Genomic DNA, 71,718 nt, shown 5'->3' with positions numbered 1-71,718 from the left:
CCCTTGGTCCTTAGAGCTAGAGTGACTGCTTTCCACACTGTCCCGTTCTCTCGTTCCACCTGGCCGTTACCCCGGGGGTTGTAGCTGGTGGTACGGCTCGTGGCGATCCCCTTGGACAGCATGTACTGGCGTAGCTCTTCACTCATGAAGGACGCCCCCCTATCCGTGTGGATATAGCTCGGCATACCGAACAGGCAGAACAGGCTGTTGAGGCATTTAATGACCGTGGCGCTGGTCATGTCTGGGCAGGGGAAGGCGAATGGGAAACGGGAGTATTCGTCCACAATGTTCAGGAAGTAAACATTGCGGTCGACGGACGGGAGGGGGCCCTTGAAATCTAAGCTGAGCCGCTCGAAGGGCCGTGTAGCTTTGATTAAGTGGGCTCTATCTGGGCGGTAGAACCGAGGCTTGCACTCAGCGCAAGTGCGGCAGTTCCTGGTCAGAGACCGAACTTCCTCAATCGAGTAGGGTAAGTTACGGGACTTTATGAAGTGGAACAGCCGCGTGACCCCTGGGTGGCAGAGGTCGTTGTGGAGGGTCTGTAGCCGATCCTCGGTGGCGCTGGCACACATCCCTCGTGAGAGGGCGTCAGGGGATTCGTTAAGGGCCCCTGGCCGGTAAATGATGTCGTACTCGAAAGTGGAGAGCTCGATCCGCCACCTAAGAATCTTATCATTTTTAATCTTCCCCCTCTGTTTATTGTTGAACATAAACGCTACCGATCGCTGGTCGGTAAGTAGGGTGAAGCGTTTGCCGGCTAGGTAGTGGCGCCAGTGGCGCACTGCCTCCACGATGGCTTGGGCCTCCTTTTCCACGGAGGAGTGTCTGATCTCGGGGCCTTGGAGGGTCCTCGAGAAGAAAGCTACGGGCCGCCCCGCCTGGTTGAGGGTGGCCGCCAAGGCGAAGTCGGACGCATCACTTTCCACTTGAAATGGAGTGTTCTCGTCCACTGCCTGTAGCGTGGCCCGCTCAATATCCTGCTTAATGCTTTTGAAGGCGGCGTGGGCCTCAGCAGAGAGCGGAAAAGAGGATGCTTTCAAGAGGGGGCGGGCTTTGTCGGAGTAGTTGGGGACCCATTGGGAATAGTAAGAAAATAACCCCAGGCACCTTTTCAGGGCTTTGGGAGTGTTGGGCAGGGGCAGCTCCCGTAGGGGGCGCAATCGGTCGGGGTCTGGTCCGATTTCCCCATTCTCCACCACGCTGCCCAGTATGCAGAGGCGCGTGGTGTTGAAAACGCACTTGTCCTCGTTGTAGGTGAGGTTGAGTTTTTGTGCGGTTTTCAGGAACCTCTCGAGGTTCGAGTCGTGATCCTGCTGGTTGTGACCGCAGATGGTGACGTTGTCGAGGTAGGGGAAGGTTGCCTGCAAGTGGTGGTCATCGACCATGCGATCCATCTCCCTCTGAAAGACCGAGACCCCGTTCGTCACCCCAAAGGGGACTCTGAGGAATTGGTAGAGGCGTCCGTTCGCCTCGAAGGCGGTGTACGGGCGGTCCTCTGGTCTGATAGGGAGCTGGTGGTACGCTGACTTGAGGTCGATGGTGGAGAACACCCGGTATTGGGCGATTTGGTTCACCATTTCTGATATGCGGGGTAGCGGGTAAGCGTCTAGTAGGGTGTACCTGTTGATCGTTTGACTATAGTCGATCACCATCCGTTTCTTCTCGCTACCCCTTACCACTACCACTTGGGCGCGCCACGGGCTGTTGCTGTGTTCAATAATGCGCTCTTTCAGGAGCCTGTCTACCTCGGTCGCGATAAACCGCCTGTCCTCCCAGCTGTACCTCCTGCTTTTGGTCGCTATTGGCCGGCAGTTAGGGGTAAGGTTCGCGAATAGCGAAGGCGGCTTTACCTTCAGGGTAGCCAGACCGCACACTGTGAGGGGCGGCTGGGACCCACCGTACTTGAGCGTGATGCTTTGGTGGTTGCACTGGAAATCCACGCACAATTGTACCGTGCAGTAACCCAGAATGGTCGATGTCTGGGTTTTATCGGCCATAGAGATGGTACCCTGAGCAGGGACCACCTTTAGGGAGAGTTGTTGTGCCAGTTCAGGGTGGATAAAACTCTCCGTGCTTCCACTGTCAATTAAGCATTTAACCCGGCACCCGTTTACCTCGATGTCCACCATTGATTTGGATAGCGGATGCGGCCTGGTCTGGTCCACTGTGACCGATGCCACTGTAGGGCCCTGATCGAGACAAGATGGCGTCCACGCTGTCTGCTCATAAGATGGCGGACCCCACGAGGTCGGGCAAGATGGCGTCCAAGATGGCCGCTCCCACGGCGCACACGCGGCGGTGGCGGGTTTTCCGGCGGTTGGTTTTCCGGCGGGGTTCCCTCTGCACACCTTCCCGAAGTGCCCCTTCTTACCGCACTTAAAGCAGGTGGTGCCTTTCGCCGGGCACAGGTTTCTGGTGTGCTTTGGCTGCCCGCAGAAGTAGCAGTTGGGTCCTTGACGCGTCGCGGCTGTCGTAGGGCTTCTGGGGGGAGAGCTGGGCCCCGCCGGTGTCGGGCTGCCGGGCGGGGAAGATGCCTTCCAAGATGGCGGCGCCCTCGGCGCACACGTGGCGGCGTGGGCGGCGCGGGCTGAAGAGTAGGCGTCCGAGTTTCTCTGGGCCATCTCCAGGGACCGCGCGGTGTCCGCAGCCTGTTTCAGGTCCAACCCCGTTTTTTCCAGCAGTCTTTGCCGGATGTGAGTGGAGCTGAGGCCTGTGATAAAGGCATCGCGAACAAGCTCGTCGGTGTACACTGCGGCTTTTACATCTCGGCACTTACAGTCCTTGCCAAGCTTTTTCAGGATGCTTAGGAACTCCTCCACCGATTCCCCAGGTCGCTGTGCGCGAGTAGCGAGTAGATGCCTAGCATACACCTCATTCGTAGGCTGCTGGTAATGCGCCTTTAAGGTGTTGCAGGCGGCCAGGTACGTATCGGCGTCTTGGATGAGGGGGTAAACCCGGTGGCTTACCCAATTCCGTAGCATTCCGAGTCTCATCTTCGCAGTGTCCGTAGCGTCTTTGACGGCTGCAGAATTGTCCAGGAAGAATTCCATACAGTCAAACCAGTGTCCGAAGCGTGCTGATGCGTCCGGAGCATGTTGATCCAAATCCAAACGTTCGGGTTTCAGGAGTTGATCCATAGTGTTGAAAATTGAGTTAATAAAATTGATGTGCCTCAATTATTCCGAGACTCGAAGTTAGCAGAACAAAAGTAAGGCTTTTATTAACTCAGAACATAACACGTAAAATAGAGAGATGTCTACCTTCAGGAGGCTGATGCCGGACTGAAGTTAGATTACAAAGGAGCCAGGTATGGGCGGAGCCCTGCACACAACCAGTTCCAGCACATTCCAATGCATAATACATGAGGACTGGGGGAAGGGAAAAGACACAGAAAGCAGGCAGTTAGAAGACACAGAAAACAGGCAGTGATGAATGGAATATATTTCATCACAAGATTAACCCCTTGAAGTCCATTAATAATTGGGGGGGCAGGTTTACTCTGGTCACTATGTGTTAATAATCTCAAGAAAAACTTCCTATTTTCTTTATTTCTCGAGAATTTGTGTCTAAACGAGCACGGGGAGGGGATTACCTCTGGTCACTGAGTGGGAAATGGGAAACGTAGTCTTTAGAATGGACTCTATCAATGTTTGGTTTTGATACAGCAATGGTAGGAAATCGCCCCCAATGTTTACAAAGTCGCAAACCCATAACCAGAGGAAATATCTTATTAATATTGTTTTCAGACCCTCCTTGTTACCATCAAACAGCGGGATTTCGACTCCAGATGTGAAAGCCTGCTGCTTCTTTCTACAGATGTGGGACTGACCCGTGTTCTGTATGTGAACCTGCCCAGAGCGACAGTCCGTAACACTGAATAAAACAACCAGACCGCACAGATAGGGCCAGGTCACCTGGAGCAACATCTGTGAGACCGGGTCAGGCCAGGCCGGATTAATCCGAGTCGGGGCAACCTCCAACCTTTCCGGCAGCCCCCATCTATTATTCTGTTTCCATTTGGTGGACTCGGGGACTGGGATCTTTCACTCTTTAATGATTTAAATTAAAAACAGACTCCCCGGGACCGTCGCCGCCTCTGTGACACGGAATAGCGCTAACCAGGTCCGCCTGAGCCCAGGGGGGAGAGCCCGGACAAGAGAAATCAACCCAACTGTATAACAGTAATTGTACGGGAGGGGAGAGAGGAGGAGGGGCGGGGGGGGTGCTGGGGAGAAGAAAAAGTCAGGGATAGCAGGGGAGTAAGGATGGATAGCGTGCCCCCCGGATCGGAAAAGGTCAGCATAGTTAATCGTTATTTATTTGTAACAAATGAGTAAACCAGGACTTGTTATTACAGTCGTACTCACAGCAGGAAGCAGCGTGTTGGCAGACACAAGGAACACCGCAAAAATCAGAGGAATCACAGCCATCCCGAGAACGCAACAGCAGCATGCGGGGGGGGGGGGGGGGGGGGATATTTATTTATACAAGAAGGGACAGAGGGGAGGGGAGATAGAGAGGGGAAGGAATTAAGTGGAGAGGGGAAGGAACTAAGTGGAGAGGGTAGGAGAAGAGAGATATAGAGGAGGGGACAGAGGGGACAAAGGAGGAGCATGAGGAAGAAAAATGAGAGGGGGAAGAACGGGGGTGGGGCATTTGAGACGAGGTTGGGGCGAAGGGAGTTGGAGGGGGTACAGAAGGGATATAAGGGAGAAAGGGGGAGGAGAAATAGAGGGAAAGAGATGAGGGCAGAGAGGAGACCGGGAAAACTAAAGATACAGAGAAGGGGATGGTGGTGGGGAGAGAAGGGGAGAAAGGGAAGGAGCGATAGCGGAGTGGAGACAGAGCAGGAGCTGCAGAGCGCAGGGGACCAATAAGGAGGAGAAATAGAGAAGGGGATGGGGAGGAAAGAAAGAATTTAAAATGCCAATGCGAAAAAACCTTTACATCCAGGGGTTTGCTTGAAGTTTCAGTTGTTTTAGTCTGGTTTTATTTTGGTATAATGCTCGTACGGAAATTAGTCCGAATCTAGTCTTTTGTGCCCAAGTTTTACGCATATTCAATCTTGGGAAGTAGATTAGATTTTTGCTTTTCATATTTTTATTCTGGTCCTCTCAGGAATTTTTTTTCCAACATTTGCCGAGTTGTTTCACTTCTCAATGATTAACTGCGGTTTCAATGACAGCAAAGATACTTCTCTCTTTCAAATCCCAGCATCAAAGCTGCGGACCGTCGAATGTTTTAGCCCCAGAGATCATTTTAGTTTGACCTCGTTATCTTGAATTCCCTATTTCATTTGTAATATTCATGCGAAATTTTAGTCCAGATTTGCCTGTTCATTGTCAAATAAAGTTTAGAATTTTTTGTCCTTGCCTATTAATGAGAATAGTGTACATGTAGTGCCTTTTATATAAAAAACAAGCTGCTGCATTCTCTCCCCCCCCCCTTTTTATTGGTTTGCAGAACTGTGTATTTTTTTATGTAGTCAGAACTAAGAATATTCACTAGTCTAGGCAGCTGTTTGTAGCAAAAGTAGGTAAACACATCAGCGTGCAACAAATGGTGCGCTGGGGAGCAGGATGTTTGGGTTTGTGTTGCACGTCTGGTTGTGTCTCATGGACCCACGTGCAACATTGAGTCTGTCGACCAAGCTATGGGGTGAAACACGCATTCTTTGACAAGGCACCCCCCCCCCCCCCCCCCGGCTCTCTCTGCAGAATGGTTCATGGGTTCCAACAGCTGTTGTGTACCTTGTCCAAGCAGCTATTCATAATCCATGAGCTTAAGACACCAAGTATCTGCTGGTGTTTGCGTGTGTGAGTGTATATTTTTTGGCAGGGCTGTATCACGAATCTAATCACAGATGCGCACTTTCCATCGGAGGATCGCGGGTTAGCCGTGGTTGGTTTATTTTAAAAACAAAACTCTCCCTTACCCAAGGATACATTTTGGTAGGAAGAATGAGGAGAGACAATATATGGTAAATGGTACAATTTTAAAGGGGGCGGAAGAAGAGAGAGACCTGGGGGTGCTTGTGCACAAATCTTTGAAGGTGACAGGACAGGTTAACAAGGCAGTTAATAAAGCATATGGGATCCTGGGCTTTATAAATAGAGGCATGGAGTACAAAAGCCAGGAAGTTATGCTGAACCTATATAAAACACTAGTTAGGCCCCAGCTGGAGTATTGTGTCCAATTCTGTGCACCACACTTTAGGAAGGACGTGAAGGCTTTGTAGAGGGTACAGAAGAGATTTACTAGAATGGTTCCAGGGATGAGGGATTACAGTTATGTGGGTGGACTGGAGAAGCTGGGTTGTTCTCTATAGAGCAGAGAAGACTAAGAGAAGATTTGATAGAGGTGTTCAAAATCATTAAGGGTTTGGATAGTGTAAATAAAGAGAAACTGTTTCCAATGGCTGATGGGTCGTAATGAGAGGGCACAGATTTAAAGTGATTGGCAAAAGAACCAGAGGCAACATGAGGAAAAATGTTTTCACGCAATGAGTGGTCAGGATTTGGAATGCTCTGCCTGATAGGGTGGCGGAGGCAGATTCAATAGTAGCCTTCAAAAGGGAATTAGATAAATAGTTGAAGGAGAAAAAATTGCAGGGATATGGGGAAAGAACGGGGGAGTGGGACTAACTAGATTGCTCTTCGAAAGAGCCGGCACAGACTGGATAGGCTGAATGGCCTCCTTATGTGCTGTACTATTCTATGATTCTATGAGCTAGAGTAGTGGAATAGGAAAAATAGAGGGCAGACGAAAGGTAGAAGAGGAAACATCCACTGGACATACAGGAAAGAACCATGAAAATATTGGGGAGAAGGGATATGTAGAGAAGAAGATGAGGAAATAAAGAGAGGAGACACAAAAGAGATATAGAAGAGGAGGAAACATAGAGGGAAAAGGCATAAATCAGGAGATATGTAGGGGATGTAATAAAACTGGCCTCCACAGACTTTGACATAATTGTCCTCTCTGCTTCATTGCCACCTCTATAATTATCTCCGTGGTATGGCACTTTCATGGTTGCACCCCCTTGCAATAGATTCTATATCCTTTTTTTATTCATTCATGGGATGTGGGCGTCGCTGGCAAAGCCAGCATTTAGTGCCCATCCCTAACTGCCCTTGAGAAGGTGGTGGTTAGTTGCCTTCTTGAACCGCTGCAGTCCATGTGGTGAAGGTACTCCCACAGTGCTGTTAGCGAGGGAGTTCCAGGATTTTGACCCAGCGACTATGAAGAAACAGCTATATATTTCCAAGTCAGGATGGTGTGTGACTTGGAGGGGAACTTGGAGGTGATGGTGTTCCCATGTGTCTGTTGCCCTAGGTGGTAGAGGTCATGGGTTTGGGAGGTGCTGTTGAAGAAGCCTTGGTGAGTTACTGCCATGTGTCTTGTAGATGGTACACACTGCAGCCACAGTGCGCCAGTGATGGAGGGAGTGAATGTTTAATGTGATGGATGGGGTGCCAATCAAGCAGGCTGTATTGTCGTGGATGGTGTCGAGCTTCTTGAGTGTTGTTGAAGCTGCACTCATCCAGGCAAGTGGAGAGTATTCCATCACACTCCTGACTTGTCCCTTGTAGATGGTGGAAAGGCTATGGGGAGTCAGGAGGTGAGACATTCACTGCAGAATACCAAGCCTCTGACCTGCTCTTGTAGCCACAGTATTTATGTGGCTGGTCCACTTAAGATTCTGGTCAATGGTATAAGGGTCACAAGGATCCCAAGGACACAGCAGGGTCCCAGAAAGCTGCGGATTGCCCGAGCTAAGAAGGGGGCATTTCCCCAGAAACCTGTTTAAACTGTGTGATTTTGAAATGTGTGTGCGTGGTAATTTCTAGTTTAAGCTGAGGGGAAGGTGGGGGTCTCCCAGTTGGGGAGAGGCCATACGAGAACCTCTACCCAGAGTTGGAAGGGGTCCCCGGACCCCGGAAAGGAGGAATTTTTGGATCCCATGAAAAACATTTTCTTTAAAAAGGCAACACATCATTCTTAACCGTCAGAACATTCCAGAAGGAAGGGTGAACTGGGGGCCATTAGCATCTAAAGGCCCTGGTCACCCCAACCCAAAACACCAGACGCAACACCTCTACAGGGCAAGAGCTCAACCCAAAACAAACCTCACAAAGAGGGAACAGACTGGTCGGAGCCAGGAGCTTCCAAAGCCAAACAAGACAAAGGAAAAGGATTAACGGGCAATCTAGTCTACACTTCGCACCTACTCACACTTTGAGCACTGGACCGGACACAAAGGGACAGCCATCACCGGACCATTATTGGTATCTAAAGACAAAGGACTCTCAAGCCCAGATACAGTATAACTGGGGTGAGAATCTCACAGACAGCGTGTGTGTGGAGGCAGAGTCGGAGGAATGCCTGACGAGAAGGAAGGAAGAAGAAGCCCATGGACCACGGAGGCTTCGGAACCAGAGACCGGAGAGTGAGGGGGAAGAAAAGTTCACCTACCTCGGCTTCCCGGTGCCCAGACGTCTTCCCAAGACCGACCCGAGCTGACCGAGGGGGAAGAAAATCAACCGAGGGGAAGCTAGCCTACCTGAAATGTACGAAACCTAAGGACTTACCCGAGAAAAATCCAACCGCGACTTGCCCGCATCAGCAGGGAACCCAGACTGTGAAGAAACGCTGCAAGCAGGTCTTCCAACAGGTCCGTGGTACAGCGCGCTGTTCCGGACCGAAAGCGTTTTCAAAACCGTACGAAAGGGGACTGTGAGTATGAGCTTTCCTCAATGAGGATCACCCCACTTAGTGATAGGAGGATGGGAGGCTTGTGGTAATAGGAATAGGGTTTAAGGTCATTTTAGTTCGGTTTCACCCTATGTTTTCCCTTCCCAGAACGATTGGTTAAGGTTAAAGTTCTATGTTTAAGGTGCTGTTTTAAGAACTTGTTCAGGTTTAAAGACGTCAAGGAACTTTCAGTGGGAAGTGCTGTGTGGAGTTCGGTACTGAGATTATTGCCTTGTTTGTGTTTTACGTGTCCAAATAAAGTGAGTTGTATCTTTTATCCGGTGTCTGCTTCTGGTTACTGCAATTTGAATCTGTCACAAATGTCCAAGCTGTAATTCGCGTTGTAGAACAGTAGTGGGGGAAGTGGGATTCAAAACCTCACGCCAGTAATTTGGGGGATGAGCTGCAATTGGGAATGAGCAGTTAGATTAAGTGGGACAGGCTGAAACTCTGCCTGGGGTTGTATCTGGTATAAACAACCAAGAAACACTTATTCAGAGAAATTCTCCGAGGACTGTGATTTGCTATAAACAGTCAAAAGCCCAAAACTCCTCAGGGACTGTACATCAGCCTGAGGTACCCAGGACTACCTGGGTGTAAGATAACCCCCCTTACAAAGGTGACCCCCCAGGATGTTGATGTTGGGGGATTCGGCAATGGTAATGCCATTGAATGTCAAGGGGAGGTGGTTAGATGCTCTCTTGTTGAAGATAGTCATTGCTTGGCACTTGTGTGGCGTGAATGTTACTTGCCACTTATCAGCCGAAGCCTGAGTGTTGTCCAGGTCTTGTTGCATGCGGGTGTGGACCGCTTCATTATCTGAAGAGTTGCGAATGGAACTGAACACTGTGCAATTACCAGCAAACAACCCCACTTCTGACCTTATGATGGAGGGAAGGTCATTGATGAAGCAGCTGAAGATGGTTGGGCCTAGCACACTGCCCTGAGGAACTCCTGCAGCGATGTCCTGGGGCTGAGATGATTAGCCTCCAACAACCACAACCATCTTCCTTTGTGCTAGGTATGACTCCAGCCAGTGGAGAGTTTTTCCCCTGATTCCCATTGACTTCAATTTTACTAGGGCTCCTTGATGCCACACTCAGTCAAATGCTGCCTTGGTGTCAATGGCAGTCACTCTCACTTCATCTCTGGAATTCAGCTCTTTTGTCCATTTTTGGACCAAGGCTGTAATGAGGTCTGGAGCCGAGTGGTCTTGACGGAACTTAAACTGAGCATTGGTGAGTAAGTACCGCTTGATAGCACTGTCAACAACACCTTCCATCACTTTACTGATGATTGAGAGTAGACTGATGGTGCGGTAATTGGCCGGATTGGATTCATCCTGCTTTTTGTGGACAGGACATACCTGGGCAGTTTTCCACATTGTCGGGTAGATGCCAGTGTTGTAGCTGTACTGGAACAGCTTGGCTAGAGGCGTGGCTAGTTCTGGAGCACAAGCCTTCAGCACGACAGTTGGGATGTTGTCGGCGCCCATAACCTTTGTGCACTCCAGTGCACTCTGCCATTTCTTGATATCACGTGGAGTGAATCGAATTGGCTGAAGCTGGTTGCAAACGCTTCAGCTTTGTCTTTTGCACTTGTGTGCTGGGCTCCACCATCATTGAGGATGGGGATGTTCATGGAGCCTCCTTCTCCCGTTAGTTGTTTAATGGTCCACCACCATTCATGACTGGATGTGGCAGGACTATTTAATTAACTGAATTTAAATTCCACAGCTGCCATCGTGGGATTTGAACTCACATCTCCGGATTATTAGTCCAGGTTTCTGGATTAATAATCCAGTAACATAACCACTATGCTACCATTTCCGTTTCCACGCCCACATGGTCAGCTCTGGCCTGTCCCAAAGTTTCATCCTTGGCCCTTTCCTGTCTCCCATCTATGTTGTCTTTCAGCAACTTTATCCATAAGAATGAGCTCCACTTCCACATGTATGCCAACACACAGCCTTACTTCTCCACCACCATCCTCAACTACACAACTGTTGCTGTGATTTCCAACAAGCCATGGCTGAGCTAAAAGTTCTTCTAGTTCAACATTAGCAAGAGTGAAGCTTTTGTTGGAAACTTTGCACCCTAGCCATTGATTCCATCCCTTTCCCGACTGTTTGCTCAGGCTGAACCTGGCAGTGTCCAATCTTGGTGTCCTCTTTGATCCTAAGCTTCAAACCTACATCTGGCTCTTCACCAAGCCCACCCATTTCCATCTCCATAATCATCCTCACTGCTGTTGAAACTATCAAATATACCTTCCTCCGCTCCATACTTGACCTCTCCAATGAACTATTCAGCAGCCTCCTGTGCTCCAACCTATACAAATCGTGCATGGATGCAGAATCCATTGCATTAGTCCAGAACCCACCACTTGTGTCCTATTCTGTATAAAGTTTTTTCAACTATCATGCATGTCCTCAGCGATGGTCACCTCAAGCTTGTCCCATGGTTCTACCGCTCATTGCTTTCCGCACTGATTTTAATTTTCATCTTTAATTACAAATTCCTCCACATCCTCATTCCACCCTACCTATGTGATCTCTTCCATCCCTATGCTTACCCTGCATTCTTCTGATTCTGGTCTACTGTGCATTCACCTCCACCACATCATGAGTGGCAGAGCCTACAGTCATTATGCCTCTGCATTCTGAATCTCTTCCTAAATCCTTATATGCTTCATCACCTTCAAGTGCCTTTTCAAAACCTATCTCTTCCACCACACCTTCATTCACCTCCCCTAACTTCGCCCAACTGAGACTGGGGATTCAATCCCCCTGGTGAGCACTTGTGGACATGATGCTCCATAAATGTGGTATGTAAGTATTGTGGCATAAAGAATGAGAGATATCAAGACGATGCAAAGTATGAATAGGTACAGAACATGTTGGTGAGAAATTAATGAAGACAGCTGGAGAAAGGTACTTAAAGAAAAGGAGAGAAGGATTAAGATATTTAGAAGGAGCCATGGACAAATTGAAATAAAGGATGAGAGATGGAGGAAGAGAGATAGAAGAGGGAAGAAATGGAGAAGGAAATATAGAGTAGCAATAGAGCAGGAGCTCCAGAAGAGGAAACATACAAGACAAGTGAAGGAATACAGTGGTCAGAAGAGGACATAAGGACAAGTGTATGGAAAAGGCCGATACATAGAAGGGAGATGAAGGAGAGGAGCTCTTTAATTTTCAGAAAATGCACACATGCACAACAACAACCACTTGCACATGTATAGCCATTAATGTAGCACAACACAATTCACTGGGGATAAGTTACTAAGCAAGAATTGGGAGAGTAGTTCAGGAAATTAACTGGCCTGAGATAGGTTTGGAGGTGGTTATTGATGGTGGAGAGAAAGGAAATAAGACAAGAGAGGTTTGGGAAGAGAATTACAGATGGCAGGTCATGATGGTTGAAGGCTCCACTACTGATGGTGGACTGGAGAGAACCTACAGTAAGCCAGAGTTAGAAGAGCAGCGAGTGTGAGCTGGTACATAGAGCTGAACAAGGTTCCTAAGGTAGGCTGGAGCAAGACTATGGAAGGAATTGTAATCAAGGACAGAGGCAAAGAGCCATTGGAGGTTGGGGAGGATAGCAGTTGTAGGTTGGGGAGGCTAATAGGGAAGTTAGCTGGACCTAGTATGAGATAGGTGGTGGAGTTCCAGCTGAACTGGAGTTTATGTAGGATGAGCTCTTGAAGATGGCAAGGAGAATGTTAAACTCAAGCCACAATGGCTTCTCCTGCTTGGACCACCAGTAAAAATTACAGTCATGGACCCTGATTTGTATATTTAAAGAAGGACCCCGCTGGCTTCAGGTGGGTGTCCTTGTTGCCTGCTTAGAAAAGCAGGTTAAAATAGAAGACAATGGGAATGGCGAGGGACAGCGGCTGATTTTAATTGCATGGTTTCTGTTAGGTGTGTATGGTTAAAATTCTCAGTGAATGATTGCCTCATCAGTCTCCCTGGCACACCCTTGCTTCCTCATTTCTTTCTCCTGTTCGTCATCCTTCTTTATTACTGGGGTTCCTCTTTGTCCTGCTGCTTACTCCTCTTTTTGAAAGCAAAGTTATGCAATATGTGGCAGGCTGTGATTATTTTAGACACTTTTGCTGAAAAATCCTGCCTGAGGAGTCCAGACAATAGGACATTTGATGCGCTACAAAAATTCTAGTTGAGTGCAGGAGTCTCATTGTAGGTGTCCACTTTGGCTCAGTGATAGAACTTTTGCCTTTGAGTCAGAAGGTTGTGGGTTCAAGCCCCATTGCAGAGACTTGAACACCTAATCCTGGTTAGTAGTCCAGCTAATCCAGTACTGAGAGAGCGCTGCAATGCTGTCTTTTGGATGAGATGTTAAACTGAGGCTCCACTTGCCCTCTCAGGTGGACGTAAAAGATCTCATGGCATTTTTTCAAAGAAGAGCAGGGGAGTTCTCCCGGTGTCCTGGCCAACATTTATTCCTCAACCAGCATCACTAAAACAGATTATCTGATCATTTATTTCACTTCTGTTTGTGGGAGCTTGCTGTGTGCAAATTGGCTGCTGTGTTTCCCTCCATTAAAACAGTGACTACACCTCAAAAGTACTTAATTGGCTGTAAAGCACTTTGGGATGTCCAGAGGTCATGAAAAGCGCTATATAAATGCAGGTTCTTTTTTACCTTTTCATCCTATTTACATTCCTCTGCTTTTTCTCAATGGGGTCAGAAGCCATGCCTACAGAGGATATCCCTGGTGTCCCAGCAGGTATCCATTAATTTAGTGTGAGCCTTCAAATAATGAGGGCACTGTGGACTGCCATTTAAAGAAAGCATCATGTTTACTTCCTGGATAATGGCGTTCACTTTATTATGATGTTCCTGTAGTTAGACACTACCTGAACATGAATTGAACAGGGATAGTTTATGTTCATTTGAGCAGCCCAGATACCCACACGGCTGCCATTTACTATACTCTGTACCCTTGTAAGGAAAGGCTTAATCAGATTGACTGGCAATGTACCTCTGGTGTCCCCCAAGGATCTATCCTTGGCCCCCTCCTATTTCTCATCTACATGCTGCCCCTCGGTGACATCATCCAAAAACACAGCGTCAGTTTCCACATGTACGCTGACGATACCTCACCACCACCGATCTCGACCCCTCCACTGTCTCTAAATTGTCCGACATCCAGCTCTGGATGAACAGAAATTTCCTCTAATTAAATATTGGGAAGACCAAAGCCATTGGCCGGGGTGTTACTAACCTCAGCGGGTCCGTGGCGGGCGACGTCGGTGGCGGGTCCCAACTCCGCTGCTGTCTCCATCCCGGCCTCCGAAATGAATTTCCCTTGATGGGGCTTGTTAAGCCCGCCCAGCGCATTTTGCGGCCAATTAGAGGAAGCGGGTCTGGTGATGTCATTTGATGACGCATCATCAGCCGGTTTCCTTAAAGGGACCATGGCCAAATTTATTTTGACATTTGTGCTGTCAGTGTTCTTACAGCATTGAGGTGCTGCAAACACTGCCAAGCACTGCACCGAGTTGCAGGACTGTACCCAGGCTCTCCTATGACTCCCCCCATCTGCTTATAGAGGGAGACACAGCCCGCAGGGAGGTTCTCTTCCCTTCCCATGAGTGGAACACACCTCCCCAAGAGATCAACACAGCCTGGTTGCAGATTGCAGAGGAGGGCACAAGCAGGGATGTAATCAGGAGTACCTGGGTGCAGTGCCGCAAACCTTTCAATGATCTCAGTAGATCATGAAACGTTAGTACAAAGCCACACTCAAGCTCATCCTGCTGTGCCTCTCGTCACATCCCCAATCACTCTACCTTCCCTACCCTACTCCTGCACATCCTTACTCACACCAACTTACCTTGCACCTCCACCCATCCCTCTCTATCAACATTATTACATCCCCATCTCACTAGCCATCCCTCACATTCACCCTCATCCTAATCCAATCATACTAACTAACAACACACAAGGGTAGGCACGTGGGTGTTTCATGCAATGTTCATGTGAAGTTTCTGTTAATATGGTGTCAAACATTGAAACCTTTATTTTCAACATGTTGCATTCTTGGACAGATTTGTGTGCACTTTTGGAAGTGGCTTAGTGAGTTACAGTGAATGGTGAGACATATCAGTACCCACCGCAATGGTGATGAGTGTGAAAGGAATGGCTTGGACACTGTAGGAATGCTTTATGGTGTTGGTGTGGGGTGGTGCCAACCTGGCGCATCATGTGGCAGCCAGGGTGTACAGCATCAAGTGAAGTAAATCTGGCCATGGTAAGGCCATCCCTGACCACCCGGGCAGCAATGTGGTCAGATGCTGATGCCCTCTGTCCTGTGTAGCATCGGTTGATTGTGGAGAAGGTTGGTGTTGTTGTTGGTGCTGCTGGTGTGCCTGGTGATGCTGGTGTTGGGCTGATCATGGTGGGATTCTGAGGACCAAGGTGAGAGAGTTGTAAAGGCACCCATGCTGATGGAATACATGGCAGGTGAAGTAGAGATGAGAGTAATCTGTCAATGGTGGGAGAGGTAATGAGGTCAGACTGGATGGAGACTTGTGTAAAGACTTGCAGCCTTCTGAATCTGTAGTAAAAATGCAGTTTACGGAAGCTAGTGGTTAAGGGAACATTTCTCAATCAGCTGGGAGCTTTGACTTGACATTTGAAGCTGTCAACTCATCAGCTGATTCAATGGCCACTGACCTCCCACCTCAGCTTCACAGACGAGGTCTAGGAAGTGCCGGAAACCAGTAGCCAACCTGTCAAATCCAAAAGGCTGGGAAAAAAACATTGATAAGTGGCTGTAAACAAGCCACTAATGATTTTAATTCCCTCCCCTGCCACGGCGGTTCAGGTCTGCGCAGCGCTGACAATCCAGACATGTGGGTAAGACGCATGGCAGCGGGTTCACAGTGGGGTCCTGAACCGCTAGGGGAAAAAATCACTTTCCCACCCAACCCGCCTTCGATTGCACCCGCTGACCCCCCGCAAAATTCAACCCATTGTCTTTGGTCCTTGCCACAAACTCCATCCCTCTCCCTAGCATCTGTCTGAGGCTGAACCAGACTGTTTGCAATCTTGGTGTTGTATTTGACCCTGACATGAGCTTCCAACCACATATCCACGCCATAAATAAGAGCACCTATTTTCACCTTCCTAACATCGCCCGTCTCTGCCCCTGCCTCAGCTCATCCGCTGCTGAAACCCTCATCCATGCCTTTGTTACCTTTAGACTTGACTATTCCAACGCACTCCTAGCTGGCCTCCCACATTCCACCCTACGTAAACTTGAGGTCATCCAAAACTCGGCTGCCCATGTCCTAACTCGCACCAAGTCCCGTTAACCCATCAACCCTGTGCTCGCTGACCTACATTGGCTCCCAGTTAAGCAACGCCTCGATTTCAAAATTCTCATCCTTGTTTTCAAATCCCTCCATGGCCTCGCCCCTCCCGATCACTTTAATCTCCTCCAGCCCCACAACCCCCCCGAGATATCTGCGCTCTTCTAATTCTGGCCTCTTGAGCATCCCTGATCATAATCGCTCAACCATTGGTGGCCGTGCCTTCTGTTGCCTAGGCCCTAAGCTCTGGAATTCCCTGTCTAAACCTGTCCGCCTCGCTACCTCTCTTTCCTCCTTTAAAACGCTCCTTAAAACCTACCTCTTTGACCAAGCTTTTGGTCACCTGCCCTAATTTCTCCTTCTGTGGCTCGGTGTCAAATTTTGTTTTATAACACTCCTGTGAAGTGCCTTGGGATGATTTACTACGTTAAAGGTGCTATATAAATACAAGGTGCTATATTGCTGTTGTTGTAATACAGCTATTGATTTTTGTTTATATTGTACTAATGCTAGCTTTTAGCCTTTGTTCAGCAAGGAAGTATGATTCAATTTTAAAGTCGTGATCACTGAACTTTTGAACTGAGACTGACCCTACAACATTGGTAGATAGCAACATGAAGTAATCACTTGCTTAACAAGGGAACTTAATTAAAGACATGCCATTGCATACTGGTTCCTAAGTTTCAGGGAGCTGTAATCTCTGATAATGGGCACAAGCCAAATGTTAGTCCTGCATAAGGAAAACACCTGGGTAAATATTATCTTTTTCCATTAAGGTTTCTGTAGAATGGGAAATTAGCTGGTGCTGAATGGTACATAATCAAAGACATACTTATAATTAAAGATTTCACTTGGTGAAATAGCAATTATGTAACAAGAGCAAAATCATTGATAAGATAACAAAGTAATAGAGTTATACCGGTCTCATTAGCCCAACGAAAAAAGAACCCGTTGGTAAAGAAACCAGCTTAAATATTGTAAAAGTATAAGTCCAATTTGATTCTCCTTATCTGGAGTTCTATTTTAACTTTTGGTATAATAATGTAATGCAAAAACGTTCAAATTGTCACATAGTCGAATTAAGAGAAATATATAAAATGTGGCAGACTGCAATAAGTATTTGATCAGCCTAAAATACTGAACTCAGAACAGTAACACATTTGAGTCCCCAACCATCAGTAGTGGCTGTAAGAATGATCTTTTAAGTGTGTGTTTAAGTACTATTGCATGTACTGTATGCTTAATATATCTATGAATGTTTGACCTCAACATTTCAAGAACTTTATGTATTTTGGGGAATGGATAGAACATCTAATCATAAATAAAAACCATCCCCTAACACCCTGAGGAACTCTGCCAGCATGTAAAGGTTCTGTGTCCTCTCCAACTGGTACCTCCCTTCCAAATGGAAAGTGATGAAGGTGTTGCCTCTTGAACACACTGGGTCCATAACTTGCTTGGATCATCTGTGCACTGCAGAGGGGCTGATCTGGCAGGTGTCTACTGCAATGGCTTGGAAGGATCCAGTGTCATAAAAACCTTCACATCTACAAGAAGACCCATTCCTGTTCTAGATGCTGTCTGCTGAGCCCATGATAGGCGGCATAGTTCTCTGACAGCCTGTCTTGGGAAGCAATGGTGGCGAAGACCTGTCTTCTTTGACACACCCAGGTAGGACCTCAAGGAGCATTTAATGTTTCTTCACCAACTGGTTTTCCTCATTAAAATTGTAACCCTTAAAGAACTTCCCGCCCTTGGCTCTTTGTTTGCTGCTCGTGAAGAACAATCTCAACATGCAAACGGAGAGCCCTCCACAACATCCGAAACTGATGCTTGGAGCAAAATCCAACTGAATATCAATGTTTCTTCTTCAAAAAATGCAAGTTAGCAACTTAGCTTTGAGAATCCAACTTCAGCGGGCCAGGACAGTGGATAAGGGTGAGCTGAGTGCCAGTGGGGAGCAGGCAAGTAAAGCATAAACTCTGTCCTGGGACCAATTAACAGGGTTTTTGAAGCTGTCATGAGGAAAGTGTGAAATGGACGATAGCGAATCAGCAGCCCGTTTTATACCATGCCCAAGAAAATAAAATCAGGCGTGGTGTAAAACAAGCTGCCAATTCACTATCACTCGTTTCACACTTTCGCCAAAGACCAATTTCAAAAAAAGAAAAGGAAAGACTTACATTAATATAGTTCCTTTTACAACCTCAGGATGTCACAAAACACTTTACAGCCAATTAAGTACTTTTGAAGTGTAGTCAGTGTTGTAGACCCAAGATGCTTTCAGTCTTACGTGTAAGGTTTTTGCTTTTCTGTCTTATTTTTAATGTAGCCATTTTCTTGTTTGCATTAAATCTGCGCCTTATCAATGCTTCATGCTTTTCTTTAGTGAAAATAGGTCAAATTAGAGCAAACAATATATTTTCTCTGTAGCCTGTCAAACACAGCAGCAATATTGCACCACGGTGTGAACGGCCCATAATTCAGCACTAATTTGGCAATCACGATCAAAGAGGCCACATATACAGTTGGTGGGCGTGGTGGAAATGTTGCTTTCGTGCAGTAAGGGGTACCCTTTTGAGTTTCAAATTAAGGTATGTTGCTGGGACAAAGTATAAACCCTGTTTATAACCTGCGCTGTACCTGACCTACAAGTGCTTGATGGGACAGTGTAGAAGGTACAGTACTTATATCTCGCTCTAACCCATTCTATTCCTGATCTGGTAATGTTCTGGGAAATGGCTTTAGATAACTTGTACCAATCAGTTAGTTGTCAATTACCTCAGTCCATGTCAAATACCACAGAGTTCTAGTAGTTCCTTCCAAAATTCCAAAAATTGCAGCATGAATCACATAACACAGGCCACAGTAAGAGGAAGTGTGGCTAAAATATTTTGCACAGTCTGCATTGAGGTTACCAGCTGTCATTGACAATTGAGCAAATGTTACAAAAACTGCTGACTTTCAAATTTAAATGCTCCAAATTGTTATACTTTTTATAACGTTCTATTTTGCAATAATTTGTTCCTATGTTTTACACACCAGTCAGCTTTAACCCTGGTGTCCTAATACTAGCGTCTTAATCATGGTGTCCTCAATGATATTGTTTGTTAACTGAGCCTAGTCCTGATATGGAAATTCATACTGGATCAAAGTAAAATAACTCTTCCCTAATATTTCAGTAGTAAAGTTTGAGGTCTGTAGGAAGTTTATTTAGGGACATACACTAATGAAAGTGAATTTGTACACATGTGGGGAAAGTGCAAAGTCAAAGCAGCTAACGTTAAAGGAAATATTAACTGCTTATAAAGAATATAGGACTCAGAGATTCACTGTTAATGTTGTGCTATATTTCTCCAGTGAAACTACCCAAGACAACAGGGAAAGCCGAGCTCGCAAGGTGCACAAGTCAGAGATTGGACCACAACGTTGCAATCCCAATTCTCCAACCAACACCCCCTGCAAAGGGATTTCACAAGGAATATGGCTGAGGGTTTAAGGCAAGTAATGGTACATGATGTCATGCGGAGATAGGATAGTGAACAGAGAAGATAAGGCAATCCCATCAATCCTGTATTAACTGATAACTAAGGGAACTAGTGTTAATTGCACATAGACCCTGATGATAGTGGAGATAAGAAGTGTGAAGAACTGAAAAGGAATGATTTTGGGATAGGCACAGCTTTATTCAAGAAAAGAATAGGATGTTGTACTTGAACATTACTTGCATCCTATGTGTTTAGGTGGGGGGGGGGGCATTGTAAAGGATAGGTGGGGCACTTTAGCCTTGGTTTCAGCCCACCTAGGAGAAGGTACTCCGAAGATAAAAAACCATAAGGCTAATGAAACCACCTTAGCTATCCTTCCCTAGTATGAAGAATCTCATGTGTGTGAGACTTGAGTTAGGACCTGCCCAACAGCAGAACACAAAGTACTGATGGATTTGGACATACCAAATATAATCTAAGGGATGTCGACTTGCAGGGACAGAGGAAACAAGAAAATTAATGCAGAGTATAGTGAAACACAGCAAGGGAGGAGAAACAGTGGTGACAAAATGCAGCCCCAGTGCAGAGGCACAGGGAGCACTGCTCCTTAAGCACTGTGTGTGTGTCTGTGTCTGTCTGTGTGTGTCGCTCAGTAAGATAGCCTTGCACCACAGGGTCAGCTTCTTTAAATACATTTGCGGCAATCTCAGCAAAAAACACATTTCGCAGAAGGAGCATCCCATAGTTTAGGGGTGTGTTCTCCAACTCCAATCATTCTTTAAGGCTCTTAGCATAAAAATGGGAGAAAATAATTGGGGGGGAAAATGGAACCTCAAAAAACCCTGGTAAACTCAGAGAAAATCATTTAAAAAAATTATTTTGAGTATGATTAAAATTCAAGAAAACGAGCAACTGACTTTAAGGAAAGATACAGTCAAGCTAAATGATAACTCACAATTTTTTACAAAGTTTATAGACATCATTTTTACAGAGTTCACCATCAGTCTCAGTTAACCGCTAGATAGTTTGTGTTTAAAAAGTAAAATCGTAGAACATATATTTATTGTTGTGGCTCCAGCCACTTACCTGCCACTATGATGGTGGGATAATACAAATTGTTGGAGATTATGAACAGGGAAACAGTTGTGATCTTACTTTTAGTAATGTGTATGACCTGAGCCAGCCTTTGATTGATGACCTAAAATCATCTAACACTCAACTAGTACAAGGAACAGCTAAAGAAAATGGAGGCTGCTATTAGATCAGCTAAAAGGATAATGGAAAAGAGGATTGTAGACAATTGAGGAAGTCATGGAAAAAGCTTTTTCAGTTATGTGAAGAGTCCGAGAACTGTCAGAGGCTGTATTGGGCCATTGAAGGATGCTCAAGGGCAGGTTACAAAGGACTCACGAGATGTGGCGGAAATATTAAATGAGTACTTTGTATCTGTCTTCACTCTTGAAGATGATGCTCGACTGTTAGAATTTAATGATGATGTTAATAATAAAACTAATAATACTAACATAGATGAACATATTGTTTTAGATAGAATTAAGAACCTGAAAATGGATAGGGCAGCTAATCTGGATGATATCCACCCGAGGGTCCTCAGGGAGATGGAACATGTGCTGTGCAAGCCCCTTGCCCATATTTTTAATAGCTCACTGCACTCTGGAACAGTTCCCATAGACTGGAAGAAGGCTATTGTAATCCCCATCTTTAAAAAAGGAGACACGACGGACCCAAGTAACTATAAGCCCATTCGTTTGACATCAGTAATAGGAAAGATGCTTAAGGGAATCATTAGGGATGCAATATATGATTACTTGGATAGAGATATATGATTACTTGGATATTAGGGACACTCAAAATGGCTTCAAAAAAAAGGAGGTAATGTCTTACAAAAGAAAGGACATGCATTTATATAACGCCTTTCATGACCTCAGGGCATCCAAAAGCACTTTACAGCCAAAGAAGTACTTTTGAAGTATGGTCACTGTTGTAATGTAAGAAACGCAGCAGTCAATTTGCGCACAGCAACATTCCACAAACAGCAGTGAGATAATGTTTTCCTGATGTGAATTGGGGGATCAATATTGGTCAGCACACTGGGGAGAACTTCCCTGCTCTTGTTCAAATAGTGCTATGGGAGCTTTTACGTTCACCTGAGAGGGCAGACGGGGTCTTGGTTTAATGTATCATCCCAAGGACACCACCTCTGACAGTGCAGAACCCCCTCAGTGCTACACTGAAGTGTCAGCCTGGATTTTGTACTGAAGTCTCTAGATTCGGGCTTGAACCCACGACCTTCTGACTCAGAGGCAAGAATGCTACTACTGAACCACAGCTAACAAGAAAACAATAGCATATTTTGTGAGGGAAATTGGGGAGGGCATCAGTTTTACTGGTTCACCACACAAAAAAACAGGAATTTATCGATGGAAATCGGTTTAAAAAAACGATTTTCAAAGTCCCTGCTGATCCAACCAGCGTGGCGGGTCATGGTGACAAATCTGCCACAGAAGGATGTGCACAGACTCTAATCAGACTTAGTGTGGATCCCATGAAACAAATCAGGGTTAAATTCACATGGAACGGAATGTAATGGGGTCCAAGTGATGTGAAGTACAGAGGAAGCCTCCAACCCTTTCTGGCCACACTGTCTTGTTATTTTATTCATTCCTGGGATGTGGGCATCGCTGGCAAGGCCAGCATTTATTGCCCATCCCCAATTGCCCTTGAGGGTGTGTGGTCAGAAAGGGTTGGAGGCTTCCTCTGTGCTTCCCATCACTTGGACCCCATGTGTAAGGTTACTGAGCTAACTGAGGTACGGCCCTTCCCTCCCCAGTTGACTGAGGGTTCTTTGCTCACCAACACGCACGGTCTCAGGAAGGAGCGGGCGGTGGGTGCTGCTAAACTTCAGGCCGACCCAATGCTGAATGGGTGATTTTTTCCCCCCGATCTCCATTGAAGAGGAGCTCATCCAGCGACGGGAGGATCCCTGTCATGGGCGATGTCCCGGGCCCATCGCACCTCCCCTGGTCCCCGCCTCCCTCTTTGCATAAATACTGGTGTCTCCAGGATCAGCTGCTCTGGTTCCGCCGCTCCAGCTGGCTAGAAGGTCATGGCTCTGCTCACCCTCACGAGGATATTCGGCTTCTTTATATTCCAGAGCCTTGCTTCTGTAAGTAAAGTGCATCCCATCACACGTTACCAAATCCTTCCAGTAACTGATCATAGCGAACATTACAGGGCAAAGATCTATGAAATGGGGGGCGGGGATGGACTCACTCCCCACCCTAGTTTGATGCTGAGGCTTCTTGAGATTTTATATTGAATTCTCATTCGTGCTCATTCATCAGGCGGACGGTGATGTTCTGGGAGAGGCTCGGGTCGCGAAGAGGTGTTACTGCGATCTTCAGATGTCGGATGCGCCATTCCCCCACCTCCAACTTGAGCAGCTGTATTCGGTCTCTGAGAACTGCAGCCACAGGCTGAACGTCCAACAGGTGAGTGTGAGGCCAAGTCCAACTCCGAGCGTCCGAGAACCGCAGCTACAAGGCTGCCGCGTCCACCTCCACTCCAGCAGAGAGCCTGGACCCAGGACTGTGCCCCAACTCTCCAGTATCTGGAAACTAATTCATTATTGTGCTGAGATAGGAGGACGATTCAAAGCCCGTAGCTCGCCGCAGCTATAGCCAGGTTGTGGGTGCAAATTGGAGATTTAACTGCTCTTCCTACACACGCATGGGCGGAAGGGGATGTCAGAGAGCTTTTTCCTTTAGAAGACTTTCTACAGCGCCTTTCACCCCAGGACGTCCCAAAGTGCTTTGCAGCCATGAAGTACTTTTTGAAGTTTAGTCACTGTTGTCATGTCGGAAATTGCGCACAGCAAGGTCCCACAAACAGCAAAAAATAAATGACCAGATCATCTGTTTTAGGTGTTAGTTGAGGGATAAATGGGGACACTGGGAGAACTCCCTTGCGCTTCTTCCAATAGTAGCATGAGATCTTTGACGTCCACCTGAGGATTGCAGAGGAGCCTCGGTTTAACTTCTCATCTGAAAGACGGCACCTCTGACAATGCAGCGCTCCCTCAGTACTCACTGGAGTGTCAGCCTTGATTATGCTCAAGTATAAGGGTTTGCTGTTGACTTGATGGGTGAACAAACCCTTATGAGATTCCTTTAACCCTATTTTGCACATTGACCAGTTGATACCTTGTCTCAATCTCTAACAGAAAACCATACTTTCTATTCAATTGGCAGTTCAAGGAATCTGCTGTTATTATTGCCCACTTGGAACAGGGACTGAAGAGCCTTGTGCAGCGCATTAATGAATTTGAAGAAGAATATGATGGCGAACTATACAGTATCATTTCATTTCGGATAATAGAGATCGAAATCGCCGAACTGACTGACTTACTTAACCGACTTCAAGAAAAATGCTCCCAGAACCAAGATGAGATAACTGATCTGGCTATGCAGGTAACCGGGATTGGGGGTTGGTTGCGATTGTTGTGTGTGGGGAGGGGATGGGGGTATATGTTGTATTTTGTTTTCACCATCCAATTTACATAATCACTTCGTTGAAAAAAATTGTAGTTTGAGTATATACAGTCCCATTCTTAGCTCACCCATTAGAATGGTATTCTTGTGACCTCCTTACTGAGATTGTCATTAGCATATTTGGAACATACATATTTCAGCATATATGGTCCAGGCACCTCTCTCTTTTGGTTAAGTAAGCATTATACTGATTTAAAATCTTTTGGAAAATCATCCCTATCAATATCTTTATCCCCCCCTTCACCTCCCACTGTAAATATGATTCGGCTACCTTCTGACAACATAACTTCTTTTGTTTTCCACTCTTTGCTGGTGTATGGTTCCATGGGTGCCCTTGACCTCCAGGACATCGGCCATGTGACTTCAGAATGAGTGTTGGAAGATTACTTGACTGCAGGTCAACAAACTGATCTTGCCCTCCTCACCTTACAAGTGCATCGTACTTTCAGCAATGGGTCAGCAATTAGGAGCGGAAACTCATTTTTGCTTCCCTGGTTGGGGTCGCATGATGCCACTTGAAGCTCCCGTGACTGAGAGAATCTAATTTGGCCCAAATTGGGAATCAAACCTGGGATCTTTCTGGTTTGTGTGGGTAAACTGATCACTGGAGAAACTCGACGAGGGACCGGGGGATCTGACCACATCATTTATCCAACCAACTCCACCAAAACAGATTATCTGGTCATTTTCACATTGCTGTTTGTGGGAGCTTGCTGTGTGCAAATTGCTTGCCACATCTCCTACATTACAACAGTAACTACACTTCAAAAGTACTTAATTGGCTGTAAAGCATTTTGGGACATCCTGACTTTGTAAAAGGCGCTATATAATTGCAAGTTCTTTTTTGTATTCTTTCTTTATCCAACAGACGCAAAATATGACCATCAAGGTGGATGAATTAGAGGAACACGACCGACTTAAAGTAGTTCGAGAGCACAGAAGAAATATCATCCTGAAAAGGAGTCTGTCTTCTTGCCAGAATGCACTATTAGTAACACCAACACCATATGTCACTCCACAGTCAGGTGAGTACAACTGGCAAGGCTAACATCAGTTCTAATCACCTATCACCACGCGGACAAGAGGAAGAACCCGTCCTGATGTTTTCTTCCAGGTGATAAGAAATCTTGTTGCTGTGAAATGCCAGCTGCATTAATTCAGTTTTGTCACTTTCATTTTTTGCGCAGAAGAAACTCAGTAAGTTCAAAGGTAAATGGGCTGGAAGAACCCCCCCAAAAAAAGTGGATCAGTTTCAAAACCGACCACGTTTAGCCTTCGTGTAATACTCTGGAATGAGTCACCAGATAGTATGATGCCCAGTGGCGGCCCGAGCCAGTCTCTGTTCTTGAAAATGCTGTCACCAGATGTCACAGCACAGGAGGAGGCCATTCGGACCATCGTGTCTGTGCTGGTTCTTTGAAAGAACTGTCCAATAAGTCCGACTCCCCTGCTCTTTCACAATAGCCCTGCAAATTTTTTCCTGACTTGGCATGTCCAACATCAGTTGTTTCATGACATTGCCATCTGAGCTGATTGCAGATCCAGACCAACTACAAAGAAGACTTCTCCCCAAGTTGCGTAATCACCCCTTTTATTAACTTCACTTTGGTTCCCTTCCTGTTCATAAAATCCTGCATTGAAAATACAGTGAGTACAATTTCAGTCAGTCAACAAGCAAACAGCTGTACTGGCAGATCTTACCAAGCAACGTACCCACAGGTACGGTAGCCTAATAACTTTTTACAGGACTAGCAACCCAAAGGTCATTAGTTCAAATCCCAGCATGGCAAGTTGTGAAATTGAATTCAATAAATTTGTGGGCTGGCACCAGCAAAAAATATTCTTCAGGGAAGGGAACTTGCCACTGTTGCCCAGTTTGACCTACATGTGTCTCCAGTCCCACATTATGTGGTTGAATCTTAATGTACTCAGGTCAACTAGAGTTGGGCTGTTTGCCAGTGTTGCTCAAATCCAAAGAACAAATAAAAACAAAATGTGTAGATCTTCACAGTAAAGAAGTTTCAGTAACTCAGGGTGACCACAGGGCAGGCACTTTAAATAACATGCAGACTCTCAGCACTTAACCACTAAGAAATATAAGCTTTGGCCCTGGATTAGTCCAGTGGACTAGGAATTCCTCCTCTTCCTACTGATCATAAGGGACATGGGTGCTCATTGGCAACTCGTGAGTTATCTTAGGAACCTCTCGTGGAAAGAAATGTAAAAGCTCCCTCGATGGCCTAGCGGGTAAAGGCACATTGTAATGCAGACCAGAAGGTGCTAAACCTCGATCTTTGGTCTGTGTTGAATTAGCTGACCTCAGCCAGGGAGCAACTGGCTTAAGGAGGGGGTAAAATCAGCCACTCAGTTCCTAATTCTATCCAGTGAGTCATTGGAAAGGACCCATGTGTGTGGATGTTGGGTGAGGACAGGATTGGGCTTAGCTGCAACACCTTTAATGGGTGTAGAGCCTGCCCCTTACTGCTTGGGGTTGCACAGCAAGATTCCCCATTTGGGTGAGATACTGTGGAACTATACCCCAGCAACAGCCAGCATCCAGCAAAAAAAAGTAAGGCATTATGGTAGGGTTCCCATGGGGATGGCCTTATGTAATTGCTGTAAGTCATTGACTGGTTTAGTAAGGCTTGTATCTGTTTTAGACCAATGCAAACCATTGGGTTGTACTGCTAGTTGCATAATGTTCTCAGTTTGGGAGAAAGTAGAGAACCAGACCCACACATGTAGGATCCAAATGTGAATGAAAATTGTAATGCTAGTGAGCACCACCAGTCCTGTCTATAATATAATTAGAAAGTATGATTAAAGAGGAATAGAATTGAAAAGCAGAGAAGTTATGTTAAACTTATTTAGAACCTTGGTTAGACCACACTCAAAGTACTGTGCACGGTACTGCTCCATATTACAGAAAGGATATAGAGGCACTGGAGAAGGTACAAAAAAGATTTACAAAGATGATACCAGAACGGAGAGGATGTAACTATCAAGAAAGACTGAACAGGCTTGGGCTCTTTTCTCTAGAAAAGAGAAGGCTGAGGAACTTGAGGAGTGACCTGATAGAGGTCTAAAATTCTGATGGGGTTGATCATTACATAACAACAACAACTTGTATTTATATAGCACCTTTAATGTAGTAAAACGTCACAAGGCGCTTCACAGGAGTATTAAAAGTCAAAAAATTTGACACATAAGGTGTCAGGACATGGTTAGAGAAGGTCAAATGGATTCTGGGCTTCATTGTTTGTGTTTTAAGTGTGTTGAGTATTATTATGCTGTTCATATTGCTCTTTGTCCACTGTAACAGCAACAGGGTTTGTTGGTATTTCTCGCAGGGTCCTGTTCCTTCGGAAGTTTAAAAGCAGTCTCCTATCCCAAGAGTTCAATGCTCAATCATTTTGGGACATCCTACCCGTATGGTTCCTGGGGGAAAGACCCGCTGCCAGCTCCTGGGAAAGAGGATCTATACTGGCTCGTAATTCTGTCCAGTAGTAATAGATTTGGAACTAAGATTCGTGTTTTCAGCTCTTACTCTAAATTTCTCACCAAAGGTACTTCTACTGATGTGACTTTTAAAACCTATAATGCTCAAGGCTCTGGTGGCACAATGTATGGAGATGCCTACTATTACAATTGCTACAACTTGGGCCAACTCTGCAGGTTTAACATGACCTCACAGAAGGTCATATATGCCACCCTGCCATTTGCTGGTTTTAATGACAAATTTCCGTACTGCACACTTTCTTCCTGTTACGGGTACTCAGACATGGACCTGGCAACAGATGAAAATGGGCTCTGGGTCCTCTATGCAACCACGTTCAATTTCGGAAACCTGGTCGTCAGTCGACTCAATGAGACTGACCTGTCGGTACTCGAAAGCTGGAACACCACGCTATACAAACGATCAGCAACCAACGCCTTTTTGGTGTGCGGGGTTGTGTACGCCACCAGGTATTTGAGCTCCGAAATAGAAGAGATCTTTTACATGTTTGACACAACCAGTGGAGTTGAGCGGAATGATTTGAGTATCCAGTTCCGAAAAGTCTTGCCTGGCATCCAGTACATGAACTACAACCCGCGGGATAGGAAGCTGTACGTGTACAGTGATGCTTATGTTGTTAGTTACAGTTTAACCTTTGAATAAACTGAATGTAGGTTCCTGAGAATCATGCAATGAAAGGGAACGTGTTCTTGTCCAGATAATAGCAGGAAGCCATATGCACTAATATATATAGCTAAAAAGATAAAAATGAAATCTGCTTGGCAATTCTTTGGAACAGGTTTGTGGAAAACCAGGATATATAGCCACTGGTTGATATATTTTCTTTTTACTAAAAAAAAGTTCTTTGTTAAGTTTATATTTCAAGTTACGTGTCTTGTAGTGCTTTTAGTTTGGTATTTGTACTAATAAAAACCTACAATGACAAAGCTCGGAGACTTTATTTAGGAAAATAAATAGGACAGCACGGTGGCATAGTGGTTAGCACTGTTGCCTCACAGCGCCAGGGACCTGGGTTCAAATCCGGCCTCGGGTGACAGTCTGTGTGGAGTTTGCACATTCTCCCCGTGTTTGCGTGGGTTTCCTCCAGGTGCTCCGGTTTCCTCCCACTGTCCAAAGATGTGCGGGTTAGGTTGATTGGCCATGATAAAAAAATTGGCTCTTAGTGTTAGGGGGGATTAAATACACGGGGTTACGGGGATAGGGCTTGGGTGGGATGGCTGTCGGTGTAGGGACCGGGTGCTAGGGTTTGGATGATCAGCCATGATCTCGTTGAATGGCGGAGCAGGCTCGAATGGCCTACTCCTGCTCCTATCTTCTATGTTTCTATGTAAAATAATGGATTATGCAAATGATCTAACTATTGCTGCCTACTATGTATCTCCTACAGTGTTTAACTGATAACGTTATGATTGTGTGGGAAAGGACTGGTGTTTACAGTAGTAAGCATAAGATAAACAGCATCTCAATTCTGTCTAGACTAGATGTGTAATATTTTACAACTGTAAAGAATCTGATGCAAATAATGCAGCAATACTGTTGCTTTGAATGCGATATAAAATGCAGTGTGTAACAGGTAATTTGGGTTAATGTGATAGCCAAGCAAAATTAGATTGAAACCAGAGTTCACTGCATGTGATGTAACTACTGGTATCTTGGCCTCTTTGTATTGTGACATTTGACATTTCTATTGAAACCTTGCTTTCAACCAAGTATTTTAAGAGCTTGCGACCTCAATCACCATTATTCCATAATATGGAGAATCGTAACTTGTTAAACCCGGTTTATAAAAAGCATTTAAAAACAAAAATTAAAATCTAATATCAATTTGGAAAACTGTTATTGTGGAGTGCTAGTTTCTAGCTTTGTGCTTGTGTTGCAATTAAAGAGTTTATATCACCTTTTTCACAATCTGGAGGCAACATTCTCACAGCAGCCTTACCGTCCCAAGTCTGTTGCTGTTGGTGATTCATTCCATAGTTTTTCTCACTCGCTTGCATTGGTAATCACAGTGTTACATACAAATAAACTGGTTTTCCACATCTCTCCCCTTCGCTGGAGTGTGTTTTATGAATAGCAACAGCCCTGTGGTGTCAGTGTGAGCCTCTAAGGATGGGGGTATCTACCTGTGTTGGGTCACAGGATGGCCCTGCCAACTACAGTCACCACAGAAACAAATGCGGCACCTACCTGGCTCTATACGTTTGCGTTCACCTCTGGAGCCATTGGGGTGTGGTGCCAGGTAGGTACCGGCATGGTGTCTCTCTGCAAGGCATCACCGTCATCGCCTTTCATTCCTCTACTGCTGATAGAGTGTGATACATATTATTCATTGAAGATTAGCTGGTAGCTGGATCCTGATAGCTAGCACTGGTTGATCCTAGGAGGATTCCTCCTGCAGTCACCCACAGTGTCAATATTTAATGTTCTTTTGGCTTAGTTGCCATAACTTTACTCCCTCAGTGTGAAACTGAGTGGGGTATTGAGAAGCTTTGTGAGCGAACTGAGTGGGGTATTGAGAAGCTTTGTGAGCGAATCTTGTGGAACCAACCTTAATAACTTTGTGAGAGTACAGAGAAACGAGGCACAAACACGTGAACTAGCGCACTAAAATAGCGCAGAGGAATTTCAACCCACGATTATTTCCCATTAATATTACCTCAGTTAAAACCAGAACATTCCACACAGACAGTAGCAACTAGAAAAAGAAAGAACTTACTTGGTCTGTTGGTTTCCCACATATTGCTAAAGATCCATTATCTGTGGACTACTGTGAATCTCTGGACCAAGCTGTAATCCTCCTGGTTATAGTTTATTATGGCTCTCTAGGTTCCTTTGCTTACTTCTTGGGGGGGGGGGGGGGGGGCGGGTGGAGGCAGGTGTGGAGGGAAGAGGGGTGGAGGAGCAGGGGTGTGGAGAGAGGGAGGAGGAGGGGCAGCCGGGATGGAAGGAGGAGTCTGGTTCCCAGTCTCCCCTGTCAGCTTTCACACTACCCTGTCAACTCTCCCAAACTATAATGGAGGCCCGTGGCCTTGGTGTCCAATGGAGGAGGAGCAACTGTTGGACTCCCTTCTCCTTACAAGAGTCAGATTGAACACTGGACGTGATTGAGTAAAACAAAATCAGTTTATTGGAGTATATCAATACATTAGGAAAACAAAGCAGGCTTCATTCTGTACATTGCAGTGAAACAAGGCTCAAGTCAGTTGAAACAACTGAAATCGGACAATTTCTAAGCTGCACATATATTTTTATGGTTACTAAAATAAATAGGTTCTGTGTTTCTCATCCAGTAGACTCTTCAGGCCATCCAATGCACTCTATAAATTACTATCAATATACACTATCTTACCACTACCAATATTACTGGAAAGGTGGACAGAGACAGAAAGACTTAGCCCAGTTAAGCCAAAAGACACAATGAGGTATCGACCAACTGCAATTGGTTATACTGCAGGTTATTTGATAAATTGTCAATAAAAATCTACCCAGGCCACTAATAAGTTGGCTCACCCCATGTCCCTTGCCACTGGATGTCTGCCCATAGTAATGGCTCTGTAATTCCGTCATTAAATACCGCAGGAGTTGAGCTAGTGTCTGGAATACAGCCACGTAAATAGTCACCTCACTGGCCTTCTTCCAAAGGTGACTGGGTCAATAAATGTCCCTTTCAGAGATTAATGGGAATGATCAAAATTTATTTCCAAAAATTCAGTTCAAAAGTTTTTGGTCCTGAAATTATAAATTATACCAAGGGATACTAGTGTACCAGCGCTTAATATGTTTCTCTGAAAATTCCTCCCTCCAATATTTTAGCGGAGGTACTTGTCTGTACATTTAAAATAGGTCAATATCTCTGCTAAAATAGTAGGGGATGGAGTTTCAGGCATGCACATTAAGCATTCATATGGTAGTACCCCACTGCATATTTTAGGGACTTTGTTTCCTATAAACTTTTAACCTTTACTTTATGTAGCTTGGAACAGTTTTGCACTTCTACTTTTAACCTTTCTGATTGATCCGGCTATAACTTCCTCCATTCACTAATGTTTACAAAAAGGCAAATATAAGAACATAAGAAGTAGGAGCAGGAGTAGGCCATACGGCCCCTCGGGCCTGCTCCGCCATTCAATAGGATCATGGCTGATCCGAATCTAGACTCACGTCCACTTCCCTGCCCTCACCCCGTAACCCCTAATTCCTTAATCTGCTAGGAAACTGTCTATCTCCATTTTAAATTTATTTAATGTTGCAGCTTCCACAGCTCTCTGGGGTAGCAAATTCCATAGATTTACTACCCTCTGAGTGAAGAAGTTTCTCCTCATCTCAGTTTTGAAAGCGCAGCCCCTTATTCTTAGATTATGCCCCCTAGTTCTAGTCTCACCCATCAGTGGAAACATCCTCCCCGCATCCACCCGATCAAGTCCCCTCACAATCTTATATGTTTCGATAAGATCGCCTCTCATTCTTCTGAACTCCAATGAGTAGAGTCCCAACCTACTCAACCTTTCCTCATACGTCAACCCCCTCATCTCCGGAATCAACCGAGTGAACCTTCTCTGAACCGCCTCGAGAGCAAGTATATCTTTTCTTAAATATGGAAACCAAAACTGCACGCAGTATTCCAGGTGTGGCCTCACCAATACCCTGTATAACTGCAGCAAGACTTCCCTGTTTTTATACTCCATCCCCCTTGCAATAAAAGCCAAGATTCCATTGGCCTTCCTGATCACCTGCTGCACCTGCATACTAACTTTTTGTGTTTCATGCACCAGGACCCCCAGATCCCTTTGTACTGTAGCACTTTGCAGTTTCTCTCCATTTAGATAATAACTTGCTCTTTGATTTTTTCTGCTAAAGTGCATAACCTCACACTTTCCAACATTATATTGCATCTGCCAAATCTCTGCCCACTCACTTAGCCTGTCTATGTCCTTTTGCAGGTTTTTTATGTCCTCCTCACTCACTGCTTTCCCTCCCATCTTTGTATCGTCGGCAAACTTGGATATGTTGCACTCGGTCCCTTCCTCCAAATCGTTAATATAGATTGTAAAGAGTTGGGGTCCCAGCACTGACCCCTGCAGAACACCACTAGTTACTGATTGCCAGCCCAAGAATGAACCATTTATCCCAACTCTTTGTTTTCTGTTAGATAGCCAATCTTCCACCTATGCCAGTATATTACCCCCAATCCCGTGATTTCTTATCTTGATCAGTAATCTTTTGTGTGGAACCTTGTCAAATGCCTTTTGGAAGTCCAAATACACTACATCCACTGGTTCCCCTTTATCCACCCTGTATGTTACATCCTCAAAGAATTCGAGCAAATTTGTCAAACATGACTTCCCCTTCATAAAACCATGCTGACTCTGTCCTAATAAATTATGTTTATCCAAATGCTCTGTTACTGTTTCCTTAATAATGGACTCCAACATTTTGCCAACCACAGATGTTAGGCTAACTGGTCTATAGTTTCCAGCTTCTTGTCTACTTCCCTTCTTAAATAAGGGTGTTACATTAGCAGTTTTCCAATCTGCTGGGACCTTTCCTGAGTCCAGGGAGTTCTGGAAAATAATCACCAATGCATCCACAATCCCTACCGCCACTTCTCTCAAGACCCTAGGATGTAGGCCATCAGGTCCGGGGGATTTATCAGCCTTAAGTCCCATTATTTTACTGAATACCATCTCCTTAGTGATTTTAATCGTCTTTAGCTCCTCCCCCCCCCCCCAATTGCCCCCTGTTTGTCCAGTGTTGGGATATTTTTAGTGTCCTCTACTGTAAAGACTGATACAAAATATTTGTTCAACGTCTTTGCCATCTCCATGTTCCCCACCACTAGTTTCCCGGTCTCATCCTCTAAGGGACCAACGTTCACTTTAGCCACCCTTTTTCTTTTTATATAGCTGTAGAAACTCTTGCTATCTGTTTTTATATTTTTTGCTAGTTTACTTTCATAATCTATCTTCCCTTTCTTAATTAATCTTTTAGTTATTGTTTGCTGGCTTTTAAATGTTTCCCAATCTTCTATCCTCCCACTGGATTTGGCTACTTTATATGCCCTTGTTTTCAATCGGATACTATCCTTTATTACTTTACTAAGCCACGGATGGCTCTCTTTTCTTTTACTCCCCTTTTTTCTCAGTGGAATATATTTATCTTGAAAGATGTGAAATGTCTCCTTGAATGTAGACCACTGCTCTTGTACCGTCTTACACTTTAATCTGTTTTCCCAGTCCACTTTAGTCAATTCTACTCTCACACCTTCATAGTCTCCTTTATTTAAGCTCAGTATGCTGGTTTGAGATCCAACTCTCTCACCCTCAAACTGAATTTGGAATTCAACCATATTATGGTCACTCATTCCAAGGGGATCCTTTACTAGGACATTTTTTATTAATCCTGTTTCATTACACAGGACCAGATCTAAGATTGCCTGCCCCCTGGTTGGTTCAGTTACATACTGCTCAAGGAACCCGTCCCTAATACACTCTATGAACTCTTCCTCAAGGCTGCCATGCCCAATTTGATTAGTCCAGTCAATATGAAAGTTAAAATCCCCCATGATTATAGCTGTTCCCTTATTACAAGCCCCAACTATTTCCTGATTTATACTCCGACCAACAGAGTTGCCACTGTTAGGAGGCCTATAGACTACGCCCACTAGTGACTTTTTCCCTTTCTTATTCCTTATCTCCACCCAAACTATTTCACTATCCTGATCCTTTGACCCAATATCATTTCTGACTATTGCAGTGATTCCATCCTTGATTAACATAGCAACCCCACCTCCCTTTCCTTCCTGTCTGTCCTTCCTAATTGTCAAATACCCTTGTATGTTTAGTTCCCAGTCATGATTATCTTGCAGCCATGTTTCCGTAATGGCCACCAGATCATACCCATGTGTAGTTATTTGCACCGTCAACTCGTCTATTTTGTTACGAATGCTGCGTGCATTCAGATAAAGAACTTTCAAATATGTTTTCTGACAATTTATTCCTGCTTTTACCCCTTTTACTACTTTACCTTTATTATATACATTCTGTCCCTTCCTGACACGCTCTGGTTTTTAATTCCCCCACTGCTACCTTGCTCTATTGCCTTCTCCGCTGTCATTTTTATTTTTCGCTCTCTTAAAACCTCCCCCCCCACTAATTAGTTTAAAGCCCTCTTTACAGCCCTAGTTATTCGATTCGCCAGGACTCTAGTCCCAGCACTGGCCAAGTGAAGTCCGTCCCAACGGAACAGCTCTCTCCTGTCCCAGTACTGATGCCAGTGTCCCAGGAAGCAAAACCCATTTCTCCCACACCAGGCTTTTGAGTAAAGAGTGAAGGTAGGAAGTACTGATGGACTAGTCAGCCATGCTAAAAGGTGCTGAGAATTCCAAAATGGATTAATGAACATTAGCAAAAACCTTACTTGAGCTGGTTACTTCCTTGTTAAAAACTAATCAGCAGGTACAGTCCCATGCACTGCAATAGAATCAACTACCTGGGCATGACACAGGAGCACTCGTTCAACAAGTGCGCCATCTGATCCAAGAAGACCTGCAAGGACAGTCAACCATTTGCATAGAAATACATAAAAGTTACAACATGAAAACAGGCCTTTCGGCCCAGTGTCGGTGTTTACCTAATTTATCCTAATCCTAACTTATTCATTGGATGTGATAAGGCCAGCATTTAGTGCCCATCTCTAACTGTCCTCAAGAATGTGGTGGTGGGCCACCTTCTTGAATAAGTGGCTGGCTTGGCCATTTCTGAGGGCAACTAAGAGTCAACCACATTGCTGTGGGTCTAGAGTCACATATAGGCCAGGCAAGGATGCCAGATTTCCTTTCTTGAAGAACATTAGTGAACCAGATGGGTTTTTACAACAATCCAGTAGTTTCATTACTGATACTAGCTTTTTATTCCAGATTTATTTATTTAACTGAATTTAAATTCCCCAGCTGCTAGTGGTGGGTTTTGAACTCACAGCTCTAGATCATTAGTCCAGGCCTCTGGGTTATTAGTCCAGTAACATAACCACTATGCTACTGTTCCCCATGTTCACTTTCACAGGAGATTCACTGTACCCGTGTTCACTATAACAGGAGATTCACCATATCCATGTTTACTATAACAGAATATTCAGTGTACCTGCATTCACTATAACAGGAGAGTCAATGTACCCATGTTCATTATAATAGACGATTCAGCGTACCCGTGTTCACTATAACAGGAGAGTCAATGTACCTATGTTCACTATAACAGGAGATTCAGTGTACCCATGTTCATTATAATAGAAGATTCAGCGTACCTGTGTTCACTATAACAGGAGAGTCAATGTACCTAAGTTCACTATAACAGGAGAGTCAATGTACCTAAGTTCACTATAACAGGAGGTTCAGTGTACCCATGTTCATTATAATAGAAGATTCAGCGTACCTGTGTTCACTATAACAGGAGATTCAGTGTACCCATGTTCATTATAATAGACGATTCAGCGTACCCGTGTTCACTATAACAGGAGAGTCAATGTACCTAAGTTCACTATAACAGGAGATTCAGTGTACCCATGTTCATTATAATAGAAGATTCAGCGTACCTGTGTTCACTATAACAGGAGAGTCAATGTACCTAAGTTCACTATAACAGGAGGTTCAGTGCATCACAAGGCAAAATTTAGATGAGAAGTACAAGTGTAAAGAAAGCGTATAAGTTACTCCCTCATTCATGCACTGTCATAAAGTTACCTTGCAGATAATATTATGGTTTTTATTAATAAATTCCTCCCCACTGTGGAGACCAGTCACTTCCTCTGAACTGGGATGCTTCTCCGATAATGTTGGTTACAGGTGCACTGGGAGAAACTTCGAAATGTAACTCAGATAAAAGCATTTGGAACTAAATGTAGCTCTCAAACCAGAACAAGTCAGTACAGTACCTACAGGGTGCTACGCTAAACCTACAACTCTCACTATATCTGTGTGCAGTGTGAACACCATGGCGCATTACTACAGTAACACCCTGCACCAAAGAGCCACCTACAGTACTGTGCTCCATGCATGTAAGCGAGGAAAATCTGGATGGTAAAACAAAGCTAACAGACTCAGGTGTTACCCAGATCAATAGTTTTATTACGAGTGCACACGGGAGAACCGTCTTAGCTACCCTTAGCCAGAGACACCGTTCTCAGAGGAAAAGTGACAATACAGCTTAGTTTATACAGTTTATTAGACAACACCCACTTATTACTAATGGGGTGTAAACATGGGAATATTGATACTTCATTGGTTTACATGGTTAATCAATCAACTACTAAGCCTGTCCTTCGAACTCGAGTACCCCCTGAATACATCAGTGAGAAGCTGATGGGCTGCAAAGGCTTCATTCTAACTTCGCATTCATGAGCTTATCTCTTATTCTTGTTATCAAAATAAGGAGGCAGGCATCTTCAGCAAGACATGGCTTCAGTGAACAAAGCCCTAGTCAAACTCTGCAGCCAGCTGACTATTCTCCAAGACCTGTCTGCAAAGGCCTTATCAATGTGCCTTTGTACCCTTATCTCTTTCAGGAGGCCTCCTCCAAACATGTACTCGGAGTAATTTACGAGTGGAGCTTTGGAATGTCCTTGGTTACCTAAATCTATCTATGTTGGTTTTAGTTTTTAAAAAAGGGTTAACATAGTCAAGCATTCCATGGTGCTTTGCGTTTTGTTTTCCAGCTAACAAGACTAAATGGTACCTTTCAGACAGTTTTATACCGGTCGAATATCGAGGACCCCTTTATATCCCCTAAACCAAATGTTATCCTAACAATGCACCATACTACATACTGCCCTGCACTTGTATTACAATAATTTGCTGCACTGGTGTTTTTCCCTAGTATGACGGCTGCTGAGCAAAGCAGTCCATGTGTGATATAAAGTGTATGTTGTGTAGCTGTGCGTAAAGGGAATTCTGAGGTAAGCATAGGTGATGAATATACAGAACAGACTTTTGGGACTGGCTAGATAGAGCACAATGGTCTCTTCAGATTCTGTACATTTCTATCTCATGGGCGGGTAATGATAGGAACAGGAGCAGGCCATTCAGCCCCTCACGTGTGTTCCGTCATTCAATTAGATCATGACTGAACTGTATCTTAACTCCATCTACCCACCTTGGTTCCGTAACCTTAATACCTTTGCCTAACAAAAATCTATCCATCTCAGTTTTGAAATTTGAAATCTGTGACGTGTTATACTACGTGTGCTGAAGCGAGGAGTGATTCTCTTCTGCCTTGAGCCCAAGGTGCAGAATGTGAGTGAATTTGAGGCTAAGCCGCATGCACCTCTATGGAAACGATTTACAATCATGCACTGTGGCGGGCTTCAGCAAGTTATTGGGATGCATGATCGCTAAAGGAAAAGCACCAGCACAGGTCACTTCCATTACACTGTTTACTCAGTGAAAATTAAAATACGCTCTTAATATTGAATGAGAATTGTTTACTCCTATGAAATTATTTTAGCAGCTCCAGATCCTGCAGCAAATCTGGCCACAGCTTCCGTGGCGACAGCTTCTTGCTCAAAGCTTCCGAACCCGCGATGCACTTTAGTACCAAGGTCGCTGGAAGGAAGTACGACTATAAAACATAATTTACCATTAAAGGCGATTCTGAGACTTAGGTGAGTCAGAATAGAAACAAAGGCACCATAGGATGAGTTATGCTAACCGCTTGTAACATTAAGATGCAATTGTGGTAGCTGGTGTAGATCTTAGCCACACGGACCAGAAGGTCAGAGGATTGTTACCCGCTGTGCCACGTTAGCTGCAGCTCAGATAAAGGTGCTACAAGTAGCCTCAGCACCCCTGGGCTAAGGAGGAGAAATGATCCACCAGGGTTCTCACTCCTGATCGCTATCCAGTGCCATGTCCCCCCCCACCCCCCACACCACATGTGTGGATCAGGTGATTATGGGATTAGATTCAGCTGGGAAGCCACCTCAGGAATTATAGGATACATCGCTTGGTGCTGTCTTGGGTATCGTACACATGGTCTGGTATACCAGCAGTGAGTTATAGATATCCAGAGCAGACCACTTCCAGGGTGTTGTCACAGCCAGACGGGATCTCAGCTTAATGCAGCATCCAAAAGGCGGCTCTTCCGACAGTGCAACATTCCCTTAGTACTGCCCTGGAGTGTCAACCGAGACTATTGCTCAAGTTCCTGAAGCAGGGTTTGAACCCACAACCTAGTGGCTCAGAGGCAAGAGTGCTACAAATGAGCCACGGCTGACATGTGAAGAAGCCAGTCATTACAAACAAACAGATTACACACTGGAATAGGAAAGCTGACAAACATTAACAATTAACAAGCATTTTTAAAAATTAGACATTTTTTGTTTACAGAAGAGGAAAACCGTGCATTGGTTTTGCAAACTAATGTAGTGGTGGTGTATAGTCTCAACATGGCATTTACAACAGGGCACACCGATTGCATGACTTGTGCATATTTGTGCATTTGTGTAACACACTTCAGGACCCAGTTGGTCAGTGTGGGACAGGGCAGCAGGTCCCAGTTGGTCACAGTGTGGGACAGGACAGCAGGTCCCAGTTGGTCACAGGGTGGGACAGGACAGCAGGTCCAAGTTGGTCACAGGGTGGGACAGGACAGCAGGTCCCAGTTGGTCAGTGTGGGACAGGGCAGCAGGACCCAGTTGGTCAGTGTGGGACAGGACAGCAGGTCCCAGTTGGTCACATTGTGGGACAGGACAGCAGGTCCCTGTTGGTCACATTCTGGGACAGGACAGCAGGTCCCAGCTGGTCAGTGCGGGACAGGACAGCAGGTCCCAGCTAGTCAGTGCGGGACAGGGCAGCAGGTCCCAGTTGGTCAGTGTGGGACAGGGCAGCAGGTCCCAGTTGGTCACTGTGGGACAGGACAGCAGGTCCCAGTTGGTCAATGTGGGACAGGACAGCAGGTCCCAGTTGGTCAGTGTGGGACAGGACAGCAGGTCCCAGTTGGTCACAGTGTGGGACAGGACAGCAGGTCCCAGTTGGTCAATGTGGGACAGGGCAGCAGGTCCCAGTTGGTCAGTGTGGGACTGGACAACAGGTCCCAGTTGGTCAGTGTGGGACAGGGCAGCAGGTCCCAGTTGGTCAGTGTGGGACAGGGCAGCAGGTCCCAGTTGGTCACAGTGTGGGACAGAGCAGCAGGTCCCAGTTGGTCACAGTGTGGGACAGGGCAGCAGGTCCCTGTTGGTCAGTGTGGGACAGGACAGCAGGTCCCAGTTGGTCACAGTGTGGGACAGGACAGCAGGTCCCAGTTGGTCACAGTGTGGGACAGGACAGCAGGTCCCAGTTGGTCACAGGGTGGGACAGGACAGCAGGTCCCAGTTGGTCACAGGGTGGGACAGGGCAGCAGGTCCCAGTTGGTCAGTGTGGGACAGGGCAGCAGGTCCCAGTTGGTCAATGTGGGACAGGACAGCAGGTCCCAGTTGGTCAGTGTGGGACAGGACAGCAGGTCCCAGTTGGTCACAGTGTGGGACAGGACAGCAGGTCCCAGTTGGTCAATGTGGGACAGGGCAGCAGGTCCCAGTTGGTCAATGTGGGACAGGGCAGCAGGTCCCAGTTGGTCAGTGTGGGACAGGGCAGCAGGTCCCAGTTGGTTACAGGGTGGGACAGGGCAGCAGGTCCCAGTTGGACAGGGTGGGACAGGGCAGCAGGTCCCAGTTGGACAGTGTGGGACAGGGCAGCAGGTCCCAGTTGGTCAGTGTGGGACAGGGCAGCAGGTCCCAGTTGGTCTGGGTGGGACAGGGCAGCAGGTCCCAGTTGGTCACAGTGTGGGACAGGGCAGCAGGTCCCAGTTGGTCAGTGTGGGACAGGGCAGCAGGTCCCAGTTGGTCTGGGTGGGACAGGGCAGCAGGTCCCAGTTGGACAGTGTGGGACAGGGCAGCAGGTTCCAGTTGGTCAGTGTGGGACAGGGCAGCAGGTCCCAGTTGGACACAGTGTGGGACAGGGCAGCAGGTCCCAGTTGGTCACAGTGTGGGACAGGGCAGCAGGTTCCAGTTGGTCAGTGTGGGACAGGGCAGCAGGTCCCAGGTGGTCAGTGTGGGACAGGGCAGCTGAATACCTGTGTTTAAGTATGTCTCCATTCTACCATTTAAAAAAAAATATTCTTGGGATATGAACATCGTTAGCAAGGCCAGCATTAATTGCCCATCCCTAATTGCCCTTGAGAAGGTGGTAGTGAGCTGCCTTCTTGAACTGCTGCAGTCCGTGTGGTGAATGTACTCCCACAGTGCTGTTAAGTAGAGTGTTCCAGGATTTTTACCCAGCAATGATGAAGAAACTGCGATCTATTTCCAAGTCAGGATGATGTGTGACTTGAAGGGGAACCTGGAGGTGATGGTTTTTCCATGCGCCTGCTGCCCGTATCCTTCTAAGTGGTAGAGGTCATGGGTTTGGGAGGTGCTATCGAAGAAGCCTTGGCGAGTTGCTGCAGTGCATCCTGTGTATAGTATGCACTTCAGCCATGGTGCGCCAGTGGTGAAAGGAGTGGATGTATAAGGTGGTAGATGGGCTGCCGATCAAGCGGACCACAATGTCCTGGATAGTGTTGAGCTTCTTATCTCAATTGAAGAGAGCAGGGAGGTAGTGTAACTATACCATCTGCTCACACTAATCCAACAGATGTACCAGTATCACCAGCCCTATACTTATAAATTTGTTAATGATTCACGCTAGTGTTTTAATGCACATGATTCACTGGGATATAAGAAGATACTTTTTTCCTCTTTATCTCTTTCGCCCTTCAATCACTCAAGTGGCCACAAAAGTCAGTGAGCTGTTAACAAACTTGCAAGTGTTGGCAATACTGTTACACTGATATCAATAGTATAACTGAGGCATATGTTCCTGTGGCACCACAAGACAGTGAGTATAAAGTGAATTGTAAACTAGAGACAACACTGACATCTTAAGAGTGCTGTGCTACAAAGTCAAACACAAGTACCTGAATGGACTGGATAACGTTCTGTATCGGTTGCTGTTGAAGGGGGGAAAATATCATTGTAAGTAAGAGGATTAGAATAAAACTTGGCACCAATTTGATGGAACAATCTTTATCGGGACTTACAGAGTGTTGATCGGGATGGGCTTCTGGTCATAGTTGTTCACTGAAGGCTCCGAATGAAGGTAGCACTGAAAGGGGACACGCAGTGATCATTTAAAAATACTAACAGGGGATTTATATAATAAAGCAACACAAGGCATAAAACATGAAAAGGAAATTAAACTTTGACTCTACCTTCCAGGACTGGGTAATGTTGGGTTTCAAATATCTGACTGCGTAACCAGAGTAGTGTAGCTCTAAAAAGAACAGCAAAAAATAAGGTACTGGTCAGTGGACACACCCAAAATATAATGCATGCTGTGTTGTATTAAGCACACTGACTGTACTAATGTATCAGATAAACTTAACTGTTACAATGTGTTATTATATAAGGTACACCAACTTATTATATAATATCGACCAATCATTATAATCCAATACATGCTGTCTGCATTAAATAAAGTACATAGACTTTACTATTATACCAGATATATTAACAGTTATAATGTAATACAAGTTGTCTGTGTTATTAATATTAAATACAAACTTTTCTATATCAGAAAATGCTGGATATACACAGCAGGTCAGTTCTCATCTGTAAAGAGAAATCCCAGGTTATGACATTCAGTTGCTTCCCCTTGTCATGAACCAGTTCTGATGTCACAACTTGTCTTTTCTGTTTACATATACCGAATGACCTGCTGCGTATTGCCACCATTTTCTGTTTTTATTTACGATTTCCAGCAATTATAGTTTTCCCTTTTTAATTAAATTTAGTGATGCATACCTACTGATTGTTTGTAACACCTACAATTTGAACCTTTCCACTGCTAAAGACGCTGACTCACACTGGGGTGTGGCTTTATAGGTACAGAAGCCCACCTTACCCAAGTGCCTAATTTCATGCGTAAGCCGTCGGCGGGTTATTCAACCATAAGAGCACCACTGGCAAGCCAGTGCTTGCCGTCATCCAACATCTACATATAGTGCATTTTCCAGCAGGATTCACTAGACAGTGATCAGGAGTGGGAACACATTCAACTTGCATTTATATAGTGCCTTTGAAATAGAAAAACATCCCAAGGGACTTCACAGAGACATAATCCAAAAAAATGAACACCCTGCCAAAGAAAGATTAGGAGGAGAGCCTAAAAGCTTGGTCATAGAGGTGGGTTTTAAGGAGGGTCTTAAGGAGGGAGGTGGGGAGTGGAGAGCTTTGAGGAGGGAATTCTAGAGCATGGGCCAGAGCGGCTAAAAGTGCAGCCATCAATTTAAGGAGGGAGGTGGGGAGTGGAGAGCTTTGGGGAGGGAATTCTAGAGCATGGGCCAGAGCGGCTAAAAGTGCAGCCATCAATGGTGAGACAAAAGGAGGTTTAATATACAATAGGCTGAAATCAAAAGAAAAGAAAGTTTGTGGGGAGCGGTTGTAAGGCTGGATGGGTTTTAGCAGAAGATGGGCTGAAGTAGGGATTGACCAATGTTCCAGAGGTGGAGGTATGCAGATATGGGTACGGTAGCACAGTGGTTATGTTGCTAGACTAGTAATCTAGAGCCCTGCACTAATGATCTGGAGACGATGAGTTCAATTCCCACCATGGCAGCTGGGGAATTTAAATTCAATTAAATAAATCTGGAATAAAATACTAGTGTAAGTGACCATGAAACTACCAGATTGTTGTTAAAACCCATCTAGTTCACTAATGTTCTTTAGGGAAGGAAATCTGCCATCCTTACCCTGTCTGCCTGAAATGTGACTCCAGACCCACAGCAATGTGGTTGATTCTTAACTGCCTAGCAAGCCACTCAGTTGTCTGCTACAAAAAAAACAGCAGTAGTTCAAGAAGATGGCTCACAAGGGCAATTAGGAATGGGCAATAAATACTGTCCTTGCCATTGACGCCGACATCCTGTGAATAAAAAAAAATATGGAGTTGGAAATTCAGCTCAGTGTTGAACAGAACACCAAGGTTGCAAACAGTGGCCAGGGAGGGGATGGAGTCAGGGGTGAGTCAAGGTTTTTGGCCTTAGTATTCGCAATATTTAGAGGAAAGTATGGTTCATAAATACGACTGGATGTCCGACAATTCGGAGGTAGAGCTGGGTGTCGACATCGTATATGTGCAAGCTGACCCCATGTCTACGGATGATGTTGTCAAAGGGCAGGATGTAGATAAGAAAGAGGAACCACGGATGGATCCTTGGGGAACTCAAGAGGCGACAGTCCGGGGATGGGAAGAGAAGTCATTGTTAGAGAAGCTCTGGCTATGAGAACTCCCTCCCTCCACTTGATGTTGGATAGGATGGGCTTGCTTAGGCCAGGAACTCTCAGTATGAGTGAGAGGAGAATTTTGGGCACCAAAATCTCTGAATAACATGCTTAAAATCAGTCATTTTAAATTAATATATTGCCAAAGCATATTGTGCAAGTACAGTTTTACGAAGTAAATTTGTGAAAGGGTCCAAGAGGTTTTGTTCCTTTTGTGGGTGTTACAAATTTTAGGTCTGCTCTAGGTAATCTCTCAGGTTCAGTGTCTCTGCTCCGTCCCGCAAGTGGATCCCGTATCCCCTACGATCAGTTTACCTTTACTGCCCAATATCTAGTCATACAATAGCATGACCCAGGAGCAAAACAATGAAATCCCTCATTATGTGAACTGGATACTGTAATCTCACAAGTCGCCTCCACATGCGCTACTCCAATCTTCTGAAAGGCAGGCTTATTAACATGTTACGGAGACAAGGCCAAATGCAAATCAACAAGCTGCCATATTTCATAATTATTAAGCAAACGTGCAGAGTAACATCTGTAGTGAATTTCACCTCAATCTGACTTAATTTACTAAACCCCCTGGTAATATAGAAAATAACAAAACACACCACACTGTCCCCGTTAGTAGGCTAAATTAACTTACCTAACCAAAGTTTCCTCTGGACCTGATCGACTCTGTCTTGATGAAGCATATATTTTAGAACTCACCAAGTAGAACGCGCACTTCTGTCTTTTGTTTTCCTAGTTGGACAGGAAGTCAGCAGTTTGACCTCTGACTCTCTCCCTATCGGGGAGTTGCCAATTAAATCAGCAACCATGCCTCCTGGACAGAGGTCCGCTCGAAACTAAGGCTCGGAATTTGCGGTCAGCAGCGAGGTGAAGGCGTTTGCTGCCGGCTTCAAAGTACGCTCCGCACAAGGACCTTACAATCCCTTTGTCGAGAACCTCGGGTTTTCCGACCTACGATTCAATTCAACAGAACATAATGGGGATCCCCTTGTTTGAACTGATGTGATGTCAACAAGCTGTCTAAGCAGCCAATCAAAAGGCAGAATTCTCACAGACAGCGAACAAGAAAGTGAGTAAGCCTTTAAAATTCTAACTTTTTTGAAATAGTTAGAGAGAGCAAAAAAAGATTGGGGCTCTCACATGGGGAAAATGCAAACCTGAAATAAAGATGGACAAAAATTTAAAAAAATTAAAATATATTTTTTGAAAAGTTTCTTAAATTTAAATTTTTATTAAAATGGACAAATTTCATACTGCGCAACATTACAATTAGTTTTCCAGACCCTTAACATTTGTTTAGCAGTCAATACACTGCTAAAACCCCAGTTACACTTAATCCCTTTGGGTCTAACATTTAGTGGGGAATTTAACAGCGTAATTACTGCGGTAGAGCCGAGGTTTTCATCCGTTTCCCTGATTTGCGAGATTTCACTGATTGCCGGCTCGGGGGGGGCGGCACAGCACAGCCAGTTTCGGAGATGTGATTGACAGACCCCAACTTCGGGATTTCTGCATGTGTCTGCGCAGGCGCCCAATCCCGAAGATGCGGTCAGTTTCAAAGGTGGAATGATGGCGAATGCTGCCAGTTCACCGTCAACCCGACCAAATATTCCAGGCCTATGTCCTGCTGGGACCAAACGAATAGCACTGTCTCAACAAAAATAGGTGTGGATCATCACTGGAATGTCTGAACGAGCTTCCACTGTATCAAGCAATCTGGATCAGGTGCTTAGTCTGAATTCTAATCCAACACTCCACCATTGCAATTCTGTGAATTTAACCCCTTGAGAGCTAAATTTGACTTGCAATCTTCATTTTAATCTAAATTACAATAAACTCCTTCAGTGCCTAAATGGCTAAAAAATAGTGACAGTGGGTTTAACTTGGTTACAATTCTATGTTGTAATGCACTGCGCTAATAAACTGGCACAAATAAAATAGGGAGAAGGGGATCTGAGCTTCTCAGGGTTCCCCTTATGATAGCGACACTAAGATGTAAACAGGCTGTAGGTTTTAAAAATTTGCAAAACAATAAAAAATTGTCATTGCAACAACTGTACTCTTTAAAGCTCACCTTTGTTGTCCTTTTTGGGAAGCACAAATTCCCCACACTCCGATACGAAATGAGACCAGTCCCATGAGGCCTGAGTGACCAAAGGCTTGTAGTGGCTCCAGGGTTTCTCGATGTGAATGCTAGGAATCATATACCGCTTTCCATCAGGAGAATACTTGTTGCTTGCACTCAGCGATCCTCCGGCATGAGCAAATAACTGGATAGAACAGGAATAATTATTATCAATGCTATCCCACAGAAATGAACTGCGTTTCACATTGCTTTATGTTTTGCATTTTCTTTTAATTCCCTTTGTAGCTATTCCAGCCCTATATCGTCCCTAAATGAAAGGGCGGGCGGATGGACGGACAACTTGCTCCCAGGCCTCTAACAATGCTCTCCTGTAACTGAATGCTATGAGTGAAGGCCATGGAGGCTGTCCCTCTCATCAACTGTCAGCCACGGCTCAGTGGAAGCGCTCTCACCTCAGGGTCAGAAGGTTGTGGGTTCAAGCCCCACTACAGACACTTGCACACATAATCTAGGTTGACACATCAGCGCAGTACTGAGGGAGTGCTGCACTGTCGGAGGCGCCGTCTTTCAGATGAGTCCCCGTCTGCCCTCTCAGGTGGATGTAAAAGATCCCACGGCACTCTTTTGAATAAGAGCAGGGGAGTTCTCTCCGGTGTCCTTGCCAATAGTTATCCCTCAATCAACATCACTGAAAAACATTATCTGGTCATTATCATGTTGCTGTTTGTGGGAACTTGCTGTGTGCGAATTGGCTGCTGTGTTTCCTATATTACAACAGTAACTACACTTTAAAAGTATTTCATTGGCTGGAAAGCGCTTTAAGATATCCTGAGGTCATGAAAGGCGCTTTAAATAGGCAATTCTTTTCTTGCTCTCTATTGTTTTTCCACTCTATGCCCCTCTACCCAAGCTGGGAACCAGGGGCATGAAACCGGATCCTGCTATTCCACAACAGGGGTTAATTTTTCAACTCTGTGCTCCTATCAGGGAGCTTCATCTGCCCGCTGCACATAGTGAGAATTTAGGCACACATTGCACATGATTTTCCACCAATAATGGTCAGAAAATGGTGCACCCCCAGTGCACGTCTGAATTTCTGATAGGCATTGCTGGTTAGCAAGGCTCCCTGCCAGAAGCATGACATTGAAAATTTACTCCTACAGTGCTCTGGAGCACCAGCACCATATCAACCCTTACAGGTATAAATAACTGCAATTGAACTGTTGATGTGAATGAGTACATCAGTGTACTGTATATCTGTCACACCTATCAGGGATCACATTATGACATCTGGAGGTAGCTCTGCTAGAGGGCAAACATAGAATCATAGAATGGTTACAGCACAGGAGGCCATTCGGCCCATGCCAGTTCTCTGCAAGAGCACTTCAGCTAGTCCCACTCCCCCAATCTTTCCCCGTAGCCCTGCAAAATTTTTCCTTCAGGTACTTATCCAATTCCCTTTTGAAAGCCACAATTAAATCTGCTTCCACCACCCTTTCAGGCAGTGAATTCCAGATCCTAACCACTCGTCGCGTAAATTTTTTTTTCCTCATATCGCCTTTGGTTCTTCTGCCAATCACCTTAAATCTGTGTCCTCTGGTTCTCGACCCTTCTGCCAAGGGGAACACTTTCTCTCTATATACTCTGGCTAGACACCCCTTGATTTTGAACACCTCTATCAAATCTCCTCTCAACCTTCTCTGCTCTAAGGAGAACAACCCCAGCTTCTCCAGTCTATCCACGTAACTAAAGTCCCTCATCACAGAATCACAGAAACCCCACAGTGCAGATAGAGGCCATTTCGGCCCATCGAGCCTGCACCGACACATATCCCTGGAACCATTCTTGTAAATCTTTTCTGCACCCTCTCTAAGGCCGTCACATCCTTCCTAAAGTGCGGTGCCCAGAATTGGACACAATACTCCAGTTGAGGCCGAACCAGTGTTTTATAAAGATTCATCATAACTTCCTTGCTTTTGTACTCTATGCCTTTATTTATGAAGCCTAGGATCCTGTATGCTTTTTTAACCACTATCTCAGCCTGCCCTGCCATCCTTCAATGATTTATGCACATATACCCCCAGGTCTCTCTGTTCATGCACCCCCTTTAGAATTGTACCCTTTAGTTTATATTGCCTCTCCTCATTCTTCCTACCAAAATGTATCACTTTGTACTTTTCTGTGTTAAATTTCATCTGCCACGTGTCTGCCCATTCCACCAGCCTGTCTATGTCTTCTTGAAGTCTATCACTATCCTCCTCACTGTTCACTATACTTCCAAGTTTAATGTCATCTGCAAATTTTGAAATTGTGCCCTGCACACCCAAGTCTAAGTCATTAATATATATCAAGCAAAGCAGTGGTCCTAGTACCGAGCCCTGGGGACCACCACTGTATACCTTCCTCTAGTTCGAAAAACAACCGTTCATCACTACTCTCTGTTTCCTGTCACTTAGCCAATTTCATATCCATACTGCCACTGTCCCTTTTATTCCATGGGCTTCAACTTTGCTGGCAAGCCTATTATGTGGCACTTTATCAAACACCTTTTGGAAGTTGTACTGGTCCAGAGAGTGAGGGTCTAGAACAACCAGCATGACACTGTTGGACTGATGGGTGGATGGGGAAAGATCAGAGTTAATGGGGCATTCAGGACAATAGGCACAGTTTCAAGTGAAACTGGGTAATGGCAGGGAACCAGGTGCAAAATATACTGGGCACGAATGGACTGCAGTGGGGAGGGGATACAGGCAAAAGGACTGAATAAGTTTCCCTTCATTGTTCATTCATCTTCCCAGAGAATCTCCCATCCCAGTGAATTTCCCATCACATGATGGGAGATTCTCTGGGAAGACGAATGAATTGTGATGGGAGATTCTCTAGGAAGGTGAGTGGATTGCGATGAGAGATTCTCTGGGAAGATGAATGGATTGCGATGAGAGGTTCCCAGGGAAGGTGAATGGATTGCATTGAGAGATTCTCTGGGAAGGTGAATGGATTGCGATGAGAGGCTCCCTGGGAAGGTGAATGGATTGCATTGAGAGATTCTCTGGGAAGGTGAATGGATTGCATTGAGAGATTCTCTGGGAAGGTGAATGGATTGCATTGAGAGATTCTCTGGGAAGGTGAATGGATTATGATGAGTGAAATTCTGGGAAGGTGAATGGATTGCAATGTGAGTAATTCGGTGGTGGTCACCTTTTTTGATTAACAATCTGTGTGTTGCTGCAGTCCAATAACTGCAGCCCTTTTGATGGTTTAGTAGGTTGTATACTTGTAGTTAAGACTTGCGTAAGAAAATGTAAATGACAGTCTTTGTGACAAAACTTTTCAACTGTTTCCTGCGGCACTGGATGTATGTGTCTCGTGTGGGTCTCTGGGCTGGATTTTACTTACCGAGACGAGTTGGGGCGGGACTGCTGCCTTCTGGGTTCCAGTCCCGCCCCCAGCGACGTCTGATGAACTGATGCTATTTTGCCCTGATTGGCCTTGTTAAGCCCGCCAATTAAGGGAGAGCAGGTGTCAGATGACATCAGTTGATGACGCTTCATCTGCCAGTTTTCTTAAAGGCATATGCACCACACTTGTTTGACAGATGATTTGACAATGTTTGACAGCATTGAGGTACTGTCAATCACTGTCCAAAGGTGAGCCCTTGCCCCCAGGCTCTCCAATTACTCTCTCCTTAGGATAAAACAGATGGCAGCTGCAGCTGAGATTGCAGAAGCCATCTGTCACTTCTCCCAATGAGATGAGGCTACACAAACACTTCACAGCTTGTCACCTGCAGAAACATCTAAACAAATTAAAAATTACTTTCACAACATGTCCTTACCTCTGATACTAACCAGTGTCCCATTGCATCCTTCACGCCACTTCTGCAGCTGTCATCCAAACACCAACAGAGCCACAGCACTTACCCTGGCGGGGTTCCCCAACGTCGGGAAGCCCGCAGCAGCAGTCAAAAAATTGGAAAAAGCCTCTTAACTACCTGTTAACAGGCAGTTAAGTGGCTATAATCCTCTTCCCGCCGCTAGGAATCGGGTCTCTGCGCAAATCGGGGACCCAACTCCCGGGAAGATTGGTTGGAGGTGGGTTGGGAGCGGGTTTGGGACCCGCTCCCATTTTTTGGGATTTTCCCAGCAGTCCCGCCTCCAAACCCGCCTCCTCAGGGCTGGTAAAATCCAGCCCAGAGTGTCCAATCTGTACAGGCTGAGCTTGATCCTGCCACTGATTTGTACAGCTTGGGCTTGGCCTGTGACTGATCTGTACAGTGTCCATCCTCCGTGGTTAATTGCTACAATGTTACTTATACTCAACATGGACTCAAATGAAAATCACTCACCAGTGCTGCATGGGTTCTTTTGGGATGGTCAAACAGGGTAAAGGAAGAAGTTGTGAAATCATCTAAAAACAATAAAAGTGTCGAAAAATTAGTCAATGCAATACAGAAATCCACACTAAGAATGTCTGTTCCCAGCCCATCTTTGACAAGCAAAATCAAAGCATAAAAGGAAGAGCCACTAGCAGTTGGGTTAGTCCTGCAGTTTCCCTTTAAGTGAGAGCTGCTTGCATTGAAGCAGACACATTGGGCTGGATTTTGTGAATGGAGACGTGCTGGAGGCAGGACTGCTGCTTGTCAGGTCTCAGTCCCGCCTCTATCATGTTCTGGCCAACCAGAGGGATTTTCCCCTGATTGACCTTGTTAAGCCCGCCCTGCGGGCTCAGCAGGCCAATTAGGGGGAAGTCACTGACAGAGCACGTCAACGTCTGACGTGCCATCTGTCAAGACTTCTTGAAAGAAGAAATGTCAGCGTTTGACATCTCTGTGAAGCTGTCAAACACTGACATTCTGTGTAATTTGATGAGTTCTTGTGTTCAGGACTCATCAAACCTTTCTACTTTGTAGAAAGCAGATGACTGTTGGATCGGAGGATCCAACAGCCAGTCTGTGAAATCTACAACAAAGATGTCGGGACTCCGGAACCACCGTGGCTGAAGGCTGCAGGCAGAAACAAAGGTAAGTGAACATTTTATAACACTTAACATTCACCTCACATACTTACCACTCCACACTTGCACCCATCACTCACCTCTACATCGCACTTTCAGGCCCCCTGCAGACCTCTACTCGTCTCCTCCAACCCGGTGGGTTTCTCCGAGGTCGGGAAGCCTTCACCTGAAAAGGTAAAATGGCACTAATCCTTTTTTCTGCCTGTTAACAGGCAGTTAAAAGGATTTAATCCCTTTCCCGCGTCGAGGAGATGGGACCCAAAGCAAGATATCTTCCCGCCTCCTGGCAAAAGGGCACAGAGACGGGATGGGGGCAGATTTTGCCATCCACCCCCACTTTCTGCAACTTTACCCACTGTCCCACCTCCATACCCGCCTTCTCGGGGCTGACAAAATCCAGCCCATTGAAGTGAAGGGAGCAAATTAAGCTGCAGTTAGACTCCACTCTGTCTCAATGCAAACCAGTGTGAGATGGCTTCACATCTTGGGGCTTCAGTATGTTCAGCAGTCTCCCGAGTTATACTTCCCATTCTACATCGATGCACACCCTAAACCACCTTGCATCAACATTATACTGACAGTATACTTGGCGTCTTAGTCGGCCATTTTATTAGTGGAGAAGCACAGTAAGTTTGCGGCTGTTTTCTATATTTTGAGTTATATTTAATTGAGCTATATTTTAACATGTATATAATTTTCAGCCAGTTTATATTGTGCTCACGTGGTACTTTGTACATTGATAACTGGCACACCATGCCCAGCTGATCTCTTAAACTCTCAACAACTAAGGACCCACCTTGACCTGCCTGTGGGCAAAGCTGTGCCCAGGAATGCAGACTCATAAGATTGCCCTATAAATTTCTGGCAACCTTTATATTTGGCCATATTACTTTCAACAGGCTGTTCTGCATCTTTTAGACCTTTGAACAACAGAACTGTATTTCTGGCCGATTTTTGTGCTCACTTTGTGAGGGATGTTAATTCCTTTCCACTTCTGGCACCTGTTGCCAGTACAAAGCTCTTCCGAGGCAGTGCAACATAGATTGGGCACAGGTTTTCTGTTTTCTACACCAGCTGTCCTTGAGGCCAATCACCTGGGCTGTGTTCACAAGTACTGCAGAACTGCAGCCACTTTTGTGCTGAGGACACACCCCAGTGGCAACAGGTTTGAGACACATCTCACATACAGCACCCTTCAAAGCAGCAGTGAGTGAGAGGTGACCCCCCCCCCCCTTTCTTTCTTTTTTCTTATTCATACGTGGGAGGTGAGCCTCGCTGGCAAAGCCAGCATTTATTACCCATCCCTAATTGCCCTTGAGAGGGTGGTGTTGCACTGCCTTCTTGAACTGCAGAGGGCAGTTGAGAGTCAACCACATTGCTGTGGAGTCTGAAGTCACACATAGACCAGGCCGGGTAAGGACGGCAGATTTCCTTCCCTAAAGGACATTAGTGAACCAGATGGGTTTTTAGGACTAACAACAGAAAACGCTGGAAAAACTCAGCAGGCTAGGGCAGCATCCGGAGAGAAAGCAGGTTTAGGGGCTGGGAAAAGGGGGAGGGGATGAGGAAAGAGATGGGGATGAGGAAAGAGATGTGGCTGTGAAACCGAGTCTCTTTCTTCATCCCCTCCCCCTTTTCCCAGCCCCTAAACCTGCTTTCTCTCCATGGATGCTGCCCTGGCCTGCTGAGTTTTTCCAGCGTTTTCTGTTGTTATTTCGGATTTCCAGCATCCGCAGTATTTTGCTATCGGGTTTTTAGGACAATCCGGTAGTTTAATGCTCACCATTACTGGTACTAGCTTTATTTCTGCTTCCTCTCTTCTCCCTCCCACTTTCTAATCTTTCTCCCTCTCCTCTCTCACCCTTCCTCCTCGCCTTTTCCCCTCCCCCTTTTACTTCTCCTATCCCGTCTTCCCACTCCTTCCTACCTCCCCTCCCTCTGGCCGTGCACTGCCCCCGCACCGCTTCTCTTACCTGCGCTGCATCTGGTGGTGTTCCGGCTGTGCTCTTCCGGTAGTTTGCCGGATTCGTCATCCATATTCATGCGGCGAAGGGTGGGCAGGTCCGGGCGGTACAGGGCTGTTTTCTGCCCCGCCAGGCTAACCCGCCAGGGCGCCCCCGGCCCCTGCCTGTTATCTCCCGCTGTGTTGGGCATCCGGCTGCACGGCTCTGTCCGGAGTCTCAGCCCACCGGGGTCTCAGCGCCTCCCTCATGGCCCACAGCGTTCTGTATCCAAGGAGTCACACAGTTACTTAGCAACCGAGTGACGCTCACTGTTACCTAGTTAGTGACCCTGCTGTCTTGTCATTCAACAGGCAGCCTATAACCTTCATTTCTCAATTCTAAATATCTAAGTGTTTCAACAATTAGTGGCTCGCCCAATATTTTTTTTTAAATTTCATTTAAAATTTCACCGGGCTATAATCAATTCTTCGGCAGCACCTCCCAAACCCGAGACCTCTCCTGCCTAGAAGGACAAGGGCAGTAGGCACATGGGAACACCACCACCTCCAAGTTCCCCTGCAAATCACACACCATCCTGACTTAGAAGTATATCGCCGATCCTTCATCGTTGCTGGGTCAAAATCCTGGAACTCCCTCACTAACAGCACTGTGGGAGTACCTTCACCACACGGACTGCAGCGGGTCAAGAAGGCGGCTCACCACCACCTAGGGATGGGGCAATAAATGCTGGCCTTGCCAGCGACACCCACATCCTGTGAATGAATAATTTTAAAAAGGTCCAATTATCAAACACTCACAGAAGACACAGACAGAAAGACACACACACACACAACCCGACACAGACAGAAGGACACACGCACACAAAGACAGACAAACATGTTCACAGACAGCTCGAGACAGACACACACAGATTTATTACAGGGTCGGGTCAAAGATCATTACATATCCCGGTTTGTCAAAATGTTACTTATTCTCAAAGAATGCTGAATAACCGTGCATCTGGATTATTTAAATGTATAACTGATTGTAGGAACTGGGGTTCCTAGCCGAAGAATTGAGATCGACTCAGAAAATCAAAAACAATAAAATTTAATGAACAAACGAAGCTGTACAGGAAACTGTAGGATACAGTGCAAATAGGTCTGGTCTGCTTGAAAGCCTCTCTGGAAACTGCTAGAAGGTTCCGAGCTCAACTGCTAGCAGGTTCCGAGCTCTACTGCTAGAAGGTTCCGAGCTCTGACGTCATCACGTTCTTCCCGCCATTGAGAGATCACGTGACGGATGGCGTGACGTCATCACGCGGAGTACAGGAAAGAAGCCCTAGTACAGTTAACAGATACATTAAAGGTGCAGCCCCCAGCTGTACTACATTGCTGTAAAAGGAATTATATACAATTGTCCGTAATCCTCTGATGGTTCCGCCACATGATAATAGTTCTAGTGATAGAAGCTATTAGTTTAAGTCTGGCACATGGGTTCAATAATACCTTGAGGGGCTACAGTAGAGGACATGAAGTGGTAGATTTTCACCCGGCTGCCTATTATAGAAGCTACTCAATTTTCATTTCCATTGATTTCAATTTTATGCCCAGGCAGCAAGTTGAAAATCAACCCCGAAATCTCACCTGCTCACTGGTACCCAGAGGGGCTTCCCTTGCTGGGGTGGGGGAAACCCATAAATACTACACTACCATAATGGATATGGTAGTATGGTGGTTATGTTACTGGACGAGCAATCCAGAGGTCTGTACTGACAATCTGGTAGGAGGTGAGTTCAAATCCCACCATAGTAGTTTGAGAATTTGAATTCAGTTAAATAAAACTATGGAAACAATATCAGTAAAAGTGACCATGACGCTGCTGGAAGTGTTCCTTCACTCACATCTTCAAGCCCTTGTATGCATTCAGGCCAAAGTAATCACTTCATTTAATGAAGTTGCATGATGTATGCACATCATAACAGGCTCTGTTGTAAAGAAACAACTAGTTACTAATGTCTTTTAGGGAAGGACTCCAGTTCCATGCCAAAATGGTTGACTTTTACCTGGCCTCTGAAGCAACTCAGTTGTCTAAAAACCGCCACCCAGTGATTCAAGAAGGCCCACCACCCCCTTCTCAGGGCGACTAGGGATGGACAATAAATGCCAGCCTTGGCATGTGATGCCCACATCCTGAGAATAAATTTTTAAAAACACACAATGGAGGGAGTGGGTATAAATGGGACCCTGCTCGCAATCTCACTTTTCTGAGCAGTTGTGTTGCCTACTCTTGGCTGGAAGTAGGGTTACTGCATAGGGAGCAGGAGGAAAGTAGCAGGTTAATTGGAGCGTATGAAGTAAGGAGTATTCAGCATCCAACCAGTGAATATAGAATGTAAACTACAAGTGAGAGGGTCAAACAAGTCACCAGTGCTGAAGATACAACTGACCCTGATCCCGAATGGAATAAACTCCATATTGATGTTTTTCATGATTATTCTGCTTGAATCGCCTGGCTTGTGATGTGGAACGTATATTAAACATTGCTTCAAAATACTGTTGGGTTGATACCACCACTGTGGTTCAAGCCAATCCCCAACCTCAGTGGAAGTGAAGATTAAGGAGCGTGAATTAAGCTGGGTGAATAAAAATAAAAGCAAGTTTTAATTATGTAAAAAGGACCTTTTAATGGGTCTCTGTGGCCTAACCCGACACCAGCCTACTCAAGTGTTGATGAATATTCTGGCTCATTCATTTATAACTCAGGCGCAGCACCCATCATGAACTGTAGGGAACAACATGAGGAGATAACTCAACCAAGTGGAGCAAAAATTCCTCAGAAAGTTAGTTTCTGTGTTTCTAACCCTGGCGTCACTTGTTGCAAAGCCTCAGCCAGTCAAATAGCACAGGATTGGTAGGATAACTTTCTTTAACCCACTAGATCCACATTACTCCTCTATTCATGAGGATGGAAAAGTTCAGCCAAAGTTCACCTCCATGGACAGTTCTTTGCTGCTCCTTTGTCAATGTGTCAGGGTGCACATGATGAAGAAACGTAAGGAGCAGTAGCGTGCTAAGTCAAATCCTTCTCCCCTCCCACTGTCCCAGACAAAGCAGTAGTGGACTCCTGGCGGAGAGCCTATCGCACTCAGCCAGCTACCAGCCATCCTCAGATTGTAATTTGCATTCAGGGATCCAAGGCAGGAGCCCAAAGCCCTTGTGCTGCGGTTACCAGATCACCCTGACTGACTGCGATTTGTCAGTTTAAATGTTGAATTAGTGATCACTAAAGGAAAACACAACCAGAGATCATTTCCATTACAGTCTTTACTTGGCGATAAGTTACACATTCTTAATACTGAATTGAAATTGTTCACTCATACAAAATAGTCGTTTTCGCCTGTGTCCTGCAGCATAATTGGTCACAGAGGTAATGAAAACAGCTCCAAGGTCCACGATACTCTTTAACATCTTCCAGCATAGGATCTGCATTTGTAAGAGAGAGTTCTATTGTTAACCAGCAATTTTGAGATGTCTGAAAATCAGTATAGGATCACATGAACCATAGAATGAGCTATACTGACCAACTGACTGACTGCAAGGCATCAGGAGTAATAAGGGCCAGAGATTTGGAACATTCAGGATCCCTATTCCTCACAAATCAAATTATTTTTATAAAAACGTGCAAATTACACAATTCAATCCATTGCAAATTTATTATGCACGGTTCATTTACAAATTAAATGTACACTTGCACTATGCGCGTGTGTGTATACCCCTGCATTCACAGTGCATGCAGATGAATATGCAAACTTACATATACATTTGCCACCAATTACAGCAGGTACACAAAAATACACACAAAAAGAAACCTGCATATACACATACATACAAAACCCTGTGCCCATAGGATGTGCACTCTCACATGTACAAAAAAACTGCACACATAGCATTTGTCATGCATCTACATACATGGACACCTCTACACACAGTGGGGTAGACTTTCAACTTGATGCATTGAGGATTGGCTGCCTGAATTCTGTCTCTTGTGCACCTTGACTTCCTTCGTCCCATCATTGGCGGCCGTGCCTTCATTGTCTGAGTAAGGAGGTTGTGGGTTCAAGTCCCACTCCAGAAACCTAAGCACAAAAATTTAGGCAGACACTCCAGTGCAATACTGAGGAAGTGCTGCACCATCGGAGATGCTGTCTTTTGAATGAGGCGTTAATCTCAGGCCCCGTCTGCTCTCTCAGATGGACATAAAAGATCCCATGGCATAGATGAGCAGGATAGTTATTTCCAGTGTTCTGGTCAATACTTATCCCTCAACCAGCTTCACTAAAAATGGATTTATCTGGTCATTATCACATTGTCGTTCCTGGGAGCTTTCTGTGCGCAAATTGGCTACCACATTTCCTACATTACAACAGTTAAAGTATTTCATTGACTGTAAAGCGCTTTGGGACATCCTGAGTTCGTGAAAGGTGCTATATTGTGAAGGAATAAGCCATATTTCAGAAAAATACACCATAATATGAACAGAATTCTGATTTTATTAATACATGATATACTGGGTTTAAAAATCTAAAGCCTCAATGACTCAAGCTGTGCAAACAGGCTTCTGAGATGGGATGGTTTGATAACACAAAAGTTGTAAACACCACAAGCTTTTGAAATGGGAATTGGTTAAAAATACTAAAACAATGGCCCTATTGAAATAGCAGTTTGGCGCTTCCAGAAGGTCTGGAGTTTGGGAGAAACACAATGGAATGACCCAATTAAAGAGTTAAAAACTGACACTTCAAACAGAAACACAGAGTATTTAAAAAACCATGAGCCTTTGTAAAAGTAACATCAAATGAAACAGGAAACATGATATAATATAACCAACTAAGATGACTAGGAAAACAAACACCCTAGTTGAAGTGTCTTTAATTTACATGTTGTAAATATACCAACAGAACACTTTGAAGATATGACTTCAATAGATGCACCAAGCAATCACATGGTTTTTGTATTGAACTTGGAACATCATGGAGACAGGAGTCTGTGGTTGTAACCAGTTAAGGTGGTTTTAGAATTGAATGGCAGCCCTTCGATAAGAATGGCATCAAAGAGATAAATCTGTAATAACAATTTTATATGATAAGTTTTTGGAACACCTAAAGGTAGAGACATAATTATGCATGCAGCAGCTAAATTGACAGTAAAATAGAAAAAAAAGTCAACAGGAAGATGACTAGAGATAATTAGCTTACATCAGCAGAAAACTTCAAAGAATATACCACTAAAAAAAAGGTAGAAAAATAGAGCTTTTCAGATAGACAGCCAGAAGTCACTGGAAAGGGGCAAAGTGATTCTCTCACTCTTCAGAGGCATCTCTGTAAGTTTTTAATTCTTTGAGTCTCAGGGATCAAAAAGGTATTTTTAATTTGATTTTGGTGGATAATCTGGATTAGAAATAATAAGAAATGTATAAATGTAATGAAGTTAAGATTTGAGAATAAGGATCTCTGAGAATAAAGAAATGTAAGCTATTTGCTTTTTGAATTGTTAAAGTTGCGATTGACTCAACAGCTGTTAACTGTATGTCGGCTCTTAAATAAATCTATATATTTTTAGAATTGTCACACAGAGTATTTCTGTATCAAACTCGCAAACTCAATTTCTGTACACTCTTTTGTGAGGAGTTGCAGAATTCTGGGGGGTTTTCCGGACCCTCATAATATCCGGAAGGTTACAGTCTAGTTAAACTTATTAAAAGTGCTATCTGGAGGACAGTAACATCTTCAGTCATTCCTTTCCTTTAGAGAGAGATAGCCTGGACCTTTAGACCCAATTAAGCGTCTTATAGAATTCAGCTATCTCTAACTTTAGTTGAAGGTGAACGTCTGGGGACTACACCTGATCTCGGATAGCCCAAAAAGGGCTAGGACTAGTAATTATCCCTTCAATTGGCGCCCAACATGTGTGTTAATGAATTGATACAGAATCTATACTTATATTTATATCTATATCCATGTTGTAGATTGTTAAGTATAGAAGGAGTGTTTTATTGACAGTGGTACTAAGACTCAGATTTAAGTTTCTAGAGATGACAAGACCCTGATCAGGCCTTGTAGAACTTAAATCAGAACTCCCTCAAAATACCATTGAGGTCTAGAAGCTTCTTATAAAGTTCATATTAAACCCTAACCGAGGTTAGGTCCTGACGAAATGGCAAACCCTGTCAGAATTGGCCAAGTCTTTTTATTAGAAAATTCAAATGATTGCTTTATTAGGGGAAATAATCCTATCCCTGTACCTCCACAAAACCAAGTGATAATTTTTGAAATAGAAGGCTTTGAAGCCGAAGGAGCCGTTAGAACTCATGGCATGATTAATGTTGATCACCAGAACCAGGGGATACAGAATATCCTGTGGGATAATCAAACAAATGTTGATCACCAGAACCAGGGGATACAGAATATCCTGTGGGATAATCAAACAAATACTCCAAATCTACTAAATTCCTTAATGATAAGGTGCACACCTGCACAATTGGGAGGCCTAATGAATGGTGCCCAACAAGGTGGTGGCAACCATGGCCGAATAGTTGGACCCGGAGCAGCCTATGCTCCTGGGTGCCATGGATTCCGGTTAAGGTGGCAAGATCATGAAGAAATAAATGTCAACAATCTTTGAGAAAACTATAGACAGCTTAGAATCCATTATAATCGATGCCATCAGGCACTAGCACACTCTTATCTAAATGCTGGAGGTGCAATGATTAAGGTCCAGTAAACCAACCCCAGCAACCACAAATTGTGCCCCTAGGTCAAGTAAACCTGAGCTCTATCTACACAATGTGTGATAGACCGGGAAACACCAGCCAGGAAAAAACCTGCTGGATTTTAATTAACCTTGATAAATTAGAAACCTGTTGCCAAGATTGGAATGCCCAACACCTGAGACAACTACTGCAAATGATACTAAGTTCAGACTTAATACCCCCATTAAACCAGTGTAACAACTGGGTTCAAATATATGTTTATGTTCTCACGGCAACTCAGGGAGGGCATGTAATGGGTTCCATCAAGGAAATACTCACTAATACAGCCACAACTAAAGGGCTGGTAGCTGCCTACAGATTAGGCAAAGTACTTACTCAGGATAACTGGGACATTGTCCATGGTTGCCTGGCCAATCAATATCAAAATACAGCCCTGAAACTTGCCTGTGAGGGTGCTCTAAATGATTATCGAGATAACCAACAAAGATGGGATAATGTCAATCTCATTATCCAATTAAATCATGACCTCTTAGGTCTACCCCAAACTAAACCTATAATGAGATCAGAAACTAGGGATAAAAAAACCGGAGAAGATTTTGGTACTCAGAAAGAAGGACTGTATAGACTCAAGTCTCAATTCCATCCCTCCCAGACACAAACTCGTGGCTCGGGACCCCCAAGAGTGTATTCCAGAAAGTTTACACTCCCAACTCGCCCACAATATGAGACAGATTTCTCCCCAGAAAGATGGGATAGACGAGGGGCTAGACCTCAAAAGGAAAGCGAAGGACATTGGACTCCTTATGGGGACAGCTTTTACACTGGCCAAAACTATCAAAGAGCCATGGGAGGGTACCGAGAAAACCAAAATTGGGATCAAAAAGATTCCCGGCAGAACCAACGTCCACCTCAACAGGAGGATCATCAAGAAAGTAAACGGTCTGACAAACTCCTTCAGGGATCTGGAAAACATGAAATCCCCAAGAAGGAGGAACAAAAATCAGTTAAAATAATTAAAGATAAAGCAGCAAATGAAGCTCAGGATCCTGAGGATGAACAATCCCAGGATTGAAGGTTTGGCACCCAGCCAGGGCCTCTGGAATTCCCCTATGCCCTGGCAACCTTGCCCACAAACACACAAGTGAAAGCCCTGTTTGATACGAGAGCTGATTACACTGTAATAGATCCTGCAATTATAAAAACTAAGTGGACAGGTTTAGGAAGCCCAATTGGTAAAAAATCATTAGGAGGATTCACACAAGACAAAACCAAAATAATTAATTTTTACAAGATACCTATTACTATATATAGAATAACGGTGACTCTAGATGTAGGACTGGTACCACAATTGGCCTGTTCCCTCATTATAGGACAACCAAACATGAAACATTACCTTAAAATTTCAACCAGACATGTAGAAGCATCCACAGACCAGGATGACAGAGAAAAACATGTTCAAAGACAGCTTGATCGAACTTGTCCAGAAGGGGGAGGCAAAGACCTCCTCGAGCAAATCATTAATAGACAATACCCTTATCTACAATGCCATCCAAATCAATGTGGAAAGATAGAGCATCTCCCCATCATGGAGGATGATGATACGGAGGAGGGAATCAGACAAATACCTATGAGACCGCTTACAGAGTACCATCAAGTCATTTACTGTGATGGATCGTCAATGACGATTAAAAAAGGGACATCCCAACAATCCTCAGCTGGGATGGGGATAGTAGTAGGGACTTCTTGAGATTCCTATTTTTTTTTTCCAGAAGAATTACTGTCTATACCCCTTGGCCATAAGACAGCACAATATGCTGAAGCCGCAGCATTACGGTATGCTTTAGAGAAAGCAGACCTTATTAAACCCACACTGTGGGAAGATATTCTCCATTCGAGAGTGGAGAAAAAGAATTGTCAGGTGATTCATGTAAACGGGCATACCACTGGGACAGTACACTCAAAAAGAAATAGCCTTGCAGACGAACAAGAGAGGCATGCCAATGTTAGTGTAATCACGAGGGCAGAACAGGCAGCTGATCAGGATGAGGAACTGATTCAGCTATTAGACCCGACAAAAGAGAATCCACCAGGATATCCACCAAAGTACTTTTACTCGGAAACCCCTATGGGTATTGTACTAGTTAAGTTGCCCAAGGGAAACCGAGAGGTAGTCCTGAGACACAAATGAGAACAGCTTGTAAAAGAAGCTCACGAGGGCATAAGTCAAGCACATTGTGGTGCCAGAGAAACATTCTGCAAATTGACCCCCTTATATTGGTGGGCAGGCATGCTTAAAGCCTGTAAAACATACGTGGCAAATTGTGAGCCATGCTATTTAACCAATAAGTCATCACTAATTAAGCCACCACCATTGGCTCCTGTGAAAGCTGATGAGCCAATGGGAAAATTCTTTATTGACTTTATTTGTCCACTTCCCCCATCTTTGGTATATAGACATGTTCTCGTTTGTGTAGATGGATGCACTTCCTTCTGCTGGCTGGTCCCCACAAAAACTGTTTCGGAAAACGCACTTGCCAGGGCTATTTCTGATATAATTACTGTAGCTGGTGCACCCAAAATTTTACACTCCGATTAAGGCACAGCCTTTGTATCCAAGGTCTTCAAAGACTACTACGAATAAAGGGGGATTGGCTTAGAGCACAGCACGCCACATCATCCGCAATCAGCGGGGCTGGTGGAATGTAAAAGTCAGGAAGTAATAAAGCTATTGGTGAAACTGTTGAGAATCAGGGGGAATAAGTGGACCACCATCATTCCGGAGGTGCAGCTATCACTCCATAATGTGCCCACACCTGCATCAGGGACAGTGTCCCCTAAAAACATAGAAACATGGAAGATAGGAGCAGGAGTAGGCCATTCGGCCCCTCGAGCCTGTTCTGCCATTTAATGAGATCATGGCTGATCATCCAAATTCAGTACCCTATCCCTGCTTTCTCCCCATATCCCTTGATCCCTTTAGCCTTAAGAAATATATCTAACTCCTTCTTGAATATATTTAATGAATTGGCCTCAACTGCCTTCTGTGGTAGAGAATTCCACGGGTTCACCACTCTCTGGGTGAAGAAATTCCTCCTCATCAGTCCTAAATGGCTTACCCCTTATCCTTAGACTGTGACCCCTGGCTCTGGACTCCCCCGCCATCGGGAACATCCTTCCTGCATCTAGTCTGTCTAGTCCTGTCGGAATTTTATACGTTTCAATGAGATCCCCTCTCATTCTTCTAAACTCTAGCGAATATAAGCCTAATTGAACCAATTTCTCCTCATACGTCATTCCTGCACTCTGTCCATGGCAAGAACTTCCTTCCTCAGATAAGGTGACCAAAACTGCACACAATACTCAAGGTGTGGTCTCACCAAGGCCCTGTACAACTGCAGCAAGACATCCTTGCTCCTGTACTCAAATCCTCTTGCTATGAAGGCCAACATACCATTTACCTTCTTAACCACCTGCTGCACCTGTATGCTTACTTTCAGCGACTGGTGCACAAGGACACCCAGGTCTCGTTGCACTTCCCCTTCTCCCAATTTATTGCCGTTCAGATAATCTGCCTTCCTGTTTTTGCCACCAAAGTGGATAACCTCGCATTTATCCACATTATATTGCAACTGCCATGCATCTGCCCAATCACCCAACCTGTCCAAATCATACTGGAGTTTCTCTGCATCCTCCTCACAGCACACACGCCCACCCAGCTTTGTGTCGTCTGCAAACTTGGAGATATTACATCTAGCTCCCTTGTCTAGATCATTAATATATATTGTGAATAGCTGGGGTCCTAGCACTGATCCCTGCTGTACCTCACTAGTCACTGCCTGCCACTTGGAAAAAGACCCGTTTATTCCAACTCTTTGCTTCCTGTCTGCCAACCAGTTCTCTATCCAATTCAGTACCTTGCCCCCAATCCCATGTGCTTTAACTTTACACGCTAATCTCTTATGCGAGACCTTATCGAAAGCCTTCTGAAAGTCCAAATACACCACATCCACTGGTTCTCCCTTATCTATTCTATCAGTTACATCCTCAAAAAATTCCAGTAGATTAGTCAAGTATGATTTACCTTTCGTAAATCCATGTTGACTTTGTCCGATCCTGTCACTGTTTTCCAAGTGCTCTGCTATTACATCTTTTATAATGGATGATGTAATAAAAAGTCTCACACATCAAGGAACTTTAAAGTAAGCTTTAAGCAACTTATAATCATACTATATACAAGAGCGGTCTTCACCATGCCTCTAGGAGAAGCCCTTTTACATACTGAGCTGTTCAATATTTATACTAGTCCAAACACAGGAAGTGAGGTATGCACAGGAAGTGAGGTATGCACAGAGTTCACAGTTCACAGGAAATGATGTGCACATAACTTCAACCGGAAGTTATTTATTATTAGTACATTCTTCCCTCCTGCGAGATTAGAAGGCTGTGGTCTTCCTTTTATTCCGCAGCCGCCAAACGAGGAAGAGTCGCACCTGTTTGGGTTCCCGTCGTAGAGGGTCACTGGTCCGCTTACATGCTGTTGGCCATTGGTCAGAGTCTGTGTGGCCTGGATTACCCTGTGAAGGGTCGGGGAGATCATGGCTTCGTGTACGAGCCCCAATAGGTGCAGAGTCGGTCTGTCTCTGTTCAGAGGGAGGTGCAGAGCTGGTCTGTGGCGGATCAGTACTTTGGTACGCGGTACTGGGAGGGTCGCAACTTTGAGTACGGGGTTCTACCGGCACCAAGCTAGTTGGTGTCAGATCAGGATCCTGGAGAGGGGTACCCGGTAGGTTCCAAGAGGCTCCTGGTAAAATACCATCACTCGATGTCCCACTAGGTCCTGGTGGGCAGGGAGCCAGATCCCGTAATGATACGGTAGATTCTCGGCCGTCGGGATATCGTATGTATGCATAGGTGGGGTTGGCATCGGTTAGTTCGACCTCGTCTATGAGAGGGTCATTTTTAGACGTCTGAACGTATCTTCGGAGTAGTACAGGTCCAGGAGTAGTTAGCCATGACGGGAGGGATGTCCCATAAGATGAGCGACGCTGGAATCCAAAGAACCGCTCATGAGGTGTAGTATTTGTGGCTGTAGAAAGAAGGGACCGTATAGAGTGCAATGCATCCAGAAGCACTGCTTCCCATTGCTGGTTTGGTAGGCCCCGAGATCTTAAAGCAAGATGTACGGAATTCCAGATGATACCGTTATACCTCTCTACCTGCCCATTTCCGATGGGATGATATGCCGTCGTTTTCCTTGTAGCAATTCCCCGTTCTGAGAGGTAGTCCTTGAGTTCCCTTGTCATAAAGGATGGACCCCGATCCGAGTGAATGTAAGCCGCCATGCCACAGAGAGAAAATACCTGCTCAAGGCAGCAGATTACTGTGGACGCCAGCATATTGGAGCAGGGGAAGGCAAACGGAAAACGTGAATATTCATCAATCATGGTGAGCAAATATGTGTTCCGAGTTGAAGAGGGCACTGGGCCCTTAAAATCGATGCTAAGTCGTTGCATTGGTTGGGTTGCGTGTATGAGCATACCATCTGAGGGGCGGAAGAACTGAGGTTTTAATTCTGCACAAAGCCGGCATTCTGAGCACATTTTCTTTACATCTCCAGTAGAAAAAGGGAGATTCCGTGATCGTACGAAGTGTAGCATGCGCGTAACGCATGACACAATCCATTATGGACATCTATGAGAGTAGAGGACGACATCGTGGAGCAGAATGCTCGTGTGAGGGTATCCGGGGCCACATTCTCCTTGCCAGGTCGATAGTGAATGGTGTAACCAAAAGACGCCAGTTCCATCCTCCAAAGCTGTGTTTTATTATTCTTAATTTTGGTTCGTTTTCGATTATCGAGCATGAAGGCGACTGATCGCTGGTCCGTAATTAATGTAAAGTGCTGGCGAGCTAGGAAATGGTTCCACTTCCGTACCGCCTCTATGATGGCTGTGGCTTCCTTTTCAACCGGAGGATAATGTAGCTCGGCACCTTGTAAGGTCCTGGACATAAATACTACAGGACGACCTTCCTGATTTAGAGTAGCCGAGATCGCCACCTCCGAGGCATCACATTCGACTATGAAAGGGAGATTCTCATCGATGGAGTGAAGAGCCGCTTTCTCCAACTGTTTTTTGAGAAGGTTAAAGGCTGCAACAGCCGCTGTTTCCAATGGAAATGATCTAGCATGCAGCAAGGGTTGGATTCTGTCTGAAAAATGAGGAATCCATTTAGCGTAGTATGCAAACAGACCGAGAGCCCGACGTAAAGAAGCCGGATTCTTAGGTGACGGGAGCTCTTGGAGCGGGCGAAGTCTTCCTGGGTCTGGCTTAATGATACCATTGCCTACGCAGTAGCCAAGGATGTTGATGGTCGGTTGTGACTCAACAGATTTAGATTCATTCAAAGTTAAGTTACGGTGATGGAGAGCATCCCGAAATTTTTGGAGGTTGGCGTCGTGTTCCTGTTGATCGTGACCTGCAATAGTAATGTTATCAAGATAGGGAATAGTGTCCCTTAAGTTTTCCTGCTTAACCAGGCCATCCATTGCCCGTTGGAAGACAGCCACTCCATTAGTAACCCCGAATGGGAGGCGACGAAATTGGTACAGCCGTCCATTAGCCTCAAAGGCCGTGTACTGCTTATCTGAGACCTTCAAGGGTACCTGATGATAGGCACTTTTTAAATCGTAAGTTGAGAACACTTTGTATTCGGCCAGTTTATTAACCATATCATCAATGCGTGGCAATGGGTAGATGTCCAAGTCAGTATATTGATTGATGGTTTGCGAATAATCAATGCATAGTCATTGTTTGTGAGGTTTTAGAGGGTTCTTGACGATGACGATTTGAGCCCGCCAGGGCGACGAACATGGTTCGATGATATCCTCTGCTAAAAGTCGAGAGATTTCAGCCTCAATAAAAGATTGGTCTTCCTGACTAAAGCGCCGTGATTTCGTTATTATTGGTTTGCATCGAGGAGGAATACTGGCAAATAATGAGGGTTCATCAAGTGAAGCTGCTGATAATGCACAAAACGGTAATTTAGACAGTATATTAGAAATAGTAAGTCCAGGTTTGGATCCGCCGAACTCAATGGTGAATTTCTTATGCTGTTTTTGAAAATCCAGCCCTAAGATGAGATCACTACATAAGTCCTTGAGCACCGAAAGTTGGGTGGAGGGATACATGCGACCATTAAGTGTCATATCAATAATACAAAAGCCGGAGATTCTGGTATTAAGTGATGACTGAGTCATCGCAATTGCCTGGTCCGATGGGAAGATATGTAGTTTCAATTTCGCAACAATCTGTTCTCTAATGAAACTATCAGTACTTCCTGAGTCAATTAAGGCATCTAAGGTATGCCCATTAATTGAAACTTTTGTAGCTGCATGAAACAGGTTCTGTGGGCAAGCAACTGTAATTGGTGTGGTTGCACAGAGAGTGGCTGAAACTCTAGGTGCGCTTCTTCGGGAGAGAGCTCGAGAGGAAGCTTGATAGGTCCTAGCCGGAGCATCTTGATAGGCCCTAATTGGGGCAGTTCGGTAGGCCTTAGCTGGATAGGCCCTCGTAGAGGCTCTTGATTGGCAAACTTTTGCAAAGTGTCCCTTTTTATCGCAATGACTGCAGATCGCATTGCGAGCAGGGCAGAATTTCCTAGGGTGAAAAGAATCTCCACAAAAGAAGCATTCCTTCCTAGATTGCCAAGAGGCTGCTAAAGTGGGGTCATCCTCCTCTTCTTCATCAGAATTATCATCAGGATTAGATTCCTCCATGATAGGGTTCACCTGAGGCCACTTGAATTGTCTGGTTGCAGTTACAGCAGCAGATCGAGATCTGGGCAGCTGATAGAGGTCTGCATTTTTCTTTGCCAAATCCAGAGAACAAGCCAGGTCAAAAGCCTTTTGTAGCTCAAGTGTTTTACTTTCTAGTAGACGCTGGCGTATAAATGGAGAGGCAATCCCGCAGATGAAAGCATCACGAATCATTTCTTCGCGGTACAGCTCAGCCGAGGCTGCCTGAAAGTTACAATCTACGCTGAGCCTGCGAAGTTCTTGAAGGAATTCGTTAATCAATTCCCCTGGCCCTTGTCGGGCTGTGGCCAGTAGATGTCTAGCATAGACCTCATTTGCGGTCTTGGCATATAGTTTTTTAAGTGCCCGGATCACCTCATCATAATTATCCCATTCATCAACATATTCAAACACTGTTGGGGTCACATAGTTGATAAGTATCCTCAGTATAGTAGAAGCATTCACTTTACATTCTGTGATAATGATAACTTCCGGGAAGTTATGTGTCACTTCCTGTGAACTGTGAACTTTGTACATACATCACTTCCTGTCACACGTCACTTCCTGTTGGACTGGTATAAATACTGAACTGCTCAGTATTGTAAAGGGGCTTCTACCAGAGGCATGGTGAAGACCTCTCTTGTATATAGTGTGATTATAAGTTGCTTAAAGCTTACTTTAAAGTTACTTGATGTGTGAGACTCCTTTTTCTTACATCAATTTAAGCAACTTAGTATTTACACTCACAAATACTAGACCTTCGGACAAACTCGGAGTTAAGGATCCAGGGAACCACCCATCATGGAAAACATCCTTAAACCTACTCGTCTGGACTTGGACCCAAACACACCAGCAGCTGGCAGGGTATGGAAGCATTGGTACCGTACTTTTGAGAATTTTCTGGATGAATGTAAAGCGAATGCTCCTACTAAACTGAGGATACTTATCAACTATGTGACCCCAACAGTGTTTGAATATGTTGATGAATGGGATAATTACGATGAGGTGATTCGGGCACTTAAGAAACTGTATGCCAAAACTCCAAATGAGGTCTATGCTAGACATCTACTGGCCACAGCCCGACAAGGGCCAGGGGAATCGATTAACGAATTCCTTCAGGAACTTCGCAGGCTCAGCATAGATTGTAACTTTCAGGCAGCCTCAGCTGAGCTGTACCGCGAAGAAATGATTCGTGATGCTTTCATCTGCGGGATTGCCTCTCCATTTATACACCAGCGTCTACTAGAAAGTAAAACACTTGAGCTACAAAAGGCTTTTGACCTAGCTTGTTCTCTGGATTTGGCAAAGAGAAATGCAGACCTCTATCAGCTGCCCAGATCTCGATCTGCTGCTGTAACTGCAACCAGACAATTCAAGTGGTCGCAGGTGAACCCTATCATGGAGGAATCTAATCCTGATAATTCTGATGAAGAAGAGGAGGATGACCCCACTTTAGCAGCCTCTTGGCAATCTAGGAAGGAATGCTTCTTTTGTGGAGATTCTTTTCACCCTAGGAAATTCTGCCCTGCTCGCAATGCGATCTGCAGTCATTGCGAAAAAAAAGGACACTTTGCAAAAGTTTGCCAATCAAGAGCCTCTACGAGGGCCTATCCAGCTAAGGCCTACCGAACTGCCCCAATTAGGGCCTATCAAGATGCTCCAGCTAGGACCTATCAAGCTTCCTCTTGAGCTCTCTCCCGAAGAAGCACACCGAGAGTTTCAGCCACTCTCTGTGCAACGACACCAATTACAGCTGCTTGCCCACAGAACCTGTTTCATGCAGCTACAAAAGTTTCAATTAAAGGGCATACCCTAGATGCCTTAATTGACTCAGGAAGTACTGATAGTTTCATTAAAGAACAGATTGTTGTGAAATTGAAACTACATGTCTTCCCATCGGACCAGGCAATTGCGATGGCTCAGTCATCACTTAATACCAGAACCTCCGGCTTTTGTGTTGTTGATATGACACTTAATGGTCGCCTGTATCCCTCCACCCGACTTTCGGTGCTCAAGGACTTATGTAGTGATCTCCTCTTAGGGCTGGATTTCCAAAAACAGCATAAGAAACTCACCATTGAGTTCGGCGGATCCAAACCTGGACTTACTATTTCTAATATACCGTCTAAATTACCGTTTTGTGCATTATCAGCAGCTTCACTTGATGAACCCTCATTATTTGCCAATATTCCGCCTCGATGCAAACCAATAATAACGAAATCGCGGCGCTTTAATCAGGAAGACCAATCTTTTATTGAGGCTGAAATCTCTCGACTTCTAGCAGAGGATATCATTGAACCATGTTCGTCGCCCTGGCGGGCTCAAGTCATCATTGTCAAGAACCCTCTAAAACCTCACAAACAACGACTATGCATTGATTATTCGCAAACCATCAATCAATATACTGACTTGGACGCCTACCCATTGCCACGCATTGATGATATGGTTAATAAACTGGCCGAATACAAAGTGTTCTCAACTTACGATTTAAAAAGTGCCTATCATCAGGTACCCTTGAAGGTCTCAGATAAGCAGTACACGGCCTTTGAAGCTAATGGACGGCTGTACCAATTTCGTCGCCTCCCATTCGGGGTTACTAATGGAGTGGCTGTCTTCCAACGGGCAATGGATGGCCTGGTTAAACAGGAAAACCTAAGGGACACTTTTCCCTATCTTGATAACATTACTATTGCAGGTCACGATCAACAGGAACACGACGCCAACCTCCAAAAATTTCAGGATGCCCTCCATCGCCGCAACTTAACCTTGAATGAATCTAAGTCTGTTGAGTCGCAACCGACCATCAACATCCTTGGCTACTGCGTCGGCAATGGTATCATTAAGCCAGACCCAGAAAGACTTCGCCCGCTCCAAGAGCTCCCGTCACCTAAGAATCCGGCTTCTTTACGTCGGGCTCTTGGTCTGTTTGCATACTACGCTAAATGGATTCCTCATTTTTCAGACAAAATCCAACCCTTGCTGCATGCTAGATCATTTCCATTGGAAACAGCGGCTGTTGCAGCCTTTAACCTTCTCAAAAAACAGTTGGAGAAAGCGGCTCTTCACTCCATCGATGAGAATCTCCCTTTCATAGTCGAATGTGATGCCTCGGAGGTGGCGATCTCGGCTACTCTAAATCAGGAAGGTCGTCCTGTAGCATTTATGTCCAGGACCTTACAAGGTGCCGAGCTACATTATCCTCCGGTTGAGAAGGAAGCCACAGCCATCATAGAGGCAGTACGGAAGTGGAACCATTTTCTAGCTCGCCAGCACTTTACATTAATCACGGACCAGCGATCGGTCGCCTTCATGCTCGATAATCGAAAACGAACCAAAATTAAGAATAATAAAATACAACTTTGGAGGATGGAACTGGCCTCTTTTGGTTATACCATTCACTATCGACCTGGCAAGGAGAATGTGGCCCCGGACACCCTCACACGGGCATTCTGCTCCGCTATGTCGTCCTCTACTCTCATAGATGTCCATAATGGATTGTGTCATCCTGGCGTTACGCGCATGCTACATTTCGTACGATCACGGAATCTCCCTTTTTCTACTGGAGATGTAAAGAAAATATGCTCAGAATGCCAGCTTGTGCGGAATTAAAACCTCAGTTCTTCCGCCCCTCAGATGGTATGCTCATACACGCAACCCAACCGATGCAACGACTTAGCATCGATTTTAAGGGCCCAGTGCCCTCTTCAACTCGGAACACATATTTGCTCACCATGATTGATGAATATTCACGTTTTCCGTTTGCCTTCCCCTGCTCCAATATGCTGGCGTCCACAGTAATCTGCTGCCTTGAGCAGGTATTTTCTCTCTGTGGCATGCCGGCTTATATTCACTCAGATCGGGGTCCATCCTTTTATGTCAAAGGAACTCAAGGACTACCTCTCAGAACGGGGAGTTGCTACAAGCAAAACAACACCATACCATCCCATTGGAAATGGGCAGGTAGAGAGGTATAACGGTATCTGGAATTCCGTACGTCTTGCTTTAAGATCTCGGGGCCTACCAGACCAGCAATGGGAAGCAGTGCTTCCAGATGCATTGCACTCTATACGGTCCCTTCTTTCTACAGC

At 45.1% G+C, this 71,718-nt stretch overlaps 4 protein-coding genes across 4 annotated transcripts in view; 1 reads left to right on the top strand and 3 right to left on the bottom strand.

Moving 5' to 3' along the window:
- Window positions 1-4,555, bottom strand: part of LOC147116281 (olfactomedin-4) — a 30,521-nt gene extending 25,966 nt beyond the window's left edge. The window contains exon 1 of the mRNA XM_085991073.1: window positions 4,368-4,555. Within this exon, the coding sequence (XP_085847199.1) occupies window positions 4,368-4,430 (63 nt within the window). The 5' untranslated portion in view covers window positions 4,431-4,555. The remainder of the gene's footprint in view (window positions 1-4,367) is intronic.
- An 18,112-nt stretch (window positions 4,556-22,667) lies between these two features.
- On the top strand, window positions 22,668-29,711 carry LOC147116280 (olfactomedin-4-like). Its single transcript, XM_085991072.1, has 5 exons — window positions 22,668-22,768; window positions 22,947-23,093; window positions 23,853-24,071; window positions 25,021-25,177; window positions 27,503-29,711. The coding sequence occupies exons 1-5, from the start codon at window positions 22,709-22,711 to the stop codon at window positions 28,309-28,311; spliced, it is 1,392 nt and encodes a 463-aa protein (XP_085847198.1). The 5' UTR covers window positions 22,668-22,708; the 3' UTR covers window positions 28,312-29,711.
- A 7,055-nt stretch (window positions 29,712-36,766) lies between these two features.
- On the bottom strand, window positions 36,767-53,374 carry LOC147116279 (sperm microtubule inner protein 8-like). The gene is made up of 7 exons (XM_085991067.1): window positions 53,095-53,374; window positions 50,454-50,515; window positions 46,097-46,292; window positions 41,940-42,001; window positions 41,769-41,833; window positions 41,646-41,678; window positions 36,767-38,276 (listed from the first exon to the last, which is right to left on the bottom strand). Exons 1-7 carry the CDS (start codon window positions 53,273-53,275, stop codon window positions 38,246-38,248), a joined length of 630 nt encoding a protein of 209 aa, XP_085847193.1. The 5' UTR covers window positions 53,276-53,374; the 3' UTR covers window positions 36,767-38,245.
- A 3,001-nt stretch (window positions 53,375-56,375) lies between these two features.
- Window positions 56,376-71,718, bottom strand: part of LOC147116278 (uncharacterized) — a 162,752-nt gene continuing 147,409 nt past the window's right edge. The window contains exon 4 of the mRNA XM_085991068.1: window positions 56,376-56,549. Within this exon, the coding sequence (XP_085847194.1) occupies window positions 56,437-56,549 (113 nt within the window). The 3' untranslated portion in view covers window positions 56,376-56,436. The remainder of the gene's footprint in view (window positions 56,550-71,718) is intronic.

The sequence above is a fragment of the Somniosus microcephalus genome, chromosome 6 (genome assembly GCF_052327205.1).
Source record: "Somniosus microcephalus isolate GS21.2 chromosome 6, FLI_Smic_1.0, whole genome shotgun sequence".
NCBI lineage: Eukaryota > Metazoa > Chordata > Chondrichthyes > Squaliformes > Somniosidae > Somniosus > Somniosus microcephalus.
The sequence above is the reverse complement of the archived record's forward strand: the minus strand, read 5'-3'. Positions and strand labels throughout refer to the sequence as shown.

What these genes read in the sequence shown, in the direction of transcription:
- LOC147116280 (XM_085991072.1), top strand. Translation starts at nt 22,709, where the DNA reads ATGGCTCTGCTCACCCTCACGAGGATATTCGGCTTCTTTATATTCCAG. An exon ending in TAACTGATCTGGCTATGCAG is followed by an intron (nt 24,072 to 25,020) that starts GTAACCGGGATT and finishes TTTATCCAACAG; the next exon opens with ACGCAAAATATGACCATCAA. An exon ending in ATATGTCACTCCACAGTCAG is followed by an intron (nt 25,178 to 27,502) that starts GTGAGTACAACT and finishes TATTTCTCGCAG; the next exon opens with GGTCCTGTTCCTTCGGAAGT.
- LOC147116279 (XM_085991067.1), bottom strand. Translation starts at nt 53,275, where the DNA reads ATGCCCAACACAGCGGGAGATAACAGGCAGGGGCCGGGGGCGCCCTGG. An exon ending in ACATTACCCAGTCCTGGAAG is followed by an intron (nt 41,834 to 41,939) that starts GTAGAGTCAAAG and finishes GTCCCCTTTCAG; the next exon opens with TGCTACCTTCATTCGGAGCC. An exon ending in ACGTTATCCAGTCCATTCAG is followed by an intron (nt 38,277 to 41,645) that starts GTACTTGTGTTT and finishes TATGTTTTATAG; the next exon opens with TCGTACTTCCTTCCAGCGAC.